This window comes from Artemia sp. Qi Xiang Cuo, chromosome 5 (genome assembly GCF_049724085.1).
Source record: "Artemia sp. Qi Xiang Cuo chromosome 5, ASM4972408v1, whole genome shotgun sequence".
NCBI lineage: Eukaryota > Metazoa > Arthropoda > Branchiopoda > Anostraca > Artemiidae > Artemia > Artemia sp. Qi Xiang Cuo.
Window position 1 is genome coordinate 20,325,637 of NC_142798.1, and position 61,002 is coordinate 20,386,638.

At 35.0% G+C, this 61,002-nt stretch overlaps 1 protein-coding gene across 1 annotated transcript; it reads left to right on the forward strand.

The window, feature by feature from the left end:
• Window positions 1-3,995: 3,995 nt before the first annotated feature.
• Window positions 3,996-59,314, forward strand: LOC148951934 (protein transport protein Sec31A-like). The gene is made up of 11 exons (XM_089088767.1): window positions 3,996-4,079; window positions 17,082-17,291; window positions 29,010-29,190; window positions 33,180-33,407; window positions 37,357-37,499; window positions 41,294-41,396; window positions 43,448-43,606; window positions 50,507-50,635; window positions 55,966-56,101; window positions 57,994-58,148; window positions 59,207-59,314. Exons 2-11 carry the CDS (start codon window positions 17,089-17,091, stop codon window positions 59,312-59,314), a joined length of 1,545 nt encoding a protein of 514 aa, XP_088944893.1. The 5' UTR covers window positions 3,996-4,079; window positions 17,082-17,088.
• The last annotated feature ends 1,688 nt before the right edge of the window (window positions 59,315-61,002 follow it).

Below are 61,002 nucleotides of genomic sequence, written 5' to 3' on the forward strand. Positions count from 1 at the left end.
TTAAGGTTAAGGAGTTTATATTGTACTTAAACCTTAGGTTATTCCCAAGTTTCAGTTTCTAAGACGAACTAATTTTATTTCTATTTCAATCCTTAGAAAATTCTGTATTTCACCTAGGGTCCCCAAGTCTTTCTAATCAAATATACCCCAAATCACCAAATTATAATAAAATGTTGTGCTTTGACTTCAGCAATAGTTTTTATGTTTCCTATATGCGTGTTAAATTTATTACTTAGCCTGGTTTATCCAGGTGACAGACAACTTTCAGAAGTTTACTTCTTATCCCAATTTTATCTTCAAATGAAATTTATGCAGGCTAGTAGTAGCTTTTTATCCTAAATTATAAAGAAAACACTTATTGACATTCCTTGCGTCCAAGGCAAAACTACCCCAGTTTGTCTCTCCTCCGTAAGTACAATTTATTTTACTGCTTGATCGGATTAATGGCCTCCCCTGCTCTTTTAGCTATTCAGGAAAGTTTTGTTTAAAAGTAGTTTTTTTCCCAGTATTTCAAGGCCTTGGATTCCTATTTGTTTTATACCCAAAACTGGTCTAAACTCGGTCTTCAAATATTTATCACGGGTTCAAAAGTCGTTCGATTTTTGGACAAAGGAGTGTCACTACAAGATTTATGACTAGTTACGCAAAGTGAAATTATATTCAAATTCAAGGTAATTTGAAACTGTCGCTATATTTCTGACCTATTGAAGCGAAAGCGAAATCCAAGCTTTACTAAAATCGAGTTACCAAATTACACAAAATTAAGTCCTCCTTACAGAAGAAAGAAATAAAACGTTAATAGAACAGCGCCATCGTAATTTTTGACGTCCACAAACTGTGGCGCCAAACCAAGTAAAAAACAACAAAAATGCCGTCAACTTATCATTTCTGTTGGTAAATAAAGAACTCAGAACTCAGAACCTCGCAAGTATTAATTACAATTCATTAGGCCCTACAATATTGTATGTATTTTCTGTGAAGTTCCCAATTTTCCCGCTTGAAAAGTAGGCGCCAAAAGTGATTTATTTTGAGGTTGTTGCCTTCTAGGTCGAATTGGATTGCCACACCCACAATTTCCAGATAAATTGGCTTGACCTGTTATAAGACATCACTTGCTTTCTAACGAATTCCATAAATAAATTCAAAACTTGAGCTCATGTTTTGCTTCAGCTTTAATCGGCGTAAATATTGATTGAACCATCAAAAGTTATAATGGTTCAGTTTCAAAGTAGCTGAACAAATTTATCTAAAAATAAATTTAGCGCCACATCCACCACAGACTTCTGAAGGTGATTTTGACCAAATTCATATGCCAAAACGTACTTTTCTAGACCTCGATAAAGCTGTTAAAGAAAACCTTGCACATCCTTTAAATTATGGGATCCCTCGCAATCCAATGGACCACACGGAAGAAATATTGCGATACACCAATGACTATGCTACAAGTTACATGACAATTCGAGAAGTGGAGGATGATTTAAAGCAACCTCTTGCTTCGCTGGGGCAATAGGCTCGGATAGAAGACAAGTGACAATACAAATCAATATATAAAAGCCTGTCACGTAGCCGTTGATCTTAAAATACTATAAATATATATATAAATATATATAAATTATATATAAATATATATAAATATATATATATATATATATATATATATATATATATATATATATATATATATATATATATATATATATATATATATATATATATATATATATATATATATATATATATATATATATATATATATATATATATATATATATATATATATATATATATATATATATATATATATATATATATATATATATATATATATATATATATATATATATATATATATATATATATATATATATATATATATATATATATATATATATATATATATATATATATGTATATGCATCTCCAGGGGTTTTGTTCCAAACTCTTTCCTGAAAGGGGTCATTTCATCTGTCGCCAAAAAAGAAAAGATCTAAACAAATGCAATTATTATAGACCCATAACCGTCTCATGCATCTTGAGCAAGAAGTTTGAAAATGTGATCTTCTCTGAGCTTGATACTGGACACTTTGGGGACAATCAGATTGGATTCCAGAAAGATCTCGGGTGCCCAGAGGCTCATCGCCTTCTGGCTAACGTACTTATGGACTCGGAAGGAAAAAAGTGGCCTCTGTATATGTGCACTATTGATATATCGAAAGCATTTGATAGCGTCAATTACATGCAAGCAATGAATGCTCTACTGTACAATGGAGTAAGTTCGAGCATAGTGAGTACTCTGAAATTTTGGTACAAAAATTTGACTTTGTTGGCCAAGTGCAAAGGTAAAATTTCAGATCCTGTAAAAATCAGAAGAGGTGTAAGGCAAGGCAGCGTTCTAAGTCCTCTTATTTTCAAACATGCCATCTCCAAGATTCTGGGCCGTATCTCGCCCTCTCTCCTATTGCATGGCACTGACCTATCTTACTTGGCATACGCTGATGACGTCCTGCTCAGTAGATTCAAAGCAGACTTACAAAAGAACCTTAGTCGACTCTTAAGTGACTTTTAATCTATTGGGCTTTCTATCAATATTGATAAGTGCGAATTTTTGTCCTTTAATGAACTGCAAAGTGATCTTGTCACTATCGGAAATCATGTTGTCCCTACAGTATCAGAGCGGAGATATCTTGGTATAATGATTGCGGAAACAATTATTAAAACTAGACAAGCAATTGTTAAGAAACCAACTAAAGTCATTAAATATGCTTATGCGTCTGTAGTGCTGAATCGTGGACGCTACTCCAGGAAATCTCTTACTTCGATTTTTTGTTCAGTGTGCCAAACCACACACAACCTACTTTGCCAGTGCATCCCACATGCTGTCAGTGAGAGACACTGAAAACATCAAAAAGTGCTGCTTTAAATTTGCAAAATTTTTACTGTACATACCCAAGCGTTATAAGAATTCCCGCCTTGAAAATTATGGTCTTAAGGAGCCATCCAAACAATGGTCTATCATTCGAAATAATTCAGGGCTAAAAGTTAATTTAGATAGACGATGTTTCTCACCTGTATTTACTTGAGTGTTTTGAATTACACTCAGTGTTATATCTTTATCTTTTTGAGTTTCTTTTCTTTTCTTTTTGTAGTGATCCACTATAATCTATTTTTGTAGATGGCGGGTGAATAAATGTTATTATTATTATACATACATACAAATATACATATATATATATATATATATATATATATATATATATATATATATATATATATATATATATATATATATATATATATATATATATATATATATATATATATATATATAATATATAATATATATATATATACATATATACTGAGTCTAAACTTTACTTAAAATTTAATATATAGATAGGGTCCCGCAAAAACTTCCAATTGGGCCCCTTACCTAATTGATCCGACCCTGGTTGTTCCCAGGGACCAAATATCCTTGTTTTCTGTTCCCTTGGCTGTAAAAACTTAATTCTTAAGTTGAAAAAGAAAACACCACACTGACCCTGTTTGAGGCTTGGATCCAGGGAGTTGGCTATCCTGTCCTTTTTTTTCAGTAGTCCTTTTTGGACATAGCAACAGATAAGAAAAATAGTATATTATCAGTTATAATTTTAAGTTTTTCATCGTTTAAAATAGTTATTTTGCTGTAATAACAATTTCTTTTTACTTCTACTATATCAATTAAGATACCAGCCTATAATTATCACAGTTTTCTTGTGAAACGCTAGATACTATCGGAATTTCTGAAAATATAATATACTGCTGCTACCTGTTTTTATACTTAAGTTTATAAATACGAAAATATCGATACAACAAAATTATTTGTTAAATTAATTTATTTTATGTAAAAACCTTGTTACAGAAAACAATTTTGAATTTCTTAAAATACAAATATTTTTAACGGATAGTAATGATACGACATTTACATATTTTTTTACAGTTGAGATTGTAACGTCATTTGAAATTAAACCAATCAGAATACACCAAAGCAAAATATAAAAATCATCAGCATTGCAAACCTAGATTAGCCTATTTATAAGCAGGTTAGCTTAACCATCTTTATTTATCTCACCGCTTTATTTAATATTTGGTAAAATTCTACTTTAGCTTCTTTTGGCTGTCTTGGAAAGGGGTTAGGTTAGGAAAATGAAACATTCAGGGATAGGTCTAAAGGCCAAAGTATGTCCTGAGAAGGTATTTTGAAGAGCCTACCTCTAAAAGGATAAAAGTAACCCCAAGGGGTTGGTTGAACTTTCTTTTTGTTGCTTGAGCAACTTGAACTTATGCGCAGGTAAAATTCTACTTTAGCTACTTTTGACTATCTTGGAAAGGGGTTAGGTTAAGAAAATGAAACTTTCAGGGATAGGTCTACAGGCTAAAGTATGTCCTGGGAAGATATTTTGAAGTACCCACCTCCACTCCTTCTCCCTCTAGACGGTCCTGACCTTTGATGACCTTTAAAAATATGTGAGTTATAGAAGTGAAACCTAGCAAAATAGATCTTCTGCTTAAATGAAGTACAACAAAATTGTTTTCAGCTTCACAACTTTGCTCAATCCCAATTTATAAGGTTTTAAAGATATGCAAATAAATTTCCTAAATTTTGGAAATAAACTATTTATATCTCTTAAAATTCTGATCAAATATTTGAAATTGCATTTTCAGAGCTAAAGCCAGAGAAAAAGAAACTGATAACTAAAAATTAAGGTAAAATGTTGTTTTGTCAAAATTTCAATGGGTATAGACCTGTCATGTAGGCAAATTTCATGACCCTTTAGAGGGAGAAGGAGTGGAGGTAGGTACTTCAAAATACCTTCCCGGGACATACTTTAGCCTGTAGACCCATCCCTGAAAGTCTCATTTTCTTAACCTAACCCCTTCCCAAGATAGCCAAAAGTAGCTAAAGTAGAATTTTACCCTACATTCTCTGAAAAGAAATCTTGCCATTGGAGTTATGATTAGGTTTGGATCAGGGACCTGTAGTCTGTAGTCTTTTGTCCCTATTTATGTTTATATTTGTCAATATTTATGGAAATGGAATTTAGAAAAAAACTACTAGAACTATTTCTGTATTTTTCATATATTAATTGTAGAGCAACTGTGGAATACTTCTTCTTCTATTTAACAGCAGGGAATACTTATCGTTAGCAGGTTAAAACTATTTTTTTCAAAATGTTTACAATATCACTTCACATCCTTATTAGCGCCATCTGTTCTCTCTGTAAGTGTGAAAAAAGCCTACTTAATTAGAATTCTCTTTGGTTTACAATGTATGAAAGGAGATACTGAAGATGTACAAATTCATTTGAGCACAGGGGCCGGGAGTGGGGTGAAGAAGGCTTCAAACCCCTAGCTCTTATGCAGGGGAAGAAGGATGACACCCTAAGCAAGACGCTTAGTTCAGCAGACGCAGGAAGTTTAGCGTTTGGAAGGTGTGTAAGGAAAAGGGGGTTTGAACTCCACAAAATTGGTGATCAGGGGGGCCTCCCCTAGAAAGGGTTCTCCCCTAGAAGGGTTTGCAAAAGCATAGGTTGGCTGGCCCCCAGCCCCCCATTGCCCTTCCTGGCTGAAGGACCACGAAACGGAGATCAGCACCGCCAGTTTGGACCTTAAGGGTCTAGTGCCGCATCATCCCCTAGAAAACTAGGGAAATTCGCCATGCCTATATTGTTTTTAGGCTATTTCTACACTCAGTAACCTTATACAAGTCTGTGCATTTTTATAACAGTTGTTAATAAAACATTGTTGTGAATGAAAGTTAGGTCTCAATTAGGCCTTCAGGCCTTCTTAAAAGTCAACAATTTGCATAGTTCTACAGCCTTGTAGTACAGTATAATGCTTTTTTAAGATTCTTTGCTGCTATAAGTTTAAATACAAAAGCATATTAAAATCAGGATGAATGACCAACCTGATCTGTATAATACACTTTTGGAAGTCGGGATACTCTGAGAACTTGATGCAGTAGCTTAAAGATTAGAAAATATAATATTTTTTTTTTAACTTTTTTTTATAACCATTATCAAAAAACCTAGATTCTATTTTCTCTCTTCTATGGTGTTTCCATTATAGTATGTGAATCAGTTTAACCCATTAATGCCCAGGTCTAGATCCAGTTGGAAATCCATGCTGATTTTTTTCAAGAGAAGTATCTGGGGTCTAATCTAAAACGTTTTAGTTCAAAAAATAAATCAGCATGTTCACCATTGGTGCTATGGTGTGTTTCCATTTGGGAACAATGGGCAGATCTGGGTATAATCTTTCTTTGTCAACTTTTACTATAATATAAGAAAAAGTTGTAAAAAGTATAAGAAAACAAGAAGTATTCAAGTTCTATGCATGAAATGATTCAAAACAAGTTTGAAGGTGCAGTTTCACCCTCAATTTCAACAATGTAGACGTGTGTTCTTGTGGCAAACTGTGCACCAGCCTTGCTTTGGAGCAGGCTTAATGATGTGGACAGAAGCCTTCTTTGGAATAATATGTAGCACTCCAGGACCCCTCCCCCTGTGTTGACCGGATGGAAAATCTTGTTACTAAAAAGACCCTCCACAACTTTTCACAAATGTGTTAGCTGTGGCAATTTTCCTCCATCATAATTTTCATTGTAGTGGCAGTAGAATCTCCAAGCTGCTGCGCTGATGATGCTCAGAAGATTCCGATCAATCATCCTTACCATTTTTTGCTTCTCACAATGGGTCTATAGTAAGAAAGGGCCTTTTTTAGGACATCAATACCACCCATACTTTGGTTATATTTCTTGATAATGGCTGGTTGTGGGATGAATATGTCTTTACAAGCACTGCTTGAGCACCATTTGTCTTGAAACTTGGGCTCAATAGTATCAAAGCTGGTTGCAACATATACACCTTTGCTTTAATTCCATTTGACAGCTAAAACAGTTCCTGACAGTCTGAAATCAAAGAACCCACACTCCTTCTTTTTCAGAGTCTTAGGCTCTTCTAAAGATTACCCTCTCAAGCGATTTTCACGGACTGTTCCAGTCACCCTAAAAACCAAGGTGATGAAGCTGAACAAGCAAGTCATAGCTTGTAAAAAAGTTGTCAAAATAAACTTCTTTTTTTGATGGGTCTTCAATGGTTGATAGCAATTTTGTTACAACTCTTGTACAGAGCGGCAAAGAGGATGACTGCTGCTCTGCTGCTTTCCCTTGATAGAGATTGATGTTGAAAGGGTAGCTGTGAGAGCAAGCTAATACCCAGGCCTTGTAGCAAAAACGAATTGGCTTATCGGTGATAAACATTTTGCTGCTGTGACGCCCCTGGAACAGTATCATTTGCTCTTCTATGGGGATTTTACTGCAGAAGTTCCCAAGCTGCTTCAGCTTCGAATCTACAATCTCTAAGAGTGGTCAGACTTTGGCCATTTTGTCACCATGGTCAAGATTTTCATTGTTCATGAAGTGCAGATACTGCTTTATCTTAGTGAAACTGTTTCTACTTATGGCTTTGGCTACATTGGGGACATACAAGTCATCTGACTTAGACCAATATAAGCGTTCATTTGGATGCTTATGATACCCAGACAGCAGTATAATTGTATTTAGGTCTTTAAAGCTGAAAGTGAAGCCTCAGTCACCTTTCTCTGACGCATATCTGGTAGTCTCTTTGACAATCAAATCCCAAATATCAAAGAAATGACAAGATCTCATACTCAGACATATTTATCAAGTGAGCAAATTTATTGGGGGCACTCTGATGGTGCAAACAAAGGATTGGCAAGTTTTTTTTTCACTGTGGGGCTTGATTGGCTTGACTCATAGGAGTAGTCCTAGCTTTTCTCTTGAAAGTTGGACTAATGACGGGCAGATCATAACTATTGGGCTCAGGAACAGCAAGTGCTGCATGAATATCTTTTGTGCCGGCAACATCATGTGGAAAACTTTGGGATACATCAGCTTCTATAGCCTCATCGTTTCCCTCCACTTTGTCACTCACTTCAGCCACGTCAGGAGGGTTATAATCATGTCAGCAGGGTTTTCGTCGTCGCCAGACATCTCTTCTAATGCAGCAAAAGCTTCCTGAATTTTTCAAAATGGTTTGGATCTCTTCTGTAAATGATTTTTTTTAGCTCATCAACCAATACTCTTTTCTACCCATTGTTCCCAATTGGGAACACTTTCCTAAAAACCCTGGCATATATATTTTTCGTAGCAGACTGAGAAATAGCATTCAATAATCCTACTCCCTAATGAACTGGCTTTGCCAAGGACTCTAGTTTAGACAGTATTAATTCTAACTACAGCTAAGCTTTAGCTTGGAAGTAGCCTTGTCAAATTTCTAAAAATTTCCGGTTTCACTAAAATCACCCTTGATAATTCTGAATGTGAAAATTTGGTCTTATGGTTTAGATGCTGTTCTTAACTATGGAACACTAAGGGTGTTTCAGCTAGAAAACAATGAGCTAAAAAAAAAAAAAAAAAAAAAAATCAAAAAAAACTGTTACTAATTAGCAACAATGGGTGCTAATGGGTTAAACTGAAAAGACAACAGAAAAATAATTTTTTGCTCAGAAGGCATATTTTAGTACAAAGGAAATATGATGGAGGGTGCTCTAAGAATCCTTTATCTAAGATGTGATTTTTCAGGTTTTGTCCTGAGAGTCCCAAATGCCATATGTTTGGGAGGGTACAACTGCCAGGTGGCAGGTAGCCCAGCAACCCAGTCCACCCCTGGATGGCTTTCTTATAACTAAGTGTTAAACAACAATTTTAAAAAGTAGGTAAAAAAAATATATAAAATATCTACGCTTTGATTTATACAATTAACATAACTTGAATTTTCATTTTCACCTTGGTTCCAAAGAATTTTACTTCTTTATGGGATGTCTGGAATAAACACTTCAAAGAGATATTCAATTTCTTTTGTGATGGAACTATGTAATCTGGTAACATCATTATTTCTGTCATTTTGTATCTCTGTCACTGCTGTGATGGGTGGTTCACAAAACATTTTGGCTTCTTCATCTCATCTTTCCTTGTATATGGCATTAATAGGAGGGTTAACGCTTGTCCATAAGCTTTTCTTGAACATAGCCAGGCCAAACTTTCATATCCTCTTTTTTTAGACATGGATTGTTATCAGATTCATGGTTTAAACAATACACACGTTATTGAAGAAAATTACACACATATATGGATCTTTCAGCAACAATACTATCTTGAACAGGCCAAGAACAGGAAGTTAGAACAATTTGCAATTGGAGTTTTGACTAGGTGTGGATCAGGGACCTGTAGTCCATGTTCTCTTGTCCCAGGGCTGTGTCGTCACAGCCCTGGGACTATCTATGTGTCAGGTTTATGTTTGTTACAGAAAAGGTGCTGATTAACCATGTACTCACAAATGTGTGTCAGTTGAGCATGCACGTTTTGTTCAGGGAGAGTGAAAGTGGTTAAGTTGGGAAAAACACAGACATTGGGTCAATTGTAAAAAGAAGGTATATTTGTAAAAATATTGGTATTTGAGAAGGGGCTGTGTCCCTCGCCACTCGTCTGTCTTTGTTGATCTTTTGTGTCAAGAATGAAAGAAGAATAATGAATGGGTCCCAAATATCCGTAATATAAAGTAAGTACCTGAGACGCCACCTGAGAGAGCAGGGGGCCTAGTCCTCTGCACTATGTTTTTCCCTCCCACTCTGGATTTGAAAATCACCTTTTTTGGTATCAGCACACAAAGTAGTTATTTCTTCAAAAATCACCAATGAATGAAACAGGAGTGTTTGTATCTGTTGGCATACATCTTTATGCTGTTAATGTGAGAACAAAGTGTTTTGGTAGAAGCGAAAAAAGAAGTTGATTCATTTATTAGTTCTTGGTTTTAAACAATACTACAGAGTATTTTCACAGTTATAAAGTTGTATAACAAGCTATTAACAGTTTGGCTGGTTAGAAGCCAGTCTCTCATTTTTATATGATGCTTAATGACTTTCTAGACATGGGAACAATTTTTGTTGGATAATTTATACTATATACTAAAAATTATCAAGAGTATGGCTGGTGAAAGACTTCATTTTTTTCTGGGGGTACTTAAGGACTTCTACTTCTAAAACATAGTCAATTTTTGTATATGGGGTTTATGTTTTCAGTACATTGCTAGTTTTTGAAAATTTAAGTGTAAGGAAAAATTTTGAGTTCGTTTGTTTGAAGCAGTTTTATAGTTATATGATGCATAAATTGTGAAGCAATAATTTTTGATTGCTTTAAATTTCAAATTCGCTCTTTACATTCATTAGAAAACTTTGTGTGTTTAAATTGATTGCATAAGAAGCATGGGAGACATTGATATGCAGATGACAGTTTTTTTTTTATATTTTTTTTGTTTTCTTTTTGTTGCCAAAATCGCTTTAAAAGACAAAACAGGCTTGACAGTAACACTAGCAAAAGATAAACTGCTTCAGTTTGATGGCTGATTCAATTCTTGGCCATCATCAAAATTGCAGTATACTGTGCATCAAGTCAACATATCAAAATTGTTTGCACCAATGTTAAATTTTATTTTCTGATTTTCGCTGATAAAAACTCGGAAAATAAGGAAAAAATAGCCTTTTTGTAGATTTTATTTAAACTTAAAAAATAGCTCAAGAATTGATTGGTTTCCAAGGGCACAATATTTGGCTGTGCTTTATTTTTTGAAAATTGATGAAAGAACAGTGCTCAAGGAAAAAAGATATCTTTTGTTGGTAATTAATACACAGAAGCTTGTTAAAATCTAAGAGTTCAAGGTTTTTGGCAGCTGAGGTGATTCTATGTAGAATGCTACCAATACCCTGGTAATACTGTTTGGGTTTCTGTTTTTTCTTTCTTTTTTTTTCTCACAGGAACTTGCCCTTTTCTTGTATTTGCATACCTGACATTTATTGGGTTCATTTGAATTTCTGCTACTTAAAAAAATGAACTAAAAAATAGTATATTCAAAAACTCGTTTTTATATTGGTTTTGTTATGTAAGTGCACATACCTTTGGCTATTGTTAAGAATCACACTTACTTAGAAGCTAAGTGAACAGTTGGTTGATTGTCTCTGCTGTCTGAAAGATAAGTGTGATCTCTTGCAGACACCAAAGATAGACCAATTTGTTCACTTGTGTCTTCTTATAGGTGCTGATCCTGACATGAAGGCCAAGGCATGGGGGAAGCAAAAAACTGGGCTAAAATTGAAGACTGAAAGAAACAGCGGAGACAGAGGATCTACATGGAGCCTTGACAAAAAATTAGTGAGAACAGACTATGGAGCAAAGGCACCTACGATTTCATGGACTGCTAAAGATGAAGCATTTGAAGCATTGTTGAATGCACCAGCTGTTTCCAGAGGCTTCGAAGAGGAAGGAGAAGTATCCCCTTATTTCAGTCCTGATACAACTCAAAATATAAAAGATACAGGCGAGCCTAGTCTTTTTGAAAGTCCACCAATCCCATTTGATGAATTAGTGACTGAGAAAAGAAGAGGACCTAGAAAAGGTTTAAGATCTTCTGTTGTTACCCTTCATGCTAGTGGCAAGATTTTTATTCAACCTGTGAGAATGCAGAGAAAAGATAGAACTATGCACCAGATAGTTGAAGAAAAAGAAGAAGAAGCCACAGAACTACATGTATCAAATGAGTACAAAAAAGACTCAATCCAAACTAAAGAAGCAGATTTATCCTCTGACATTTTTGAAAGTCCTGAGTCTCAAAAACTGTCTTATATAACTGAAAAAAGAGCTTCAAGACAATCAGATGGTTCCCAAAAAGTATTCCCTGAGTTTAAAGAAGCAGACTCGTCTTTTGACCTATTTGAAAGTCCTACTAGTAAAACTTTGTCATACATGACTGAAATAAAAGGTCCTAGAAATATTTGCAGCAATAAAAGAATGGGCTCAAAAATGGAGTATGAAAGACCTGCAAATTGCAATATCAATAGCCCAAGTGAAACCCAAAAGCTGTCACTTGAACATAGTTCAGTCTATAGCAGCTTGAGTCCAAATCACAGTGTTTTAGCTGAGCTTTTGGAGTCTCCTCAAGCAGTTCTGAGTCCTTCTTCTCTTGATGGCAGCAAAGACGAAATGATTGCTGTAACTAGTACACCTGATAGACTCAGCAATCCATTAAAATTTTCGCCTACCGTAAGGAGTCAAAGAAGATGTCCAGCTTTCGAAGTTCGAAAACGCAGTGTTAGAACATCTGCCATGAAAATTGTAGAAAATGCAAGATTCTCCGAGTCTCCTGCAGGAATATCTAGACCACAAGCCAAAGCAAAAACCAGATCATCTTCTGTAACAGAATCAACTAAGTCGTACACGCGTCGTGATGTTTCGAAAACTAGGTCATGTCAAATAAAATGTTCACAGACAATAAATGATCGAAGTGTTTCTTGCTTGCAAGAGTCTATTCAAAAACTCTCTATTAATAAACCAACAAATTATACCAGTCATTTCCAAGATTCGATTGTAGCGTTTCCAAAGAAGCAGAATAATAGAACTTCTGATGGCTTTGTATTTAATGACTCAAAAAGAGAGACAAGTCGACTTTCAATTTCTGTACAGCACTCTCGGTGTAGAAGATCCAGTGTTATTATGAACTCGCAAAAATCACATGGCCAATCATTAGTGAAGTGTGATAGTGTATCACTTGCTCAAATTCTTACAAATGAAGCCATTTCTGACAAAGATAAGATCTTGGCTCTGTGTAAACAAAAAACAATTGGGTCCTTTGAGGCCTTTGCTCAGAAGTTCTTATTAGGCTGTAAAAAACTTGGTGAAGGTGTTTATGGTGAAGTGTTTCTTGCTAGAGATCGAGTTTACAAAGTTATTCCAATTGAAGGAGGGTTTGAAATCAATGGAGATATGCAGAAAAGTTTTAATGGAATCCTCTCAGAGATAATAATTTCCCGGGGTCTTCAACAGCTTTCTAATGCTTCAGCTAAGCAGAATAGAACTGACTGTTTTTGTGCTCTTCTTGAGTGTACTATTGTCCAGGGAAAATATTCTGATATTCTAATCACTGCCTGGGAATCATATGATATTGAGAAAGGATCTGACAATGAACATCCCAAAATATTTGATGATAAACAGCTTTATGTAATTATGGAGTTCAGAAATGGTGGAAGACCTTTAGATAATATTGTTGCTTTTAAGAGCTATAAACATGCAGAAAGTATATTTATGCAAATAGCTATGTCACTTGCTGTTGCTGAAAAGGCGCTCCAGTTTGAGCATAGAGATTTGCATTTGGGAAATATTCTAGTTGAAACTACTGAAAAAGATAACATAGAATTTATTATTGATGGGGTAGATGACCTAGTTATTCCTAGTGAAGGCATCAAAGCTAACATTATAGATTTCACACTGTCAAGAGGCGTGGCTTATGGTGTAACTGCTTTTTGTGATTTAAGTAAAGATGAAGGAATGTTTGATCAGGACAGTGATGATTTCCAGTTTCGTGTTTATGACCTCATGCGGGAAGTGAATAAAAATAATTGGGAGTCTTTTCAGCCCAAGTCAAATGTCTTCTGGCTTAAGTATCTTCTTGAGAAACTATCCCAAAAAGTGAAACATATAAAACCGGATTTTTATGATTATATGGGGTTTTCAGAGGCTTTTTCAAGTGCTTCTGAATATGTTGCAACTCAACTGCCTACAGACGATCCTTAAAGCTGAACCTAACCTTTTTCATTTTTGTACTTTTGATAGCTCTTATATAAGATGTATTTAAATAATATATTTATTTTGAACTGATTTGTAAATTTCTATTTTCATTTTTATTTGGAATGTTCCTAGAACTGTATTGGCAGGACAATATAAGGGCATATGACTGGGTGCAATAATTCCAGGGTGGATATCAGAATATTTTGCTGGAGAGTGGGGATGCCTAAACGGATTGTAAGTTGTTTTTTCTCTTGTGTAGGAAGAGGGTATTTTTGATTGATCCCTATAGGTTGGATCAAGTTCTCCCCCTTCTTTATCTTACCTTTATGGAGGCTTGGTAACAAGTGTCCAGTATGTATGTGTCACCAGGTCTGCATTCATACTACTAGTGTTAACTAGCAACATAATTTGTATTTGTTGACATTTGGAATCAGCTGGTCTTAAGCTTGAAGAAGTTTAAGGAAGGCCTAAGAAAGTTTTTAAGAACTGAAGCTTCTTTAATTTGAAACTTCCCCATCTTGGATGCATCCTATTTGCATCAACAAGTTGTATGTTTTAGGCTTACCAGGTTTTTTTTTTATCAAGTTCTGTTTGGCTTTCTTGTGATGGAAGTTGTTTTGCTGTTTTTAATTTCGTGGACTGCGTTTTTAGCGGATTGAATTTTGCACCTACTATTTTTAATGCAAAGTGGTTTTTAAGGTATTTCCAAAATGTCTGAACTTTTCTTCTAGCCTCCCATCTGGCCTAAAACTGGGCAATTATATTTACAACCCGTTCTGTGCATAAACACATTAATCCTATGACAAAGTAAAGAGAGAGAGAGAGATATATATGTTTATAGAAAAAAAGCAGATGTGACTTTTGATTTTTGACAGAAATGTCAATAGAATAGTCTGATTACTAAGAACTTGTATATATATATATATATATATATATATATATATATATATATATATATATATATATATATATATATATATATATATATATATATATATATATATATATATATATATATATATATATATATATATATATATATATATATATATATATATATATATATATATATATATATATATATATATATATATATATATATATATATATATATATATATATATATATATATATATATATATATATATATATATATATAATATATATAATATATATATATATATATATATATATATATATATATATATATATATATATATATATATATATATATCTCTCTCTCTCTCTCTCTCTCTCTCTCTCTCTCTCTCTCTCTCTCTCTCTCTCTCTCTCTCTCTCTCTCTCTCTCTCTCTCTCTCTCTCTCTCTCTCTCTATATATATATATATATATATATATATATATATATATATATGTATGTATGTATATTAATATATATGGTACCAGGGGCCCAGCCACCAGGCATCAGCATGCGGCAGGCTTCTATATATGGATTCTTATTGTTGCTTGTCTTCTAACCGCAGACAATTTGGGTCTTTTCTTGATGTCATGACGTCACCACAGGCTTGATACAGCCACCCAGGGAAAAATACGAATTTCTTAAGGCTGTGACCTATTTAGATCGTTTTTGTGGCCAGAAATGTCAATTTGCCAGTTTTAAGAAGAAAAAAAAATTATGTAGCCGGTTTTGAGGCCAGCCCTGGCATGGCTATGCGACAGTTTTGTATATATTGATTCTCGTTGTCACTTATCTTGTAACCGCAGACAATATGAGTCTCCTCCTGATGTCTTGGCGTCGCAATAGGTTGGATGAAGCCAACCTGGGAAAAAATACAAATTCTTCTTAAAGTTGTGACCTTTTTAGATTGTTTTATTGGCCAGAAATATCAATATGCCAGTTAAGAAAAAACAAACTGGTGCCAATTTTGAAGCCGGGCCCGGGCACTGGGCATGTTGCTGCTCTTTCCTCGGGAAAATGAAAGGCTCCCCAGGAAACCCACAGGACGTTGAAGGGTCCCAATGACTTGTAATAAACAGTGGCATTTCCATTACGATTTCTTTATCCAGTGTATATACAGAGTTTTGTGGCAAAATAAAATTATTGAATACCTAGTTACAGTACAGTGGATGATAGTGTGCGGGTTCAATCCTGCCTGTGGTTAGGGATAAATTCTTTTTTAATTTCTTCTTTACATGTTGTCTATCAGCTACGGCATCATTTGTTCTTTTATTGTTGACTGAACATTTCTTAATTTCAACTTTCCAAACTCAATAATCATCCAAATCATTTTGAAAAGCAGCTATGCGAGGTCTAAAATTTCTTTTTTTTTTTTCTTTTTTGAGGTTTTTGAATTGTTGTAATCCCTTGTTATGTATAGGTTGTTCATTTGTCCCCTAGGCATTATGAAACTACTTAAAACGTCTTTTGTAAATAGACTAATTACACAAAGGAGCCATGTCCCTTTTGTAATGTTTCATTCGTCATAGATGTAATTCCGGTTATTCAATTGCATTAAGTTCATTTTTTTTGCGCTGAAAACTGCAAGCTTACTGGTTTTTATTATGTCATATCTGTCTGTTTATGCTATAAGTGGATTTAACCATAGAAAATAAAACTTCTTTTAAAATTTTCAGGTATTTCTCTAGTTTCAATTAAAAAATTATGATTTTTGATGAAACACCATTCATATTTTTGCAGCTTAAGGACACCCTAGACGGTCAATCATTTTGATCAAAAGCTTCCGGGTATCAATTGATTAAAGCATGATTGACCGTCTAGGAACCGATTGAGCCATTCAAACGTTCTATCAATCACCGTCAACGCTTGACTCAAGTGTCAAACAGGTTCCTAGATGGTATCCGATTGAGTCATTCAAACTTTCTATCAATCACCGTCAACGCTTGACTCAAGTGTCAAACAGGTTTCTAGATGGTCAATCATGCTTTAATCGATCGATTTACGGGAGCTTTTGATCAAAATGATTGACCGTCTAGGGCGTCCTTTACATATATCTTGTCAATCATTTGTTTCTTGTATACTTTTGCCTGCATCACAGATACCTAAAACGATACAACCATTACTGAGGCAAATATGACGTATGATATGATTTACATAAATATTTGTTTTCACAAAATTAAGGTTCTTAACGAATTTTCTCAAACTTCTGACCCATCTAGATCGTTTTTTTTAGGCCAGAATATCTCAGGATACAAATTTCCTCCAAAACATATGGAGCTGTTTTCGAGAAAAAATATACAATAAACAATTATTGCTCGTTTATAAAGACAGTATATATATATATATATATATATATATATATATATATATATATATATATATATATATATATATATCTTTACTTAAATAAGGATAAGTATCCTGTTTCTATTTGCTGTACATGTTCCTCTTAAATCAAGAGCACTGTCAATTAAATGTTGTTTATTTTTAGATAAAACATGAAAATCAGGGAAATAAATAGGACGGCAAACGTGGCTTGGTCGCCTTCTGACATTAGTCCCATTTATCTGGTTTGTGGCACTGCTGCACAATTCGTTGAGCTCGAAGCAAACGGTTCTAGTGCTATTGAAGTATTTGAGTTAGATCTGGTTTCCAAGAATATTTCATTGCAGTCCATAGCCACAGTAAAATCAAATCACAGGTAATATGTTCTAAGACTTTCTTTGTGGTTTTCCCCCCTTTGTCATAGATAGTTCTGTTGAGCTGATTCTGTACTTCGATTTGGTTATGTTTGTGTTTGACATTTTTACCTCATTTTCTATTTTTCTTTGTCTGGTGCTCTATATTTATTTTCTCCATTTAATTACTATAGCTATTATATGCATGGGCACATCAAACCACGTCTTGGGCTCCTCCTTTTCCCACAGTCCAATGGTAGCGCAGTGGATTGATCTTTACTTGGCAATATGGGGTCTAGGGTTCGACTCCAGCTGTCGCAAAGTTGGACCACAGGCTTGCTACCCGTTCACGGAAAAGAAAGACCTGACAACTGAAACATCGACAATTGTTGACCCCCTACAAAAACTTATTACAGGGATTGGTCCCTCCTCTAACAAAGGGGCTCAAAAAAGGGCTGAATATTTCCAATTATCCTGACACTTATACGAAACTTACGGGTAAGGGGACCTCAATGCAACAGGAAAAAAATTTGCTTCTCTTCAAATGCAGCCCCAAAAAGGCCGTAAGAGTGCCCAAAACTTATTTCCCGCCCACTTCAAATGGAAGGGGCTATTTTAGAAACTTGGGAGGGATCATTCGACTGAAAATTGAAAGTTCTTGTGTCCTTTTTAAAGGCTAAAGTTACTGGAGGTCAATCAGTCTCTCTCCCTTTTCCTTTTCTGCTGTCCGGCCCTCTTTTTAATCCATATAATCGTATTTAACCAAATTTTGAGATATCTGTTTTGCTCAAAAACTTCGAAATGTCTAATAAGTTGGGGTGATATCAGCCCTACAGCCCCAATGTTAAAATTTAATTAGCCTGTTATGATAACTCAACCCCCCAGAAACACGAAAAAAAAATGTGTAAAACTAAATACTATAAGACACTACACCGCATATTCTGCCTATATTTTGGAATGCTGGTAATTAGCAAGATTCCTTCTTTTGTTCATTATTTTTAATTGTTATAATTTCTCTGTGGCTGCTCAATTTTGCATGGGGGGGATTTTCTACGGGGAGGGGAAAAGCATAGCACCATTCATAACATGGCATGTTCTAAATAATTCCTTGGACCACACTGCCTTTCCTCTAGTAATTAAGATGAAATGAAAATATTGAAACGGATAAAACTTTAAATAAGACAGTGGACATGGAACTAAAAAATACACTTATTTATTCACATAGCAATCGGAGCCATAATAGTTTGGGTTTGCATCCAAAAGCTTTAACAAACGGGGAAAAAAGATAAGAAAAAAAAAATAAACAAACAAATACAAAAAAGGTAAGAAAAACACAAACACTTCAGTGAAAAATAAAACAAACTATAGTTGTTCTTTTTAAACAAGTCCATTATGGTTAAGCACAAACGCAAGGCAGGGTGTTTATTGTCCTAATGAATGAAAAGCTTTTTTTGCCAATGGTGGTTGCAATCAATTTTTGGGGGTTGAGTGTCAAAAATTCCCTTATTTTCTTCATTATTGGAATTATGCAAGGTTCTGACTCACATTCTGTTGTGGGAGAGCAGTGATAGATGGCCTAGAAACTGGTAAAAAGTTTTTCCCTGATTAGTTCGAAATTCAGAGCTTTAATTTCTTAGGACAAAAGGCAATCTACAAAAAATTACTCACGGTCCCCCCCCCTTCCGAAAATGTTGCCCAAAATTTTATCTTTAATTCATTTCACCATTGCGACCCAATACAAAAAAAGTACTAATTTCCCAAACGGGGCCCAATGACAGGCCAGATAAGAGCTAAAAACTTTCCCTTGGCCTCTTCGTATGAAAGGGGCGATTGTAGAAAAATTGAAATCATTTGATTAGAATGGAACTTTCTAATGCCCTTTAAGGGCCAAAAGTGCCTTTCTCTGCTAGCCGGCCCCTTATAAACTCCATTACATCTGATGAAAATTTTGAGATAGCCTTTTTTTTCAGAAACGTTGAAAGGTCTAAAAAGTATGCCCCCCCGGGGTCGATACTACCCCCACAACCTCTGGAGTGATGGCCCTAGTTATGTAAACTATTCATTGTTCACAGATAGGTTTTAGAAGCAAAGGTGGCCATGTTTGATCTTGGTTGTCCGGTCAGCTAACAGCTTTTAGTCTCCCAGTTGGGTATGCTCTGAAAACGACACCCGTAACTAAATAAATTAAAAGATGCTATGTGCAGACGAATTTCTAAATTACCTCCAACGTCCGGGAAATGCCCTTGGGGGTTGACTTGACTTACAAGGAGGGTTAGGGGGTGGGGTTGATCTACTTGACCTAAATTTTTATTTGGGGAAGGGGGGGGGCGAAGTAAATAGAAAGACACACTATGTATCTAGTTCAAAGAAATTGCGTGTTTGCAATATTGGGAACGGGTTGGTGAAAACAATTGAAACTTTCAAGTTGGATGGGGAAAAGGAAGGGATAGAGTGGGGCAAGAGGAATTTTGTGATGTCGGAGTGGCTAAACTATTTTGTTTCTGATACACCAAAACGTGTTTGCACTCTAAGCTCCTAATGGAAATAATTATCTATGCAGTGTTTAGTAGTGAGGTAAATCAAAAGACGCAATGGGTTACCAGGTTATCTAACTAACATATCTGTAATATCTAGGGAATTGCTTGTGGTATCAAGTCGAAACTTTCAGGGAGTGTTGAACGGACATTGTAACTGCTAGTAGATGTTGGATTATGACTTGGGAAAAGCGTAACGCTAAATCAAAAGGCACTACGTGATACCGAGCTATCAAAATAAAGTATCTACAGTATCTTGTGAATGTCTTGGGATATCAAGTTGAAACTTTAAGAGAGTGTTAGAAAGACCAAGTTAATTTTAAATAAAGATCTTGGGTAGTGAACAGGGGTGGGGAGCTAAAAATGTTTTTTCTTCTATCCAACTAAACGGTTTTGTATTATAAGTCCCTATGGAACCTATAGTCTGGTCACAATTAAGTAACGTGTTGTAAAACAAAAGACACTATGTGTTTCCAGGTGATCAAAAGGTCGTCCCAGCAATATCCAGGGAAGGGCTATTGGGATCAAGTTGAAAATCTTAAGAGCTGTTTGGAGGGGGGGGGGTGAACCTACAATTTCGACTCAGAGAAGAAGGAAAAGGTAAAAAAAATTGTTCTCGAGTACGTTCAAAATCTTTGGCACTGGGAGCCACTGAATCTTGGACCAGAATCCATTCCCGGTGAAGTGGCGATCTTAACCCAAAAGAAACTATGCATACCCAGGTTATCTACACAGCGTATCTGCATTAATTTAGGAACAGCTTGGGAAATTAAATTGGATTTTTAGAGGGTGCTGGGGGATTAGGTAGACCTGAAATTTTGACTTGGGGAGAGGGGCAAAGCTAAATTTAAAGAAATCATGCATCTATTATATTAAAATGGCATATATGTAACATCCTGGGTACGACGTTTAGGGATCAATCTGAAACTTTTGGAATGTTTTAAAAACAAATGGACTTCATATTTTGTTTTTATAGATGGGGGGTCTGTGAGGCCAAAACTAAACGACAGTTTACTCATTCGGGCTATCAAAATAGGGTATCTTTAATGTATCGGGAACGTCTGGGGGGATCTAGTTAAAAGGGTTTTGTATGGGAAGGATAGCGCGACTTCAAGTATTCTCATAGGCAGCGCTATTGCGCTGCCTAACTAAAGAACGATGTTGCCACAATGTATTATTTATGTCTTAGACCAGGGCACTTTGTATTAAAAGAGTTGTCGTAGAGAACTTCGAAAAGGGCTCATTCGATTGGAAATTGAAAGGACTATTGCCCTTTTTAATAGTTGAAAGTGATTGGAGGGTAACTAACACCCCTACCACGCCCAGCATTTCACCAAACACGTTCAATCAAAAATTTTGAGAAAGCCATTTTGTTCAAAGTAGTTGAAAGGTCTAGAAATTATGTCTTTGAGGATGACACCCCCCTACAGCCCTCAGGGCAAGGGTTGTAAGTTATGCCCTGAGGGCATATAAGGTTTTTTTTTTTAGAAAGCCCTGTCGTAGAAACTTCAAAAAGGGCTCATTCGATTGGAAATTGAGAGGGCTAGTGCCCTTTTAATACTCGAAAGTGATCGGATGGCAAATGCCCCCCCCCCGCCACGCTTCCCCCAAACACTACCGATCAAAATTTTGATATAGCCATTTTGTTCAACGTAGTTAAAAGGTACGGTAATTATGTATTTGAGGATTGCAACCCCCCCCCCCCCACAGCCCTCAGGGCAAGAATTGTGTTATGCCAGGGGGCAATATAAGTTTTTTTTTATTGAAATCCTTGTCGTAGAAACTTGAAAAAGGGCTAATTGGATTGGAAATTAAAGGGCTAGTGCCCTTTTTAATAGTCGAAAGTGACTGGAGGGCAACTAACCTCCCTCTCACGCCCAACTTTTCCCCAAATACATCCAATCAAAATTTTGAGATAGCCATTTTGTTCAACGTAGCTGATAAGTTTAAAGGATAAAGATCCTCCTGAGCCATTGCTGGCGCACGGGGCATCAAGCGGACCTTTCAGTTGCTGGTTGTTTATACAAGGACAAGTAGCAAGCTTGTCGCCTAACATTGCTGCTGCGGGGATCAAAGCCTGGTGCTCCGTTTCGACATTTCAACGTATTTGAAAGTTCTGGAAATTAGATCTGTGAGGATGACAACCCCCCCCCCCCACAGCCCTCAGGGCAAGGGGTGTAAGTTATGCCCCGGGGGCGTATAAGGTTTTTATAGAAAGCGTGGTCATATAAACTTCGAAGGGGGCTCACTGGATTGGTAATCAGAAGCTCAAGTGCTATTTTTAAGAGTCAAAGTGACCAAAGAGCAGCTACCCCCCACCCACAATATTGTCCCGAAATGAATCTAATAGAAATTTTGAAATAACCATTTTATTTAAAATAGTCCAAATATTGCATAACAAGGCTTTTGGGGTTGACACAAACCCCCTGAACCTGGAGGCAAGGGTTGTAAGCTATGCCATGGGGCATTTAATCTTTTTATGGAAAGGATGGTTGTATAAACTTAAGAGGAGGCTCATTTGGTTGAAAATTGGAAGTTCTAGCTCCTTTTTAAGAGTCAAAAGTGAAGAAGGGCAGCTAGCCCCCCCCCCTCCGACTACCCCTCTTTCACCAATCGAATCTTATTAAAATTGTGAGATAGCGATTTTGCTCAAAATAGTCCAAAGAACATACAACAATGCCTCTAGGGTTGACACCTCCCCCCCAGTGCCCTGGGAATAGGGTGTAGAGGGTCCTGACCTTTGATGACATTTAAAAATTTGATGTGTTTATAAAAGTGAATCCATGAAAAATAGATCTTCTGCTTTAATGAAGTACAACATAATTGTTTTCAGCTTCACAACTTTGCTCAATCCCAATTTTTAAGGTTTAAAGATATGCAAATACGTTTCCTAAATTTTGAAAAAAAATATTGATATGGCTTAAAATTCTACTTAGTAATTGCATTTTCAGATCTAAAGCCATCGAAAAAGAAATTCATAACTGAAAATTAAGGTAAATGTTGTTTTGTCAAAATTTAAATAGGTAGCCTAAAGACATGTCATGTAGACAAATTTCAAGACCCTCTAGAGGGAGGAGTGGAGGTAGGTACTTCAAAATACCTTCCCTGGACATACTTTAGCCTGTAGACCCATCCCTGAAAGTTTCATTTTCCTAACCTAACCCCTTTCTAAGATAGTCAAATATAGCTAAAGTAGAATTTTACCAGCTTCTAAAAAGTAACGAATTAGATATTAGGCCTATTTCAGAATTCACTTAAGGGCTTCAAATTTGATTTGCAAGCAAGCTAATTATAAGGCCTAGTAAGAGCAAAAAGACATCAAGCAATGTGGTCACCTTGTCTCTACATCAACAGTGGAATCTGGTATAGGCAATATTTACTGAAATAAGAACTGGGTAAAGATATTAGTTTGATAAGACCTTTTCAGAATGAATTTTAAGCCCTGGATTCATTCCTGAAAGCAGGGGTGTTTTTTTTGGAGCGGGAGTTGCCCCCCCCCAATAATACAGAAAAAATTATTATATATCCCATAACCGTTGAATATCCAGATATGGACCCCTCTTGCCCGTCATCCAATAAAAATGCTGGAGATTTGCCACTGCCTGAAAGTGTCATTCAACAAGACGATCTAAATAGCCAAATTTACTTTCCGAAACAGTAAATAGCCCTTCAACTAAAACTTCACCTGTTTCTAACTTAGCCACTAGATAGTATTTCCCCTTTAATAATTAAAAAAAAACAGTAGCCTAGTAGCCTACAAGCAGGGGCGTCGTTTGGGGGTGGCAAGGGGGACCAGTGCCCCCCCCCCCCAATAATGTGGAGAAAAAATATGAAAATTCCCATGCCCTTTAACTATCCAGATATAGACCCCTCTTGCCCCCCGCCCCCACAGTAAAATTGCTGGAGATTCGTCCCTGCCTACAAGTAAATACAGATCTTTTTTCCAATTATATTATTCTATGTGAATAAAAGGAAATTGTTCTTATTTTTAACAGGTAGTGCTGTAGTATCATTTTATATGTTTTAATTTACAAGTGAAATAGTTCATAAAAAAATAAACTATATTTTTAAGAAAGAGTTGCCTGCTTGCTCTATACTGGCGAGTTTGATAATTCAAATGAAATAAACTTTAGGATGTTTCATTTCTTTTCCTTTCTTTCGTAAATAAAGTTATAACAAATATTAAGACTGATACAACTTAAAATAAAGCATGACTAAAAAAGAAAATCAAAGTTATTTCTTAGCGTAAGTTATCTAGTTAATAGCAACAGTTTTTAGATGACGTCATTTTCTGACATTAGCAAACTCAAGAAGTCGGATCCAAATGCTACAAGTTATACATACATGACGTCATTTTCGTTACGTCATATAAACGGCTATAAATATTGCTACAACACCATCAAAGTTCACAGTATCAAAATCAATTTGTTGCAAGATACATCACAAACAATCAAATTAGCTTAATAAATTATGCAAGCACAAATGCCAGGACAGTCGAGTCAGTTTTTGCAAATAAAAGGAACTTCCAATCCCAAGTCTTCTGATATATTACAAACCGCCATTGATCTTTATATCTTGGGAGACAGTGCAGAGGAGTTGAAGCCAGCTGAATGTAATGATGAAGATTTATTCAGAGGTCAGTTCAAGTGGCAAGTGGAAAGTGGTCGAGTGGAAGGTGAGTTTGATCAAGTGGAAAGTAATGATGATGATTTATTGAGAGCTGTAAACAGCATGTTAGGTGATGTGTTTCAAGGAGAAAGTGGTCAGGTCAAGGGGCAAGTGGAAAGTGATCAAGTGGAAGGTGAGTTTGATCAAGTGGAAGGTGATGATGATGATTTATTTAGAGCTGTAAACAGCATGTTTGATCAAGTGAAAGGCAGTGGAGTTGAATTAAAGTCAACGAAATGTGATGAAGAATTACTAAAAAAGCTAACCAACGAGGATGATCTTAATGGCATGGAAGGTAGTACAGATGAGTTGAAACCACCAAAAGATAATGGAGATTTTGCGAGATTTGCGAGATTTGCTAGATGGAGCGTCTACGATCCTAGTAACTGCGAAGACAAGGGAGACAAATTAAAGCCACCAAAAGCAGATAATGGAGATCGCTGTGATGATGAATTTGTTAGTTTACGCAAAAACAAAGATGCGATGGCTCAGGGAACATATTTGAAAAGGAAATTGCCATCAAACCACATCGAAGACCAAGTAATTGATTTTTCTTCATATAATGAAAGCGGACTTCAGCCACTAAATAAAAAAAAGAAGAAGGCTACAGCTACTGAGGAAAATAGTCAAAAAAGAAAGTCAAATAGCTACCAGAATAATATAGAAGAGAAACCCTTACTAGATAAAAAACAAGGAACGCACAAAGCGCTAAGGTGTACAGAATCAATAAAACGTTTGACAAGAGACTTTTAAAGGAAGATATTAGTAAGATTGAAAAGGAAATTGTGACATTAGAAAAAGAGATAAGCTATTATAAGCTCCCCTTTTCTAGTCCTGTAGTAACGCAGCAGGACGGATCTCTCATAGTTAATTAAATTAAGTGATTTTAATTTTAGATCTATTTTTATCCCTATTGCTGGAATGGAAATAAAATTGTATGTTTATTTTAAACTTTTCTCATTTTTTTTCTTTTTGTTGAGGTCCTAAAGTTATCCTAGGAGCTATGGATCATTTAATATAACAAACACTGGATAGTTTTACAAACATTGGGAGGTTAGGTTATATTTGAAAATGATCCAAGAGCTAGTTTTTACGACAGTTTCAATGAAATTCCATTAGGCGGTTGGACTATAGGCCCGAACGGAATAAAAACTAGGACTAAACTAGGATTAATCCCCCCCCCCCGTGGATAATTCCCCCACAAGCAAAATTGAGCAGCCACAAAGAAAGTATATAATAGGTACCTCAAGATATCGATCAGATGTCCTATGGGGCAACAAAAGGACCAAATATCAAAAACAGTTCCAGGACAGGGGCTGGTGGCCTCCAGTCACTTCGACTTAAAAAAAGGACTAGAACTCTCAATTTTCAATCGAACAAGTTTCCTTCAAAGTTTCTACGACCATGAGGGGACAGCCCCTCTTCTATACGGAATAAATTCTGCTCATTTTTTGGTTTAATGTTACTCTTTACTTTCATAATAACAGCGTAGACAAGAAATAATCCCAGAAATCAAAAGGGATTTTATATTAATTTCTACCTCCACCCCAAACCCTTCCTCAGAACTTATTCTGTATTTATCCGAAGACTCAGTGAGAGTTAGAATGTTTTATTATTAAAATACAAAGTTTGAGGCATCTGTTCCCCTCCCTAACCACAAAACAATCAGAGAACCCTACCGTAGAGGTTTCAAGCTTTCAGCTATAAATATTTGGAATTGTGTATTTTTTGCCCAAGAAAGAATCATAGATATGTGTTTTGTTTTTTTTTCTCCAGGGATGATCGTGTCAAATCAAGGGTCCTTGAAGATCGAAAGAGGGCTCATTCAAACAGAAACCAAAAGTTTAACTGCCCTTTTAAGTGAGCAAACATAATGGAGGGCAACTAGCTCCTTCCCATATCCCTTTTACCCCCTAAGACATCTGAATGAAATTTGTAGATAGCCATTTGCTTCATCAAAACTGAAAGGCCAAATAAATATGTCTCTAGGGATGAAATAATCCCCCCCCCCAAGTCCCTAGGGAAAGGGCTGTTAGTACTGCAATTTATCCGTTGTTACAGATAGTATTTGTTATTGAGAAAAATACGGACATTTTTCGCGAGGGGGAGGGATTTCCTCGGGGATAATTTTCTGAGGGGAGTAAATTTCCTGGGAAGAATTTCCGTGAATTCATATGCAGTTTTCTTTTAATTTGTCTTTCTTTGTCTTTGGATGCACAAGCTTACATATGGAGAGGATATTACGGGGGAAATTTTCAGCGGGGATCAAATAGTCAGGAAGGATTTTTCCGTGGAAAATGGGGTAATGTCCACAAAGGTGCTGCAGGGTGACATCACCCTTAGTTTTTTGTGTTTATTTTAATGCTTTATTTAACTAAAGTGATTTGCTTTAAAACACAGCGATGTATTATTAGGGAAGGGCATTATGTCATTGTGTGTGTTTGTGGGGGGGGGCGGTTAAGATGCCTAAGCGAATACGTCGTTTAATATTCATATGAAACAAATTCAACAATGATGATCATCCCTGAGAAAAAGAACCCCTTCAATTATTTATAAGGAGGAGGGCATGAAATATCAAAATCTAGTTAAAAGGGCATCGTTTCCTCGGATTTCAAGGTGGATTCCTCGAACCAACCTTTTTCTTAGGGAAATCCCCCATGGACACTAGTAGGGGCATCCTTCATAATGATTAACGCAAAATTATATACCACTGTAGGTAATTTTACCAAGCTTAACACGAATAAACTTAGTTAAATGAAACTTAAAATAAATTAAATAAAAAAACAAGTTTCTTTTTAACTGAAAGGAAGGAGCCACATTAAAACATAGTGAACAAAATTATTCCGTATGTGAAAGGGGCTGTCCCTTCCTCAATTTGGCAGATTTATTCCGTATATGAAGGGTTGTCCCTCCTCAATACCTTGTTCTTTATGCTAAAGCTGTTAGCACTTTTATGAAAAAGCTTCCTATTGTAATTAAACGGCCTCCGTGTTTCAGTAGACGCTCTTAAAAAATTGGGACAAACAGTCAATCTTTAGCGCAAAGAGAAATATATTGAGGAGGTGGCAGCCCTTCATATGTGGAGCAATTTCTGTGCGTTTTTCAAATAATGCCGGTAAATCTTGCTCACCGTCTATGAAATATATGCCTCCCCCTCGTAAAAAAACTCCGTGGAAATGTCAACCAACGTAAAGTGCACCCACCCCCACTCCCGTCAAATTCCCTCCAGAAAGTTCACTCCTCGCTGAGAATCTCCCTCCCTGTAAAATTGCTTGCGGACGATTCAGTCTGAAATTTTCTCCTTACCGTTATTTCATTTGAATAAGACTAATCTTTAATCAGCTTCTTTATCACTCCAGAAGTGCCCCCTTTAGTGGAAATTATTTCCCAGAAATCAAAACACGCGGGAAAAAGACTGGATTACTCCCCCGGAACATCTCCACATGAAAAATTTGGCAAAGAGAATGAAAGACAATTAAAAATATTTCGCATAGTAATTTTGTCAAATCTCCCCAGTGTAGCATTTCCCCTGGAATATTCACCCCCCCAGAAATTTCCCTCCCCATGGAAGATTCTCCCTATAGAAGTCCACCCCAACCAATCCCCCCCCCCCCAAAAAAAAATGTACGTTAAAAACAAGCAGAAAGTAATTTTGAAATAATTTCAAAAATAAATTTTGAGAAAGACAAACAGGAATAAAGGTGTAAAGTTCAAACTTGAAAAAAAACAAAAGTTACTATCCATAAATAAATAAACCCACGGCGAACTGAATTAAAAATTAATAATCAATTCAAACTTAAAATGAACAGAAATTACGACAAACAAGAGTTGGGCTAAACCTTCTAAAGGCCAGAGCGTCATTTTTGATTTACTGAAAAATTAAAATTACGAACACTTCTAGAAATGAATAATATTATATATTAAGCACTCAGTCCACTTCATCAATTCTTTCAAGTAATATTGATTATTTTCTTTGTTTTTGTTGGCGTTTTGATAAATAAAAACCACACTGTTAAAAACACACATTGTTTTCAATCTATGCAAGTGACACTCAAGTCGTTCAAAGGTTTGGCTGGTAAGGAAAATGTAGCACAACTCTTAATTGTAAACCTTGATTAACCTTGTGACATTATTATGTTGTTGGTGTTATGACAACACAAAACAGAGTGCTCGAAATGCAAATCGTTTTTTACAAAAGGGTTTTTTAAATGAAAAGTTGAATTGCAGAGTGGAATTGTTTCAAGAATCAAGAAAGTTTACTCCATTCTCGATATGGTTCCATTCTTTTGAAAAACAGCGCTTATCGCGATTCTCAGTGCCCATTCATCGACCAACCTCTATCAACTATAATTGAAACGAGTCCACCAGTCAATTCCGCAAGCCATTCCCCAAGGTGAAAAAGTTGACGGAAAAACTCTTTAACAGCAACAAATTTAGCCTATTTACTATATCTTTCCGGTCCAAAAATTTGAGACTGTCCTTTTCTTCTGTCTACTCTTTGGCATTTTACTTATTTGTAATTCCTGATTTCAATTTTAGGTATGAAAAAATAATATGGGGACAGCATGGTGGCGCTCTTGGGGTCATTGCAGCAGGATCTGAAAGTGGTCTTCTTGAATTATATTCCGTCTCCGACATTCTACAAGGTCGTACACAACCTCTTCAAGTCTCGCAAGATCATTCGGGAAAAATATCAGCTTTAGGATTTAGTCACTTCCAGGTTGTTTTCACTGCTAATTTCATCTTTTTATAGAGCCGCTCCATTTATTTTGTATGTCATCTACTGAATAATCTGTGATAGTTATCATAATTTCCAATATTTGTCTAGGGAATTCAATCTTACATCAGATTATTTAGCTATATTATTGTCTGTGTTAGATTCTGAAGGCGAATCATTGAAATTCAGATTTGAAAATAATCGTGTGATGTCATATAACGGGTATCTGAAACCAAGCGAGTATGTCTCATTATAAAGTCGGTCGATTTCAATGGGGTTGGTGATCAAGCTAAAACTTTCAGGAATGTTTAGTTTTTTGTCAGGGAGCGGGGGGTAAGGGCACTTATAATTTGTACTTGGGAAGAGGACAACAGATTTTTTCGCTTGTCCTTATAAAAGAGTTTAAGCTGTATTTTTTTTTATGCCTACCGTTCGATAAACTGCTGCTAGCTGGCGCAGATTTGTATTTACTCCATATAAGGAGGTAGGGTAGATCAGCCGTGATCACAACAAAAAATGGCCAACTTGATATCATTTAGGCTATTTCTGCCAAACTAAAGCAACATTACTCAGAATTCAGATACACAGTATAAATTTACATATCTCTCTAATTGAAATCTTGAAAGGCAAAAGCATTCTCGCTCTTAGATTGAAAACCGTATTGTCACCCTTGTAAAGCTGTGAAAAAGTATTGTTTTTATTTTATTTGTTTGTTTTCCTTGGTTTACTAGTAGAAATTGAAGGATAAACGTTACATGTTGTTGCAATCGTGCCACCGAAAAAGGGCTTTCTGTAGGGGAGGGACACCCTTGAAGACGAAGAGCGATATTCGTTCTGTTGTTTTTCTTGGTAGTATGCCCATGGGCATCACGTATCGGGAGGGACCCACCCTCAGTGCTTTCAACCAGTTGGGGGTGCAAAGCTTTACTGGCTTTTTTTTGTAATAGGTAAATTGGCTGATGGGAATAATGACGTAAAGTCAATGAAGAGAAATCAGTCTCAACTATTAAAAAGTAATTTTAATAGCAATATCACCCAAATCAATCGGTAAATATGACCATCCAATTGGTAAGATCCGCTCCCCCTCCCCCTCCCCTCCCAAACATTTTCGCTAGTGATTCCTCTGAGTATTTTTCACATTTTCTAATCTATTGGCTACTATCTACTAAAATATGGTTAGATATGGTTAGTTAGTGATTTTTTTTATTTGTTTATTTAGTCGGTTTTTTTAATTTTATATATTAATAATGGTAGGCGAATGTGTAAGCAATGTTATTTGGCAGAATAGGTTAACCAATGCAGTAAAATATTAACTATGCCGATAAGAGGGGTCGTAACCCCTCTTCACTTTTAATTTTATAAGAGCAATTGATTAAAACTATTCTACACGGGACAAAAACCTAAAAAAAAACAGTAATATTTAGTATTATCGCGATGGTTTTCGAGCCTTCAATCAATTGCAAAGATTTTTGTAGTTTTTGGTTTTCAATTACCAATTAAAATTATTGAATTGTGTTCAAAGGTGATTTTTGAAACAAATGTCATTTATTATTTGCTGATTGTGATTCAGAGCTCAATAAGCTGCAATTCGTTCTTCTAAAGATATAAAATTTTTGGAATATTTTCTATCAGTATAAGGCACAGTTCATATAATTATCCAGTAAGCTTATCGCAGATCATTTCTGGTCTTCGTTCTTGGCGCGAACAAAAAGCTCCTCCCACTTCTTTCTGCATTAGGGGGTTAGTCTGTTTCCGATTGTTTCGAACAAAGTGCATTATTCGTAACAGCGGGTTTCCTCTTGTTTCCGATTAGATCACAGTCTGACTTGTCTACCCATGAAAATATCTGATGCGGCCTATGTTTCTATCTGCAAAAGCGTTCTCTGGAGCCCTCGCACCTTGGTCCAGGTTTTTATAATGGGTGAGGTAGGGAAAGATCATACTGGATAATTATATAAACTGTGGTATAATGTAACGGTACTTTGGGTTAGTCTCAAAGGTTCTATAGAATTGCAAGGTTTTTTTTTATTGTTTATGTAAGAAATTTGTTTTAGTTTGCTAGGTTTGTGCATTGAATCATGAAAATTTTAATAGGTAACAAATTGCATAACGATCGTTTATTTATTTAATAGTGTACTAATATATTTATTTGTGCCCGCTTATTGTAAAAACGAGAAAAAAGCGGAGTTCCAAATGAAAAGAGAAAAGAAAACATAGCTAACGCTAAACTTAATTCACATAATCACAAAAACACAATCACATAAATAATTGAGTTAGCGGTGAACTGTATATCTTGCTAAGAGATGCACCGAAGCTCTACGCTCTATGTTGAAAACTTTAGTTGATGGATTGAATACTCCGTGTATCGATGAAATCTCCGTGTTACAGAACCTGAGTGGAAGTCCCAGCAAAAATTTTGCGTATCGGTAATAAGTGCGCCGTATTTTGCGACGCTCGGTGAGAGACAACATTTCCCACAAGGGCGATATATACCAGATTATGGGAGAGACAACGGCATTGAAGAGTTTTTAAATAATAAAACGATTGGATAACCTCTTGCATTTGACAGTTTTCCATAAGCCGATCGAATAGATCTACAGATTGATTGCGGTCAACAGGACTCTAGTGGATCTAAGCGTCTGGCTGTAAGTGATGCCAAGATATTTCAGAGATTGGCAACTAATTTAGCAACTAATGTCTGCAACTAAAGCAACTGTTTCCAAACGACGAAACCAATTTTTCTGGAGATATGAAAAAACCTTTTTCGACACAATGAGTAGTCATAGTTAGAGGATTTTAATAAAGTTTTGTTTCTTAAGAACATAATAAGTGTGAATTTATGTGTTTTAATAATAAGTCAAGTCACTCTCTTTATTATGATTCTTTGTGTCTTCATTCTAAGGACCATATTAAGTGGTTAGGTATTTCTTTTGCTCGCTCACTAGCTTCAACCTGCTCACTTAGTATAAATGAATGTATACAAAATATCAGGATTGCCTACGGTAAAATCTCTCCAAATTGCGGACGGTTCAACCGGAGGGCACTTGGTCGCCTATATAGTGCATATTGTTCCCCTGCTGTTCATTGCCTTCGTTGTTTCAATCACATCCTCCGTAATAAGGATAGGAAGAATTGCGGACTAATTATTTTAAATTTGCTAATTTTTTGATGTACCTCTCAAGGCGCACCCGAAATCGGTACATCATAAATAATTTGTCAGTTAATGACGCCGTTTCTGCCTTGCCTGCCCTTTTTGGGAGGATGTATTGAGCAATCAGCTTGCCGCATTGGTCCTTATGATCAATTAGTTAATTTTTTTTAATTTAAGTGATCTTCCACCTATTTTGGATACCGGTTAATGTGATGTTAATGTGCTTTTATATATATTATGAATCTTTCAGTGTATGCCCTTTTCTTCTTTTTTTTTGTGGTCTGACTCTACTGTTTTGTCTCTTGAGTGGGTAATAAATGTTTGATTTGATTGAATATTTTTTCAATAATCCTTTCGTTAATGAATTTTGAAGTGTTCCATCAACTTTTATTACCCCTGCGACTTTCAAAAATGCCGCAACTCAAAGACAGCTTTTTTGACAATTATAATATAATATTTATATGATATATTCATATATTATATAATATAATATGTTTATAATATTTTGTTTTCATCAAAGACACTGTATGAACTGTAAAGTGGTGAAGTATTTGTCGAAACTAACCGTAGACTTTGAGACTATGTTTTCTGCCTTTTGTTTGGATCTAATATCTAACCTCTACAATTTATGGCAAGACCGCCTAACCAATTCTAAATAAATGCCACACAAACTAAAAATCTTCATAATAGAGGAGATAGGGTAATCCTTTAAGGTATGAAATACTCTTAATATTAGATCTTTGTTTCTAGATATAAAATAGTTTGAATCATACTTGATTATTTCAGAGTTGACGAACCAGCATTTTAATATCTAGTAATCGAAGTTGTTGTCTAATTTCAGTCAAACCTTTTGGCTAGTGGATCTGCTGACTCGGAAGTATTTTTATGGGATTTAGAAAAGCCCAATGGCCATTTGCAGTTGCCATTTCCACAAGTTACTGGTGGTGTTACAGATCTGGCATGGAATATGAAATGTGATAATATTCTTGCGTCGGCTTTTTCGTCAAAAGTCATTATTGCCGATGTGCGTTCTATGAAAGTGATCCAGACGATATCGGAATCTACAAGGGTAGGTTTTTATGTGTAGGCTATATGAAGGATGTTAAAAAAGAAACACGGAATTTCTGTCCACAAACTAGCGCCCAACCGCTTTGTAGAACTCCGATGAGCTGTAGCTGTAGAATTTTTAAAAGGTCGAAAACTGCCAACAGAGTCTAAGTCCCTATCCAGGGCTTTTATCTCCGGGTGGGTAGGGGACAAGAAAACTTAAAAACAAACTTATAAGAATGAATTTCTTTTATGTTTTTATGTATCGGACAAACATTTTTTTTTTGTCCAATTCACACACTGCCTTTTTTCCGAAAGACCACTCTGCCCTTCCATGACGATAAATAACAGTTCAAATAGGGATAAATCCTTTGATTAAAAAGTGAAAAAATAATATAAAAAAAAAACTCGATATTTCGATCACATATACAGTGACCATTAGCAGATATACTCTGCTGATGACGGTATCTGTGTATGTGATTGAAATATCCAGCATTTTTGATTGTTTTTTCACTGTCTAATAATGTAGGATTTCTTAGAATATGTTGAAAAAAATTTCCATGGGAATTATTGGCTACATCCACCGTAGCCCCATCTGAAGTTTGTTTGTAATGAAAATTCAAGGAACAGTTGAAAGGCATCCATTTTAATAGCACCGATGAAGTAAAACACGCATCAAAAATATGGCTCTTAAAGGGGCCTCTAGATCTTTTCAAAACTCATTTAAAAGGATGCAAACACTGCATGGAGAAGTGAATCAACCGTGACTGAGGTTTATTTGAAAAATAGATCCATTGTAATTGAAAAATTAATTATTTATTTTTGCCAGTTTCACACAGTAATCACATGGATATACGAAAGAAAACAACGGTATTTTATGTGTTACCTACTATAAAATACAGTTAAAAGGGGAGTGTAGAAATATAAATAAAAAATAAACAAAAATGTACAACAATAACAAGCATTGCACTTAACGTTATTTGTATTAGCAAATAAATATAATGAATTAGGTAAGCAACATGGACAGATAGCATAGAACGCATTAAAGTTCAAAATAGCAGGCTTGGACTACCCCTCGTGTAGCAAGACCAGCTTTGCTAAAGAATTGTTTTATTAAAGTCTATTAAAGCCCTTCAGTGCCAAGGGTCTTTGTTTACTTATTTGGTGCTGATTTCTTTATATTTTTGAGTCTTCTTATATAATTGAATTCAATGTAATGCCACTATAATTACGACACTCACTTTTATCACTTTCTTTATATAAAATAATAGAAAGAATAGGGGATGTAGGCCAGGGGTGTAATTTCGTCAAAATCCTAGGGGGGGGGCAAAGTCGGAGCCAATTTTCCCAAATCAAGTGAAAATGACAGTGAAAACTGAAAATGAGTAATATATGACCATAAAGGCAAAGATGTATTAAAGAAAAATATACTAAATACCTGACCTGATATACTAAATACCTCACCTGTTTCTCTGGATACTTGAATTATGCGGGCTTATCTTAATTTTGACAAATTTTTTTGCAGAAACTATTTTTCAGCTGGGGATGCAAACTGAGATCTGGGGGGGGGGCAAACTTGGGTCTGGACGGGGCAGTTGCCCCCCCCCCCCCCCCCTCTTGCCCCATGGCAAATTACACCCTGATGTAGGCACATCAATAGGCTGCCAAAATCCAAATTAACTTTTCCTAATGGATGAAAAAGCTTTATTTTAGCATAACAAGACATGTCAAAACATGGAAAACGTGAAAAATGAAAAACACGAAAAATTACATGCATTAATTTAACTTAAAAAATTTGAAAATTTAACTTGAAAATTCAACCATAAATGTTTTTGTGTATCGTTTGTATTCGTGTTCCAATAAATTACCTTCTAGTTTAATAAATTAGTGGCTGAAGCCTAATAAAAAGAAAAAAAACAAAAAAAAAAACAAATCAATTTCTCCATACCGGTGAGGTCAAATGAATTTTAAATATTTAATTAGATAGAGAAATGATTTCTATTTTCTTGTGTAAGTGTTATTTATAAATATAAAACTTACAGACAAAAAAAGAGGGATACATGTGTCAGGCTTCAAGTGTAAGGTTCTATAATTTCCAATTTAAAATAAAACATAACTTAAAACAAAACATAAATAAAAAGGAATTTAAACATAAATTGTGTGTTTGGCATGTAAATTGTGCTGTGCAATAAAACTTTTCAAACTCCTGTCCTCCCTACCGATTTGGCCCGTGGCCACCGTATTTGGCCCTCCGTATCAGCAATAAAAATAGAGTTTGTATTTGAGTGAGCTAGTCAGAATAGTTAAACTGGCGTATTTCAAAATCGTGTATTACCCGTGGCCTATAACAGGCTAGTATATCACTATATTAAACATTTGTGCATAATAGTCGTAGGCCAATTAACAGTAAAAGGCCGAAAAAAAATTCTCTTTAGTGAAGTCTTCGTTTCATTTTATTGTTATTAATTGTGCTGAAAAGTTTTGAAATCGTTGTTCGTCCGTATAGCAAAAACACAAAAATAAAACTTGAGAACAAGGAAATCTTAATTAGAGCTTATAGAAAAATGACTACTACTACTAACAAATCACAACAGCACACAGCTACGCACACTTCTCCTCCATCGCGATCTATTCAAAGGCTCCCTCTGTACACCCTCCCAGGAAGATTCGATTTCCAAGAAAGGTACGATCCTAGATAAATAATTTTTTTTTAATTATAAAAGGCACTAGATGTGGCAATTTCCTTTAAAATGAGCCATTAAACGGGTGCCTACGATGTTCCAGCGCCCCGCTATCTGAGGAAAAAAAGATTCCCTATTTGCAGAATATCGTACTTTCAGCCACTTTTCTTGATTCTCAAGTCAATATTTTTTCCTTGCTGTTCAAGCCAAGGGACGTTAAGTTTCTTATATAGGGGTTTCCGACAAGGTGGTTCTAATAGTGTACTTCTTGTTTTGATCTGACTTTATTTTTAGGAGTTGGGTTATTGTAGTTTTTACTAAGGGACGTGATCGTTTCTTACTAGGGTGCTAGCTACCGCTGCAACACGGATGATGTTTGCTTATGTTTTATGTTCCCTGCTAAATGTGTGATTTTGCTACAAGTCTACAACTTTAACTTGAGCCGAACGGATAAGATACTTATATCGTTGGATATATTATTTTCAGATCTATGCACTCACTAAGCCAGAATTGTGATATTTCTTGGGGTTTTCTAAGAAAATAATCTAAACTTGATATTCTTCATATAACCATAGAAAATAACTCTCAAATTAGGTGAGAGACCGGTGAAAGTCGTAGTCCCCTTCGGGAACTACGACTAAATAATAATTTCGAAGAATAAAATAATGCATAGTTTAGCACTTGAGTATAGTGAGTAATAAGACTCTAAAGAATAGAAGAATTAATGAACAGGCTATAGAAAAAGAATAAAAAGCTTGGAAAGTTTAAGGTTAAGTCTTTCTCCTAAAGAAGAAAAGTAAGGAGAGACCCAATGCAAGTAAATTGAAAATCAAAGCAAGCATAATGCGGCATGTGTTTTCTGGTGGCTAGACCTGGACCCCAAAATCTTAAGATTTGTCTACCTCCTCCTTCAACCCAATTGTCCTATAATATTCCTTTAACTATCTTTTTTTCTATTTTAAGAAAGTGAAGTCCGTATAAGCCTGAAGCAAATTCAGATACAGTATTAAAAAAAAGCTATACCCTCTATAAACATAAAGCGCAAGAAAGGACTAGTGGCAAAATATTAGAAGAGTAAAATCAATTAGAGCATAAATGCCTATTTTAAGCGTGAATCGGGTTAGCACAAGTGCGCTTAAATCTTATTATGAAGGAATTTGATCCGAAGTTGGTTTTTGAGCCGTTCTAATATGATCTCTACTGTTATCACATAGTGAAGTGCTGCAGTTTCCTTTGAATAATGTAAGAGTTATGCCTTGGCCTAGTATACACATATTAGCCTTATTTCAGGTCCAGTATAGAAGTATTGCATGGAATCCTGAAGCTGGCACCCAAATTGCAATCGCTTCTGAGGATGATCATATGCCTGTGATTCAAATATGGGATGTTCGAAAAAGTGTATCCCCTCTCTATTCCTTGGAAGGACATACCAGGTTTGTTGGGTATTCTCTGGCTAACAGAATGTACTAGTTGGTTCTATCTTTGTTTATTGTTATAATATATATATATATATATATATATATATATATATATATATATATATATATATATATATATATATATATATATATATATATATATATATATATATATATATATATATATATATATATATATATATATATATATATATATTTATTTATTTATTATTAGTACCAAAATACGGTAAGCTTTAACAAGCTTGTCGTACTTTATAAGTGAATTATAAAGTATACAGTTCACTTTATAAGTTTATAAGTGAACCATCTTTATAAGTGAACCATAATTGTGTATGCATTTATTTATGTATTTATTTATTTTTTCTCGAAAATGGCTTCATATTTTTTCTCGAAAATTGGCATCCTAAAAAAACGATCTAGATAGGTCAGAAATTTGAAAAAAAAATCATTAAGAGCCTTAATTATGGGAAAAATATTTATGTGACTGACGTCATTTTATATATATCAGTATTGCAATGACGCTGTCACGCTTATGTGGCAAAATTTAAGATTGTCATGTATGCTGAAGTTTATATTAAATTTCTTAAAGAGCAAGAAACTGGTAATTGCAAAAATATTGGCATATGTTTTGACAAGGGATTACAACAATTCAAAAACTCCAAAAAAGAAAACCAAAAGTATGAAGCTTAGTAGAAATTGTTGCTAGAAATCGGACTTGCTGTAATAATCGAATATCTGTGAATAGAATACAGTATGAAAAGACATGAAATTGCGTAAAGAGAAAAAAAAAACTGGTAATTTCGAAAATAGAATAGAATAGAATTTATTGACACAAAAGCCCAAAGGGCCGTGGTCACAAAAACAAAGACACTTTCATACAAGCATAAATTGGCACAAACCTATAATCTAAGCTAGTGAAATCTCACCCTAATCCCTAATCTTCAAAAAAAAATAAACCTTTCTCTATGCTCTATACCCATCGTCAGGAACCTTCCGAATCTCTTTATACCTCCCATATCTTTCCGTGCTAATAAATTTATTATCTCGTCTCTCTCCCACGCCTGACCTCCCAACAATTCTATCCTTAAATCTAGTAGTTCCCTATACTTCCCAATAAAAAGAACCAGCTCTTCCTCTTTCACGCACATGGGACAGAAATAAAAAACAGGAGCTTGCATAACCCCTCCCAGATACTTCCTTCTCTCACCTAGTGGTAACCCATCTGACCTAACACAAATAATCAACTTTTGTTGCCTCTTTTGAAGCCCCGCCTTAAAATACAATTCTTCTCCCCACTGCTCCGTAGCCTTTGCATGTAACTCCAGTGATTGGGTCTCATTCACTCGCGCATGCCACACCTGGATCTCCTGGTCCCTTAACCTATCCCTGACCCTATTTGCAACTGATCCTTCCTTTAATCCAATCCCAAATCAAATCAAATCATTTTATTCTAAAACCACTTTCATAGCAATTGCCAAATTACGGTTTGCGTCATAAATCCATATCATAGGAAATCCCTAGCCCACCATCCCATAGCTCTGAAAATCCACAATCTTCCAATATCTTCTTTATCTGAGATGGCCACGTATCCTTCTGGGATCCTCAGAGCTTCTAAATATGCTGCTTTTGTTATCCTTACTCCGGGCATACTCAGTATTTTCTCCCATAATCTTATCATCCCTATCACTAGCCTATCATTTCTTAAAGAAATCAAACCTAGATCTTCACTAAATACTCAACTATTTGTTGAAAAATGTAGACCTAAAACTCTCTTAAAATACTGAAACTGAATCTCCTCCATCCTTTCACCAGCTATGTATCCCCAAACTTCAGATCCATAATACATAGCCGATTCAATCTTTACCTGAAATATCTGCTTATGCATCTTCAGGTTCTGTATGTTTGCTAGTTCTGGCTAAGTGGACGCGCGCTTTGCTGAGAATCCGTGAATTCGGGTTCGATCCCTGGTGTGGTCAGTTTCTTAATTTGGGACGCGGGTCAGTGATGTGACCCTGTAAGCTTAGCCAGAGTCAACCCAGCTCTAAAAGGGTACATGGAGAAATCTGAGGAAGGTAAACAGGAAGGGTTTGCGAAATCATAGGTTGGATGGCCCCCAGCCCCCCATTGCACTTCCTGGCTGAAGGGCCATGAAACGGAGATCAGCACCGCTGGTTTGGACCTTAAGGGTCTAGTGCTGCATCCTTTACCTTTTTTACCAGTCACAGCATAGGCGCTGGACTTTCCTTTAGCAAGACTCAGCTTCAGCTGTTTACCAAACTTACCATTTGACGAAAACTTACATCCTAAATACGTAAACTCATCCCTACAATCTAAATCTATTCCCTCCCATTTTACTCTATCCCTACTTGTAATCTTACTCCCTTTTCTAAAAACCGTAACTACCGACTTCTTTACATTCAGGCTTAGTTGTTTCCTATCTATATAATCCTTAGCTCTATCCAGCAAGAACTGTAAATCCTCTCTAGACTTCGACACTAGTGCCAGGTCATCTGCGAACATCAGTATACATAGCTCACAGACATCTAATGACACCATTGGGGCTCCTTGGTTCCTAAGAAAATCCGGCAAATCATTAATAAGCAACGAAAAAAGCCGCGGCGATAGGGGGCAACCTTGTTTAACCCCCTTTCAAGAACAAATTACATCTAAAAATTTTCCTACCACTCTAATAACAAACTTTGTGGCTTCATATATACTTATTAAAATCCTTACAAGTGGGTATGGCAGGCCAATATTTATTAAATCCTTCATTAACAGTTCCCTCTTTACATTATCAAATGCCCCTTTTAAATCCAAAAAAGCTACATACAATTTACCTCCCTTCTTATTTATAAACTTATCAACTAAACACTTTAATGTAAAAATATTTGTGTATATTTTAATAAAGGATTACAATAATTCAAAAACCTTAAAAAAGAAAACCAAAAGTTTGAAGATTAGTAGAAATCATTGTTATAAAAACAGCATTACCAAATTTCCTTTCTTTTAAGTATAAGGAATGTCTTTTTAAGACACGGAAAAAATTTGAAAAATTTTCAACAGTTCAGTCAGAATCGCTAAAGCTATTATGTAAACTGCAAAAATATTAAGGTGCCTGAGCAATAATTTTAATGTTTTAATTCAAACTAGAAAAATACCTGAAAATTTATAACTAGTTTGTTTTTTGTTAGATAAAATCAACTGGCTACGTGATAAAGTTTACAGGTTTGAACGCAACCAGTTATATAATGTCAGTAGGAAGGCCCAAAAAACGAAAATTTGCAATTATTACAAATGATGATTCCATATTTTAATAAGGCATTACAATAATTCAGAAGCCTTAAAAAAGAAATCCAAAAGTTTCAAGCTTAGTACTTATCGTTGTGAGAAATCAGATTAGCTTCAATAATCAAATATATTTGAAAGGATTTAGTATGAAAAGACATTAAATTGCGTAAAGAGCAAAAACTGGTAATTGCAAAAATATTTGTATATATTTTAACAAGGGATTAAAACAATTCAAAAACCTTAAAAAATAAAACCCTTTTAAACACAGCCACCTATATAATTTCAGAACGAAGACCCAAAAAACGAAAATTTGCAATTATTACAAATGATGATTCGATATTTTGACAATGGATTACAACAATTCAAAAACCATAAAAAAGAAAACCAAAGTTTGAAGCTTTGTAGATATCGTTGTTAGAAATCGGAAATGCTTTAATAATCAAATATCTTTAAAAAGACCCAGGCAATCGTAGTAGTAAGAAATTTATTTTTCTTTTTAGCGGAGTTTTGTCTGTTAGTTGGTGCAGTAGTGACTCCAGCATTTTAGCTAGCTGCGCGAAGGATAACAGAATTCTCCTTTGGAATCCGGCCATGGCAGCTTTGGTAAGCTATTGAGTTTAATGTATTAACGTTGACTTTGTAAAGAACCATTTGTCTCCCATGTGTCCCCTATTCTTACAGAACGGATGTATCTATTAACTTGGTCCTATCATTGTAAGATGCGAGTTCCAGAGCCCTTTTTAAGCATCGAAACTGTTTTCGCTGAAATTCATAGCATGATTCACCTTCCTGATCATCCTCAAAATAGTATATTTTCTATAGCCGTAATTCCCAACGTTTTATAATATTATATTATAAAAATATAAAATTCCACATGTTGTAAATTGGAGCTTAAAACCTCTATGGTGAGGTTTTCTGGTATGATAAATCTAATAAAGCGATTTTCCCTAAGATTGCTTGCTTTTTTTAGGGTATTCAGCTCTTTGTTTGAAAATCCAGCCAATTTTCTCAGATTCGTAGCTTTTGGTTGGTAACAATAAACTGAATGAATTATATATATTTAGAATCAGCATAAAAAGCGTCAATTATCATCAAAATTCTGTTTTTAGTTTTGGTTAATAATGGCCCTAGTCACCCCTTACTTGCAGTTCGTTGTAACAGACTATTTGATGAGATTCTCTTATGATAAACAATTTAATTTGAACCTAATCATTTTATTCAGTTGAATTTGAGTATCAAAAGAAGGAGGACTCATTTTACAGCTGAGTTCTAAGTTAGTTTTTTTCACTATTCTGTAGTTTTGCTTTCAAATGTCCTAAGATATAAGGGACTTCTGTTCAAGGAAGAGAATTGTCCTGTTATGAAAGAGTTATATTTTACATGGTCATTATAAAATCAAAACGTGATATCTATGCAGGCAGGGTGAGTTTTGAGTACGAGCCCTTAGGAATGTGAAGATCTTGGGAAAAGCCCACTGATCTTGAGATCTTGGCTTTTGTGGCTTTTGAGATCTTTGAAATCTGTTGATTGAGGGAAGATAAGAGAAACTTCCAGGAATGAAATCAGAGCCTAAAATATCCCCTTGGAAGCCTTTTTTAAGTTCATATCTCTTTTCCTTCTGTAGCATGTTCTAAGGCTTAGGATATTGCATAAAAACTAGTCTACATCTGTTTTAATCTTTGGCAACAATAAATCTTTCCATATATTTGGTTTGAGTCATTTTCCTTTATCTTTTGGGTGTGTGAGTTTTTTTTTTCATTTTGCATGCAAATTTAGTTATTTTTTTATTTGAGTTTTGTTTCTAAATTTATTTTGAAAAAAACTTACTCCTAACAAAATACATCCTAAAATATATTATCATGCCCCCCCACACATCATTGCTATTTTGGTGTTTGGCCCTCCCTGGAATATTGTCTGTGGTTGCCCTTGCTAATTTCTCTTTGGCTGCTCAAGTTTACATGTGGAGAGAATTTTCTAAGGAAGAGGGGGGAATTGTCTTCATAGGGGAGAGGGTTCATTGATAAGCGGGGGGAGGAATAGCCAGATACCTACCAAACTAGTGGTACCATTGAATTCATCATTCAAGACTATTCCAGACAAAGAAAACTTAACAACATACATAAAAAAAATCGTTTACATGTATTTTTGTTACCTTTTTACAAGTTCGATAAAAATTTCACGTGGGGAGGGGGGGGGGTCAAGCCAAATAGGTCCTAGCAGGAGTCAACGAACGGCAGCTAAGCTTGCAAATGAAAAAAATCACTCAACTTATAATGCTTGACTTTCGTGAAACTATCAGATATGACTTTTAAGGATGACAGTCACACTGTATCTATAAAAGTAGCGAAAATAATCTGACTCGGATATTTTCCTATATTTTTAGAATTTTGAAAAACTAGTACTTTACTGAAAACATAACCTCCACGCAAAAAAAGCAGGATGTAGTTTTATGAGCAGAAGGGTCCATGAGCAGCATGCCGAAAAAAACTACTAATTAATCAACATTACTTTGCTGATCCTCCCTTTGAGAATAGCTTCGCAAACCGTTTTTGACAGTAACCTCTGAAGTGTCAGATACGGCCTTTTGACGTAACAACAACAGTATACACATTAACATAAGAAAACCAAAATATTAAAGCTTAATTCTGTTTCAGAGCGGTGAAGTGGCTGGTACAATTGAACCTTTTGATGTTGATTTCTGTCCCAGAAACCCTGCATTAATTGCCGTGCCATCCTTTAATTCAAAGATAAATATTCATTCTATTATGGGCGGCACTCCTGTTGAAGAAAAGGATAACTTATATGTTTCTCCTGTAAGTTTTTTTTTTTACTTTGTAATTTGGTTATCGACTTCAACAATCGTAGTTACATCAGGTTCAGGTTCATTTGTTCTCCAATCATATATACATAACATACTAAATCAGGTTCAGGTTCATTTGTTCTCCAATCATATATACATAACATACTAAATATACAAATATCTGGCAGAGAGACAAGCTTGTTTTGCACAGATACAAAAAATAAAGAAATAAATGGATAATCAATCATAGAAAGAAGTGACACAGAAAGAAGAGAAAAAATATAATAGACATAATATTTATTTTCCCACCACGCCACAGCAGACAAAAGAGATTTTTTTTTTTTTTTTTTTTTCAGCCAGCAATGGGACACCAAGAGAGAAATGAATACCCGTATATTCATTCAACGAATACGAGTCTCACTTCTAATGACAAAAAGATAACACATATATTTATTTTGTAAGTTCTTTTAGTACTTTTGTCTTATAGCCGCCACACTCAAGATCTTGTATCGCGAACATGAGACAATAACCGGTTTTATGGTCTTTATATTAGCGTCGGCTCGGTGGGAAACTACATTGTTGCTATATTTTAACTGAATATTTAGTTGGTATTTTTGTTGGGTTAGGTTTGATTAGGTTAGTTTAGGTTGCGTATTTAATATAATGCCGTCTGGGCGGCCCCCCTTCCATAATTCTTTTTTGTAGTTTCCATAATTTTGTTGACAAAGTATTATATTTTCATCATACTTTGTTTTTATTAGCATTAACCAAACTTCACTTTTCGACAGAACTCGAGTGTGGTGGCTATAAGACACAAGTACCGTTCGTTTTTCATATTCCTATCTATTCAACATATTCATTCACAACTCAACATATTCATTCAGTGATTCATTCAATTATTGGTCGCAGTTCTACTGATGAAAGGATAACACAAACGTTTTTCTGTAAGCTTTTTTTTTTACCTTGTAATTCAGTTATCGACTTCAGCACTATCAGTTCAGTTTCAATTCAGCAATCAGTTGATTTGACACGCAATGGATGGAATTGAATAATCCAACTTTTTTTCTTTTTCAACTTTTTTTTTCGGGCAACTAGGCCATTTTTCTGAAGATTAGCCTTAGAAGCTGAGTGACTATTTAGCTGAAAAACTAATCATATTATAAGGATTAGTTAATAAAACACTTCATTAACATAACAAGTACATTTTACTACTTCATCTAAAAAGAAAGGCTAGTCAGTGGGGGAGGTAGAGAAAACAAATCACTGAGAAAAAAAACAGAAAGAAGAACTTTTAACGGACACCACCAATACCACCACAATAATAATTAATAAATATATAAAAACATACTTTATTTGTTACTTCTGGAAGCTATATATCTTCGCAATTTCCCATAAAACATTTAAATATTAAAAAAAATATGATAAAATAGAATAACATTTTTGGGTGTAAAATTAGACGATGTGGAATTAATATGAGACAATTATGTCTGAAGAAAACCACAACTAAGATTACTGATTGATGCAGTTGTCCAGCACCTTTTTGTGTGTGTGAATCTATGGTAAGGGTGCATCTAATTATAGTATTAAGCGTGCAATACAGCTTAACAGTTGACTTTCAAGAGGTACAATATGTCGAATAACCAATTGTCCTTCCGAAGAAATTGGCAGGTTTAAGGAAGCAAAGTCAAGTGATATAAGAATTTGGTATGATAAGTCAATTAATCCCGCTACTAAATGGTCAAGGATTAAAATAATGTCACTTAAACAGTCAACTTAATGGTCACTCCAAAAATATAGATAAATCTAAAATAATAATATCACTTGATAATTGTCAAGACCAAGGGATAATTGTTGTGATAATTGGTAGACCAAGTTAAACAAGTTTTCAACTGGCTTTCCTAAAGAACGTCCCAGTTGGACTGACGGTGTGGGACCCGAATTACCCCAATTAAATAGAAGAACCTCGTATTTCTCAGAATTAAATTCCAGTTAAATGGATTTGTAATTTTAATGCGTACTTCAAACCGCGAATATAAATTTTTCAAGGTACGAATAATAGAGGGGCGAACACCTCTTTTGTCCCCCTTTGCACTCCTAACATCGTGTGCTGTTAGAAAGAGACTTTCCCAACTATCACAACGATTATAGAAAGGCTAAGTTTAGTTTAGGAAGTAGATTCGTTTTTAAACTTCAAAGAGCTGATTTAATTTACATTACTATAATTTGGGTACTATAAGCTATAGATATTTCATTTCGTCTCTTCAGATCTTCTGGATTTGACAAAATATTAGGATTTTTCAAAGAGATGTCTAGGAGATATATATCTCCGTACTCCATGCTTGTCAACCTTAGTTCTGCCCTAGGATAAATGGATGATAGGCTATCTTATCAACAAGTGAAATGACATCATTTTCATTATATTCTGAAAAAAGGCTTATACTAGCTTTCCCTCTCACTCAGACTACATGGCTTGGATTTTTTTCCAATTAGCCATGGCTCTCAACTTTTTTTTTATCACAATCCACCAAGTTGATTCTAATTCAGTGACAGGAGTAAGTAAGATACATATATATATATATATATATATATATATATATATATATATATATATATATATATATATATATATATATGTATCTTACTTACTCCTGTCACTAAATTACAATCAACTTGGTGGATTGTGATAAAAAAAAGTTGAGAGCCATGGCTAATTGGAAAAAAATCCAAGCCATGTAGTCTGAGTGAGAGGGAAAGCTAGTATAAGCCTTTTTTCAGAATATAATGAAAATGATGTCATTTCACTTGTTGATAAGATAGCCTATCATCCATTTATCCTAGGGCAGAACTAAGGTTGACAAGCATGGAGTACGGAGATATATATCTCCTAGACATCTCTTTGAAAAATCCTTATATTTTGTCAAATCCAGAAGATCTGAAGAGACGAAATGAAATATCTGTAGCTTATAGTACCCAAATTATAGTATATATATATATATATATATATATATATATATATATATATATATATATATATATATATATATATATATATATATATATATATATATATATATATATATATATATCTTACTTATTCCTGTCACTGAATTACAATCAACTTGGTGAATTGTGATAAAAAAAAGTTGAGAGTCATGGCTAATTGGAAAAAAATCCAAGCCATGTAGTCTGAGTGAGAGGGAAAGCTAGTATAAGCCTTTTTTCAGAATATAATGAAAATGATGTCATTTCACTTGTTGATAAGATAGCCTATCATCCATTTATCCTAGGGCAGAACTAAGGTTGACAAGCATGGAGTACGGAGATATATATCTCCTAGACATATATATATATATATATGTCATATATATATATATATATATATATATATATATATATATATAATGGAATTGCTTGTACTGGAAGCTTGTCCAAATGTTGATTGATTTCTAGATGAAGTTTTTTGATCAATATTCCCGCCTTCAAGTCTCCTAGCGAACGTAACAAGTAAGAGCGAGGCTAGGAGTTGCTTCCATTGTTCCGATTCTGACAGGGATTTCATTCGAAACTTTTTCAGGAGGGTAAAGCATATACCGGCGAAAAATTGAAATAGCAGGCGAATAACCGAAATAGTAACCATGTAAAAACACTTCTGAATGAAGAATTGGGTTTGTAGGACGAACTGTCAGTTAAGTCATTTACCATGCTGCATTACAGGATCTTTTGCTCAAAAGCCTCGTTAGTGTTATCCTTGGCATATCGTTTCTGTGAGAAATCCGAAAATTTTCTTAGAAGCGCAATGAGCATTTTTGGTATACGATTTTTAATATTTCATTTGAATTTTTATGGACCTATCTGGAAGGGGGGGGGGTCGCAATAACCCTATACTTCTTTTATGGTAACCTTCATATGAACACCATAAGCTCTAAGTCAGCTTAGGCTATAGATGGTTCATTTTGTCTCTTTGGAAGTCCAGGATTTGACATAATAATAGGGTTTATCCTGGAGATGTCCAGGATTTGTCACAAAAATAATAAGCCTAAGATAACACTAATAAGGCTTTTGAGCAAAACATCATGTATTACGGCATTGTGGAAGATTTAACTGGCAGTTGCTCATACATACCCATTCATTCATCAAGAAGTGTGTATATATGGCTCCTATTTCGGTTATTCGGTACTTCAATTTTCCATGTGTATTTGCTTTACCCTTCTTCTAAAAAAGTCTCGAGTTTTGCCCCTTTTCTTTTTTACTGCTGGGACAAATTTAATCTCACCACATGAATACAGTCCTCATCCCATGAATCTCATCCAAGGAGTATTTGTTAACTTGCAAAAGCAGAAACTGGCGCTAGTACCAACAAAAACAAAACAAAAAACAATGCCATCTAACATTTGGCGATTATTGGCTTGTTTTCAGAGTAACAATAAAATCAAATCATTGTAATTAGTATAATTGGCAAAATTAATGTAATAATGAGTGAACGATCTTGGTTTCTAAAAAAAAAACACAGTTTCGAAGCTTGATTTAATGCCAGAAATGCGAAGCAATAGATGGGGTTGGTGATTTATTATTTAACACTAGCACTGGTTCCCACACTTATGAGTTACCAATACTCTTGATTCATCCCATAGCTTGTCACCAGGTGGCAACTGGCAATACTAAAGAAGTTAAGGTGAACTCATAGTCAAGTTCAAGACAACTTCGCAGGCCTGCCTTTCTACTTAAAGTTTACATTATTTAAAGCTACTTAAAGCTTTACATTAATTTACGTTATTTACATAAAGCTTACACTATTTCTGTTATTCCGTACTTCAATTTTCAATGTGTATTTGCTTTATCCTCCTTCTAAGAAAGTTTCGATTTTTATCCCTGTCAGAGTCGGGACAATAGGAATATCTCCTTACGTCGCTCTTACTTATTGAGTTCACTAGAGACTTGAAGCTGGGAATTAAAATAAAAAAATCTCATCTAGCAATCAGTTGACATTTGAGTTAGCTTCCAGTACAAGCAGAACATATTTATCACTAAAACTTAATAACAAGTATTCAATTCACATAAACAATTGAGTCAGTAATGGATCTTACAGTTTGCTGAGAGATCGCATTATAGCTCTGCGTTCTAGACCAATCACTTTAGTTGATGGAGCAGGGATTCAAATACGGATGAGGTCTCCGTGCTAGCGAACCTTTGCGGAATTCCTAGCAAAAATTTAATAAATCGGTAGTATGTGTTGCGTATAAGTTCTTTAAAATTTCTTTAAAACATCTTTAAATTTTCTTTAAAATCGTTGTTGACTCGTCAACAAAAACTAAGTAAATTGAAATTGATTGAAACGCAAAGGCTAGCTTTCTCTTTTCGGTTACTAAAAATCCCGCCTTTTGGAAATCAGACCACTAACCTTACTTCTCGGTTAAATACTCCTCTTTCTATTTTTTACTCATGCCTTTATTTTCAGGTATAATGCAAAAACGATTCTTATTGCGTTGCAAAAGCCACACTTTGGCTATGACCTTTTTATTTTTTGCATGCTACTGATTTTAGTTTATTGCCAGAAAATAGTAAGGTTTTACCTCTGCAGGTTTTACGGAAAAGTTGGGCCTCAGGCCAGATTGATGAATGTGATATTACATTTTGGAAAGCTGCCCGTAAGTCTTGCCTGGGACCAAAGAGAGTTGTTTTTGCTTGCCCTTTAGCTAGAGCCTACAGTATGGGAGGTAAAGTGTTATTTTATGTTCTATGATAGTGAGGACTATCTGGAACTATTGTGTCAAGCTTTTGTTTCTTTGGGCCATGATTCTGCTTTTGAGTGGAAAGCTCTGTTCAGGCTGGTAAGCAAGTAGGCACCAGTTTTAAGTAAAAGTTAGACTAAAATAAAAAAAGCTTGAGATTTGTAACGGTTCCCTGGCCGCGTTGCCTAAGTATATTATGAAAATAATAAGTATAAAAAAAATCAGAAAAGGAAGCATTTTACCATGGGCTCGAAAGTGTTGCCATCTATTTTTACAACCTATTTACGTCCAGTTTGCTATTTCATTCTCTGCTTAGGACTGATGCAGGGGAGTGCTACCCTTTGGTCGTTCCCTAGTACTATTATTAGAAAGTTGGCCCGCGGGAAGATTTTTTTTTTCTTATGTAAGAGAGCTACAACCTTTTTTTGACGCTGATCGATAATGGTTGAATAGGTCATAGAAGTATATGACGTCAGTCTTTCTTTGTACAAAAGTTCATTCATGAAATACACCGTTTTGTAGTTTAAGGGTTCTGACAACTTTGGTACATATTAGAGGAAAAATATGCAAAAAACAATTAATTCCTGATCATATAAAAAAATGCGTTGGATTCACTAAGCGGGCCCGTGACCCCTCCATTACCCCTTTCCCTGTTGGCTTTTTAACAGAAAGGTGAACATTTTTGTTCTTTATTTTTGAGGCATAAAGTTGGTTTATGGCTCCAGCACCTCCCCTCTCTGACCCTCCCGTCACTAATTTTTTTAATATAAAGTAGGTATGTTGCACTTCGTTTGAACAAGAGTCATGCGAGTATCCTGAATTTGCAGAAAAAGAGAACCGGAGTTCCCCAGCTCCGTACCAACAACCCTCCCACCGCCATCTTATTAGCCGAATGGCAGGCATAATGCACTGTATTTGATTCGGAATCATGCAAGGTTTCTCAATCTTTATGATAGGAAAACCCAAGTGGGCCCTTAGCCTTTAGCCCCCAGAATTTCGCAATTGTTTTAAGGCCTAAGATTAGAGGGTTTAATCTTTTTTAATAGAAATATCTTGGGATAATTTGGAGACTTGTTCACAAAAATAAACGATTGAATTTTCGCTTGGAGCTTGTAGACAGTTTCGTATTTATCTTCTACTGGTTTTGTTGTCCCCAAAAGGATACTCAACATTATCTATTGCAGATGGCAGGATATTTTTCTGGTGAAGAAAATTGGCCCGGTCAAGAAAATCAACAGGTTCAGCTAATTCAGTCAACTCCTCCAGTCTGGCCACCTAGATGGATGTACTCTCCTTGCAGGCCTTCATTTGGGGTAATTTACATATCAACTACTCTTTCCTATTCTTTCTTTGCCTTTATTTTCTATTTTGTATGTTTTGATCTTTCTATTTTGCCTATTTTTTCTATCTTTGATCTGTTTTGGTCTTCTCTGCTTTTCTTTCTGATTATGTATATATATATTGAACGTTTGGATTTATATAACGTACTGTTTCTGAACTAGTTTTTTTTTTTTTTTTTTTTAAACATTTTTAAACCTCAGTTTACATTGCAGCAAGTTATCGATAAAACATAATTAAAAACAGCAAGCTGTTTTTATTAGCACGATGCCTTCTGAAAAGGCTGAATACTATGAGAAAAAAGAGAGAAACAAGTTTGGAAAACAAATTCAGTTCAGGTAACTTAATTCTGGTTTACCCAGGGGACGCTCAGGGTTAAGAAAGGGATAGAAATAGAAAGTACTTTGTAAAAATGACTCTTATTTCATTCTAAATTTGGGATTCTATGTTGTTTAAGTAATTGCAAAAACTTGTTTTTCTAAGTTTGAAACATGTTATTATTCTTGTTTTTCCGTCTTTGTTAAAGTCCTAGACACAATTTGATTTAACCACTCTGATGTTGAGCTAATATTCTGTTGCACAAGCAAAGCGTTTTGGAGGTAGCACAATCATGCAGTTATTCTTTAAATGTAAATTTTAACCTTGTGTCATGTCTGCTGATGCAATCCAACCAGTTAAGCGCCAAGGCTTTGATCACCTTTTTAGTGAATGTGTGAATGAACTTAAATGAGTAAATGTGCCGGCCCCATGTTAATAGCCGCGATAATGCATGCTCAGCCTCCACTGGAAATGCGCGAATTGTGATAGAATTTACAGAAGCAACAGCTTCCCCTGCGTCGTGTTGCCTGCCGCTGCTTTGAGCCCTCAAATTTGAAGCTGATACACCCCCCTTTCCCACAGCTATGGACAATCAAACCGGACCAGACTGTGTAAACTTGTATTTTCATAACATAAATGGTGCAGGAGATAAGTTAATGATTCTACCCGAAATATCCAAGTCATACGAAATAGTGTGTATAGTAAAGCACCAGTGAAGTAGCGTTATAAGTAATCTGCTTGAAGTTTCTTGTGAACACTAGTTCTTCATCCGTCCTGCCAAAATTACAGGAGCTCGTCCCTCTGGCGGCATTTTGATTGGAGTAAATAAGAACCTTAAATGTAATTTACTTGAAACCAATGATGCTTTTGTTGCTGTTGATCTGGGCCATACTATTATTCTTGCAGTTTATTTGCCTACTAATTCAAGAAACGAACAGTCGAACGAACGTTTCACTAGAGCATGTGCAAGTGTCTCAAAATTTCTGTTAATATACGAGCGTCTGGTAAAACCATCTTGCTTCGTTGCGATTTTAACACTGACCTCGCTATTCGTAGTTTACTGTAGTCCCAGATCTTATTATCATCACTTCTGAAAGATCTAGCTTTGGCAACGAATAGCAGAAATTATACTTATGTTCATAATTCAGGTAGCGTGACAAATTTGGACTTGATAATTTCAGATCGTGACTTGTTAAAGTATCGGATGAAATTTTGATTAATGATCTTATGATCTCACCTAGAAGTGTCTGTTGTTATAAATGTTTCTTGCCATATATATTGTAGTCTGAAATGATTTTAGAAACAACTTTGGAATAGAATAGACGTATACTTATATCAGAGCGTATTAGATTATATTCTCAGTAGAATTAGAATTCCTTTTCACCTCCTGTCACCCTCTCAAAAAATTGATTTGCTGGAACTAGATATGTATTATGCCGAAATAGTTCATGCTATGAAAGTTGCGTCTTCCGTTGCGGTTCCTGTTTTTAAAGTATGTAAAGATACACAAAAAAGGGACGGTCTTTTATACGAGGATTGGGTGAAGCAGAAAAAAGATAAGATAAGATATTTATTTCAGAAAATGGCTATCACAAGCCCCGAAGGGCCGAATTCGCATTTCGGGGTCATATAATAAAAAAAGACATAAATAGCACAACAAATAAAAAACTGGCTAAAAAATGCCAAAAAACAACAATAACATAAACGCATAGCATTTAATTATTATAAAAAAAATTGTAAAATGTAATAAGGTTAAAAACGCACAAATTAAAAAAAAACCAAAAAAAAAAAAAAATTTGAGCAAAAAAAAATGTTTAAAAGGTTTAAAAGAGATTATATAAAAAGGGGAGGGACCGGAAGAGCCAAACGGACACCAGCATGAGTATCATCAGTAAAAAAAAAAAAAAAAAAAAACACAAAAAACAACTATTTGTTTATTTTATCAGTGTTGAAGAAGACAACGGTTTTATCATATCTGGAGGTAAAAAAACAGATGGGGGACAAGATTGGGATAGGTTCAGGTACAGTGCATGGAAGGTGGTGTCTGAACTATGAGTGTATTTTGGGGGAAATGTTTGCCTTGTGAGGGTTTATTATTGCAATTTTCGCGAAACAGAGGCACAGCGTTCATCTCCTGTGCTCAAGAGACATCGGCTATGGTATCGCATTTGGAATCAATTTGACCGACTGAGAATGTTGATTTAACTATTCCAAATAGTTACATCCACAAAAAAAGAAATACATAAAGTTAGTGGCAACATGGAGGAAACAACAAGTAAAAGAAATATCAACAATGATTAGGCATAATCTAAATTTACTTTTTAATGAAGTTAATAGATTAACCCAATCATCAGCTGATTTATCAGACCAAATCCCACTAGAACAATGGTATGGACACTTTACTTCAGTATTTTCGTCTAACACACCATCAACTGCATTGAGTTATCGTGGATTGTTATATAAATATTTTTCTCAGTTGAACCCATATAAAAACCTAGTTTGTTTTTCTCGATCTCAGTTTTGATTCAAACTAGATTACTAAAATGTGGGAAGGCCTCAGGTCCAGATGGTTTGTCATCAGAGCACCTTTTGTATGGTACTAAAAAACTGCCAGAGCATCTTACGTAATTATATAACCCAGCATTACGTAAATAATAATAAACCAGCATTATGTCCCTTCTTTGATTGGAGAAAGTAAAGTAGTATGTATCAAACAGTTCGTTGTAACAAACTGTAAGTAAGGAGCGACCCGGCTGAATAGTAACCGAAACTCTAAAAAAATGGGATTTTGATATAAATAGATACATCAAAAGAATCAGATTTTAATGCTGATTTCAAATATGTAAGTTTTATCAAGTTTAGTCCTACCCATCAAATGTTACTTGCCTGAGAAAATTTGGCTGAATTTCGAAAAAAGGGGGAAAGACCCCCTAAAAGTTATAGAACCTTAATAAAAATCACACCATCAGATTCAGCGTATCAGAGAACCCTACTGTAGATGTTTCAAGCTCCTATCTGCCAAAAAATGGTATTTTTCATTTTTTGCCAGAAGAAAGATCACGGATGCGTGTTTATTTTTATTTTTTTTTTCGAGGGGTGATCGTATCGACCCAGTTGTCCTAGAATATCATGGGAGGGCTCTTTGGAACGGAAATTAAAAGTTCTAGTGCCCTTTTTAAGTGACCAAAAAATATATAGGAGCTTGAAACCACTGAAGTAGGGTTCTCTGGTACGCTGAATCTGATGGCTTTACTTTCAATAAGATTAAATGACTTTTAAGGGGTGTTCTCTCCTGTTTTCGAAAATAAGACAAATTTTTGAGGCTCGTAGATTTTGATGGGTAGGACTAAACTTATTAAAACTTATTTAAAATCAGCATAAAAACTCAATTCTTTTGATGTATCTATTGATATCACAATTCCGTTGTTTGTTGCTATTGAGCCGGGTCGCTCCTTACTTACAGTTCGTTATCACGATCTGTTTGATAGTGAACAGCACAGTTTGAGGGATTATCCAGGGGCTCTTATGGGGTGGAGATGTTCTGCCCAAAAGTTTCTCTAGGCTTTGTTTACTGCGAGGTCCTCAGCTATCTGAACTCTGGAGGAGTCTATAACTGGTTCGTGTTGAATTGGGGACTTTCTTTTCAGTAATTTCATTTGTGATTCTGTATACAGCTTTATAATCCCGTAAATTTGTCAGGTCCTCTGCTTGGATTCCTTTCCGCTTGACTGGCTCCTCTGATGAATTATTGTGCTTCTCGTGAAGGTATATATCCTTTGTTTTAGAAAATCTGTTAATCAAGGGTTTATCTCTGGACGAGGCATCATTTTATTTCACTTCTCTCTTCTATATTTGCAAGTGTTTGGTCAGTGATAGTCAGTGATCTTTTGGGCTATTACGGTAACCAACAATCAGTTTTGTTGCTTCTTGATAATTTGTTTCGATGCTTTCCCAAATTTGTTTGGACTTGACATCTTCTGACATTGATGGAGCAGACGATGAGTGATGGAGCTCGCATCTGATAGCAGCAAATCTGTTCGAACATACAAATTTAAAGGCACTCCTTGTCTCTATTTCCTAAAGATTATCCGAATGAAATACCAGTTCTACGGGTGCCTTCTTTACATTCTGGCTGCTACTCAGTTGTAGGTGAACTTTTGCTGCCATCAGATTTTAGTCCGAGCCAGCGCCAGCTTCTCCATAGGCAACGATGTCTAGTAAGCTAGAATGTCATTTACCGCTTAAAAAAAAGGGTGTCAATCTGATCTCAGTTATGGCTTGCCGGAGGGAACGAAGAACATTCATGTACTATCACCACACTCTGGACGACAGTAATTAAAGAAAAAGGGAGGGAGACATAGCTCACACTCCCATGAAAATAAAAATAAAAAACTACTAACTCGGCAGTATAATGTTAAATGCTCACTTCAGGTACCGGTCTTATAATGTCTCGCAAATGTTTTTAGAACTCAAGATTAGTGATTGGCTACGAAATAGTGACACTACAATTATATAGGTAGATATCTCTATGGGAAAAGAGGGTCTCTCCTATCATGAGGCTGTACAGGAGAGTGAAATCAAACTGAACATAACCAAAACTACGAGGGAAAAAAAAATGCAAAAGGGATATGGTAAGCATTGTACTGGGGCTGCTTGATGTGTTATTTATTTTAGGGGTTCTGTAGTTAAAGTAATAATATTAAGAAGCATTGCAATAGAGACTAAAACTGTATTACTTTAAAAATAGAATCCTGCTTCAGTTATCCTGCGTCGCTAAATCGTTTTAATCTCATTTTAGATTTACTTTTCCCTGCAGACTTTATCATTGCTAGTGGCAGATCTGGGGTGAGGCTGTGGCCTCAGTTTAATTTTATGTTGTTTTTGATTGCATTTATACAAATGTATCGAGCAAAACAAAAAGTTCATAATAATTTAGGCTAATAATTCTAACAACAATTAAAGTTCTTATATTTCCGTATGCTTATAGTTTGGAGGAAAACTTCTCACCTCTGAAGAATCAGTCCAGGGTGGGATGGCTACGCGAAAGATTGTAATCGAGCAAGTTACTGGTGACAGGGCCCTGGTTTCAAGGTCAATCATGTTTGCAGAATCGTTTGCTTCTGGTGAGTACCATTCTTGGTAATCCTTGTTTCTTAAAATTCCTATTGGGTTTTATCTCTCGCCTCTTTCAAACTAAAACTCACACTGAAAAGAAGAAAAAAAAAACATACATATGTAATACAGGATTGAGATAATAATTCCAGGTACAAAATCTTCTTGTTTTATTTTTGTATAAAATATAGCGATTGAAGATAGATTTTGCTTGACTCCCCATTTTTATTTAAAAAAAATATTTATTTTTGGCATAAGTATTGTCTAACCATAATATCATAAGGTGAAAAACCATAATAAAATAAAAATGTAAATTTTAAGGAAATTCTATATTACTTGATATCGCTGTAAGAGCTATTAAAGTGTTCTGTCATCCGTTGAAATTTCTTTGTAGGTTAATCATTGATCTAATAGTATCCCGATGAAAGAATTAAAATATGATTTTCTCTGATTTTTACTCTTGTGACCAATCAAGTTTTTACGCTAAGCTTTTGGAAAACAAAAAAAGGTTTCCCGAAATGTCACAACATGCAAAAAGTGCATTTTATCGCAATTTTCTAATTTTTCCGGAGGGGTTGTCCCCCTGAGTAACATTGGTAGTTATTGCACCCCTGTTTTCCTTCATGTGTAGGTATAACCATAGTATTGATTTTGTGAGGGAGTAGTGAATAACTGCAGACTCAGAATCAGTTAAATCAATTGCAGAGCTAGAATAGTAGTTTGCTTGCACTTAGTAGTATTGCTCTCCCTTTTTCTTGCTCTTCCTTTTTGGTCTTCCCTTGTTTGCTCTTCCTTTTCGGTCTTTCCTTGTTTGCTCTTTTTGTTTGCTTGCTTTTGTGTTTCTATTCTTTCTTTTTGTTCTGTTTCTCTGTTTGCTTTTCCCTTTTCTCTCTTCTCCCCTTTAACGAAGTTATCAATATTCCTACTTCCTTTAAAAACTTAGTCTCATTAATCATGCTTTAAAAGGCTCAAATTTGGAATTAAAATCTGAATTTTTTACACTTGCTATGTGGGTGCTAAATCGAATTCAGGAAAACAAAAAAATTGATGACATCTGACTCATAGATGTTGATTTTTCTCTTTTTTTTTTTTATTTCAAATCTTTAAAATACCATAATATATGCGGACCTGTCTTTTTCTCAGACACCCTTTTAAATAAAAACATAGCTGAAAAAAACGGGAAATTTGAATAAAACAAAACTAAAAATGCTTTAAAAGGTAAAAAAAAATTTTTTACGTGTAATCTACAAAATATTTTTATACCATTTATATGAATTAAAAACACGACATTCCTGTCTTGGCAACCATGCTTTAAGGTACTCAGATCTGGAAAATAAAATCTGAATTTCGTAGTGTCACTTTGTATATACAAGGGTGCTGAATCGAAATTGAAAAAATGAAAGAAAGTAATATATAAAATCTAAATCATATATGTTAATCTTTCGTTTCTTAAAAAAAAAATCAAAAAATTTGGTGAAAAAAAAACTATAAATGCATTAAAAAGTTAAAAATTTGGTTCAGCATCCTTATGGGTGCTGAACCGAAATCCGAAATGGTAAAAAATTATATAACATCTAGTTTTTGTTTAGTAATAACTTTTAGAAGTACCTAAAGCGCTATGTGTGTTTGGACTTTAAAACATTCAATTGTTCAGGAAGTTTTTCTTATGCAATTATCTTTTTTTTTTCGGCTGAATTCAAAACGGTACTCGGTTTTTTTTATAGCGCCCATAGTTTTTTTTTTTTTCCTTTTTTTTTATATGAGATACGGACATAGTATCTCAGTCCGTATATAGTCCGTATATAGTCCATACGGACTATATTGTGCTCCTCTCGTCCTGATAAGGATCAGTGCCCTTATATTCTTCACCCTTGAAATGGAATTAATCTAAGTTGTTTTACAGGCAATCTATTACCTTACTGTGATATGAAAGTTGAAAGTAGTCAGGCTGATACAGAAGCAAATATATGGAAAGCCATTCGCTCTTATTTTGTTGAAGACCCCCGATTAGACCAAATACAAGTTCTTGGGTATAACAATGAAGATATCTCTAATAAGGTATTCAATTCAATTCAATCATTTATTACCAAAAACTACAAGAGAACAAGTAGTACAAGTGGAGTATAAACATAATAATAAAAAAAAAGAACATCAACAAACACTAGCAATTAATTTCTACTTACAAAAACTGTAAAAGACCATGGCCAGGGCCAATTTTACAAAATGCATCTGCTGAAAATTTTTAATATAGAATTTTTTAACTAGATACCGACTTATAGTCCATGTCGGCAGAGAACGAAGAATTTTGCAAAACTTGAAGTATATAACTTTAAGCTTTTTCAAATCTTTTAGCTGGAGAACAGAATGAGCACCCGAAAAAAAAGTACAGAATGATCAGAAAAAGTAGAGAATAAGCGCCCAAGAGTTCTTCTGTTATATTTCCCACGGTTTGCTACAATTTTTAAATAACTGAACTGTATTTTTTCTTACTGCATCAGCAACAATCTGTTTACGGAAAAGAGCTAGAGAATTAGAAACAGTAATACCAAGCCACCGAAATGAAGAGAGAAAGTACAGAAAATTCATTACATACCAGAGAAGTAGACGAAGACAGATTATAAGATAAGAATTCACAATTGTCAAAATTCAGGGATAGACCAATATTTAGGAAAGACTGAGAAACTAAAGAAACCATCGCAGAAAGAGCAGATTTAGTACGACTAATCAACAGAATGTCAACAGCATAGGCAATGTAAGAAATATCAGTAGAACCAGAAAAATAAGTGCATGAGATCTTTTCCAGAACAGTAGAAATACAAATTTTGAAAAGGATTGGTGATAAAAAAACCTCCCAGTCTTACGCCTCGAAGCACTTTAATAGTTGTTTCAGGAGAAGATTTCAGGCGGAGTTAAGAATTAGAATACCAAAACAGTAGAAGGTAAATGACCGAAAAATTAACATCAGAAGAAGCCAAGGAAAAGAGAAGCTGGTTATGAACAACAGAATCAAACGCCTTTGAAAGATCAAGTGTACAGGGATATACGCCTTTACCCTTAGAAGAATTAGAAAGTAGAATAGAATTTGTTAAATACGCTTATGTTGTGTTTTTGCGCAGGTTGATGCTTTTCTGGGAGTGACTGTTGACGCTGTTGGACCATTAAGTACACAAGTCAACGGACTCGGGCTGGAGGTAACATTTAACAATAATCTTTTTTTTCTCTAGACTAAGATTTTCTGTCTCTCAACCCTTTTCTGTCACTCAAATGGGATATTAATAGCTAATAATAGCTGTTTAAAGTTAAACGACTCCGTTAGAGCATGCTTTAATCAGGATGGGATTGTAAAGGAATGTTCATTAGTCCTGTAAATTACAATTTTATTTAAATATTTGGAGGTTTGATTTTTCTTTTTTTTTTACAAGAATTGCAAGTTCGGTAATGTTTGCTAGGGGGAGCCATTTCGACTTCTTTTATTTTTTTATATAGGCTATCATCAGGGCTACCAGCTGGAGGAAGAGGGATACAGTGGAATGGGAGTAATTATCCCAAAGAATTTTAAAAACGGCCTTTATTGTATTCCCTTTGAAAAAAAGTACTAAACCCCTCCCCCCTAAATTTCGAAAAACCTCCTCTTAGATTACATTTTTTTAAATCTTATTTTATTTAAAATGGTGATAAATGATGAACGTGGGACGTTTGAACATAGAATGTCCCATCCTATTCGGACCCATTCGTCCGTCCCATGAACAACTGCAAAATTTTGCTTTGGCACATTATACTTCTCTATTTTTATCCTTTGAACCTAAACTGTTCAAAAACAAAGGGCTAGTCGTAGCTTTGACTTAATTTTTGCTGGTAAACATATCTGGAACAGGAGCGCTGAGGGGAAGAGGAATGGAAAAAAAGGACTTGTCAGTGTTTTCATATTCCTGTTTTTAAAAATCGTTTTTGTTGAATAGAATTTTGCTAAGTCTGTATTTAAAAAAAATACAGACTTAGTAATTAATGTGTTATGTGTAAATATTGTTTGTTTTAATTATAATACTTTAGTTTCGCTGCTGCTGATGATGTTTTGCTTAGTTCCGCTGTGATCACTGATGTATGTGATCGAAATATCCAGTAACTTTTGTACCTGTTTTTCACTGTTTAATAAAAGGACCTATCCCTATTGGAACTCTGTTTTCAGTTTTACTTGTTTATTCTTTTCTTTTTTTTTATTCTTTAATTTTACCAAGAAAAAAAGTCGAAAGAAAAAGTGGAAAAAAAGTTCTATCTGCATATGAATGGATGGCTTGGAATTAAAGACTATGTCAGTATGGACTTTGAAAAAGACTTGTCCATCCCTGGCGGCCTTGGTTAAGCAAACCACCAGTGCATATAAAAATCAGTTTAAACAGCATATTAAACAATAGCGAAAGAGAAGTGGACAGAAATTAGTAAATTTTATGAAAACAAAAAAGACAGGGAGAACAGAAAAATCTGCCGAAAGTGAGTAGGAATAAAGTGTTCCAAAAAAATTACAAATAATAAATGTAAAATAACAAAATGAACATCAAATACAGTCCTTCTTAAATACTTCCCTAGGAGACATTTAAATTTACGACAATGGTAGCAGAGTGGAATGCTCGATGGAAACAATAGTTTATTTTATCTATATGATTTGTGCTTTTATTTCATTTGAAACAGTGAAAATGGAAGAAAAAAAAAACTTTAATTTTGATTCCTTGTAATCATATTTCCTGGTTTATGTATTTAATACGAGGTCAACTGATTATATATATATATATATATATATATATATATATATATATATATATATATATATATATATATATATATATATATATATATATATATATATATATATATATATATATATATATACGTACCAAGGGCACTAAAAATGAAATGT

Excerpts from the sequence above, each read along its gene's own strand:
- LOC148951934 (XM_089088767.1), top strand. The coding sequence starts at position 17,089 with ATGAAAATCAGGGAAATAAATAGGACGGCAAACGTGGCTTGGTCGCCT. Across the intron at positions 43,607-50,506 it reads ATAACTTATATGTTTCTCCT|ATGGCAGGATATTTTTCTGG; the intron begins GTAAGTTTTTTT and ends TATCTATTGCAG. Across the intron at positions 50,636-55,965 it reads CTTGCAGGCCTTCATTTGGG|TTTGGAGGAAAACTTCTCAC; the intron begins GTAATTTACATA and ends GTATGCTTATAG.